This window comes from Rattus norvegicus, chromosome 1 (assembly GCF_021556685.1).
Source record: "Rattus norvegicus strain SHRSP/BbbUtx chromosome 1, alternate assembly SHRSP_T2T, whole genome shotgun sequence".
NCBI lineage: Eukaryota > Metazoa > Chordata > Mammalia > Rodentia > Muridae > Rattus > Rattus norvegicus.
Window position 1 is genome coordinate 89,029,315 of NC_141534.1, and position 52,129 is coordinate 89,081,443.

A 52,129-nucleotide genomic window follows, 5' to 3' on the forward strand; every position below is an offset into this window, starting at 1 on the left:
AATATGCTTTAGCTCCATCACACCCACTTGTAAAGGGAACAGAGAAACGATGAGAGATACGTGCGCAGTGACCACGGACAGGTGGAAGACGGTACAGCTGGGTAAGGAAGAGGAAGGAAGTTCCTGCGTAGGCTAGAGAGGGCGTGGGACCCACATCGTGGAAGGAGAGAACCAACTCCAGAAAGTTGTTCTTTGACCTGTCTGTGTGCCCGTGCACACACGTAAAATGTAATTAAAAAAAAAAACTAAAAAAAAAAAATTGTAGGGCTGGAGAGATGGCTCAGCGGTTAAGAGCACTGACTGCTCTTCCAGAGGTCCTGAGTTCAAATCCCAGCACCCCCATGGAGGCTCACAACCATCTGTAATGAGATCTGATGCCCTCTTCAGGTGTGTCTGAAGACAGCTACAGTGTACTTATATACATAAAATAAATCTTTTAAAAAATTGTCTTTTGGGGTTGGGGATTTAGCTCAGTGGTAGAGCATTGCCTAGCGAGCGCAAGGCCCTGGGTTCGGTCCCCAGCTCCGAAAAAAAGAAAAGAAAAAAAAATTGTCTTTTAAAAATCCACATGGCTCCCCACCTCAACTCAGAAAAATATTAAGCTGTCTTCTCTTTTCCATCTTCCTCCTCCTCTTCTCCTTCCTCCTCCTCCTTTTTCCTTCCTCCTTTTCTCCAGTTTTTGAGATGGAGTCTCATGTTACCGGGTCAAGGCTGGCCTTGAACTCACTATGTAGCAAGAGCCGACCTTGAACCTCTATCCTCCTGCCTTCACCTTCCGAGTGGATTACAGCTGTGCACCACCATGCCCAGCTTCCATGCAGTTTAGTTTCAGTTGATTTTATTTGAATAAAGCTGACTGTATCAATGCTATCAGCAACTCCAGGGAAGAAGGCGAAATCCAGACAGAGTCAATCATTGTAAGATTTCCTTGGCCACAGTGACTACTTGTTTGGGGAAGACATATGAACCAACCTAGTACAGTAAGGACTAACTCTGAGGACTTTGCTATAACTGTCAGGAGAGGGGGTTTATTTATTTATTTTTTATTGTTTTATTGTGTTTATAGCATAGAGGATTGAATTTAGGGCTCAACTCGATGAGAGCCACGCCCCCAGCTCCTCACTGGGGGATTCTAGGCAGAGGCTCTACCACTGAGCCACGCCCCCAGCTCCTCACTGGGGGATTCTAGGCAGAGGCTCTACCACTGAGCCACGCCCCCCAGCCCCTCACTGGGGGATTCTAGGCAGAGGCTCTACCACTGAGCCACGCCCCCAGCTCCTCACTGGGGGATTCTAGGCAGAGGCTCTACCACTGAGCCACGCCCCCCAGTCCCTCACTGGGGGATTCTAGGCAGGGGCTCTACCACTGAGCCACACCCCCAGCTCCTCACTGGGGGATTCTAGGCAGGGGTTCCACCACCAAGTCTGGGCTCCATTGTTCCTTTTAGCAATGTGGCACAGAGAGCAGCTACCTTATATGTGTATTGTATTTCACAATAATAAAAATAATTAGACAGTAATTGTCATTGAGGAGCGCTGAGTTACCTGGAGGTCAGAACTGAAAGCAGAGAGCTGGGATCCTCAAAATAAAATTTGCAAGTATGTGAGAGGGCACTCTGTTTTCAGCGATGTCCTCCTCACTCCCCCAGCCCCGCATTGATCTCCAAGTGCAAAGCTGTTTTGTTTTGTTTTGTTTTTTTTTCCTATGAGACATTGAATTTATTGGTTTGGGGAAATGTGATACACTGTCACTGTATTACAACTGAACCATTAGTCATGTTGCTTCATCAACGTTAGCTAGTTCATTTTCATGGTGCTTCAGCTCTTTCTGCACAGGCAAAGCTGTTTTTATAACACTAGTAAGATGTTCTTGCCTCACTCTTCTTCCTGTGTACACAGGAAGAGAAGAGAAGTTTCTAGTGGTCATGGGGTATGTGATAGGAGACTCAGTCTGATGTTGAAGGATCTATTTTATTATCATAGTAATTTAATTTTTTTTTCCGGAGCTGGGGACCGAACCCAGGGCCTTGCGCTTGCTAGGCAAGCGCTCTACCACTGAGCTAAATCCCCAACCCCTTAGTAATTTAATTTTAAAATAATCCTGTACATTGGATTGGTGTCAAATGTATTTCCTTTTAGCTTTTCTTTAGATTTCTCTCTTTCTTCTTTCTTTCTTTCCTTTTTGATTTTTTGAGGCAGCATTTCTCTGGGTAGGGTAGCCCTGGCTGTCCTGGAACTCACTCTGAAGGCCAGGCTGGCCTGGAACTCAGAGATCTGCCTGCCTCTGCCTCCCGAGTGCTGGGAAAAAGGCGTCACCAGCACCACTCAGCTCCCTTTAACCACTCTCATCTCTTCTTGCTCTTGCTGACTCCTGTCCACATTCCAACTTGTCCTCTTCCTGCTTTCATGTCTTTTGGGGGTGTCTGGGGGCAGGTCGTGTGCGGGTCACAGCCACCGTTGCTGTGTCTACGATTGCAATGGCCGCGTCCTATCTAGAAAACAGCATTTTGGGGGCTCTCCTTCCTGTCTTCTGGTTCTTGTTCTATTTTTTTTTTCTTTTTTTCTTTTTTCCAGAGCTGGGGACCGAACCCAGGGCCTTGCGCTTGCTGGGCAAGTGCTCTACCACTGAGCTAAATCCCCAACCCCTGTCTTCTGGTTCTTACAGTCTTTCGTCATCCCCTTTCCTTTGGTGACAGAGATGTCTCGTTTAAACTCTCCCCTTATTCTCGGATATTTGGCCATTCATGAGTTTCTGCTTTAACCGTTGCCTGCTTCGAGAAGAGACGTATCCAGCCAGGGCGGAGAGCTGCATTAGTCTGTGGTATAAACAGAAACATTTAGAAGGCAGTTCCACTACATGTTTATCTGGGAGACCAGCAGTAGTAGATTTGCGCATATGTTTCTGACTGGGATTATAGGACCAGGTGTGAATCCCGTGGTGTGGATTGGGCCTCAGCTCCAAGGAGAAAGCCGTTGGTTACACCTGGAACGTTCATGGCACTACCACAGGGCTGCATGTACTTTGCCTTGTGGGCCAGCATCACAGCAAGCAGGGCCCATAGCTAGGTGAGATCACTGATGACGATCCCCTCAGCATCCTGCTCATCACCTGCCCTTGGTGTTGTGAACTCTACTCAGCAGGAGGGAAGTGTCCAGATCACTTCCAGCTTGGTTTCCTTGTGTCTTCTGCAGCAGGGTCTTACTGTCTAGTTCTCCTGGGTGGCTAATGAAAAGTCTCTATCACGTCTGGAGCTTTTCGGGGCCCCGAAGCTCCTAGGGAGGTATCCTGCACTTGGCATGGGAATTTCATTAAAAACCCCATGACTGGGGAACAGCATGGTCTACCGTGCAGGACATCTGCATCTCTGTTTAAGCTTGCGCGCGCGCGCGCGCGTGTGTGTGTGTGTGTGTATCACTTTGGCCCAGGCTGGCCTTGAACTCACTAAATCGTAGGCCAGTGGCTCTCATCACCCCTCCTAATGCTGTGACCCTCTAATTCAGCTCCTCCTCACTCGTGGTGATTCCCAATCTTAAAATTATTTTCATTGCTACTTCATAACTGTAATTCTGCTACTGTTATGAATCATAATGTAAATATCTGATATGCAGGATACCTTCTATGCCACCCTTGTCAAAGGGTCATTCGATGTCCCCTCCCCACTGGACTCCGGATCTTCCTGCCTTTGACCCTTAAGTCAGGAAGTGGGTCACAATGCCCAACTTCTGCATCTTATATGGCCTATTTTAGGAGTGCTCCATATTTTGAAGAGATGTGAAGGAGTTTGGGGAAGCCAAACCCGCAGGTAATGGCGTTTTAACTAAGCCTGGTGTGCCCTCTTGTGGTCGGAGTTGGGATGGCTCTGCTGACGCCTGTGCCTGCCTAGTTGGTTGTGAGTAATTGCGTGCAGGTGACTTCACATCGGCAACATACTGATTTTATATTTTAAGATTTTTGTGGGGGTGCTCTGGAGAGATAGCCCAGATGGCAAAGCGCTTGACACTTAGCACTACAATTAAGGTTGAAAGAGAGAACAGACTCCTGCAATTTGTCTTCTGACTTTTACATATGATCTCTCTGTCGTTCATTTGTCTGTCTGTCTGCCTGTCTGTCTCATACACACATGCAAATAAATGTAATTTAAAAATTTTAGTTTGGGGCGGGAGAGATGGCTCAGTGGTTAAGGGCACTGACTGCTCTTCCAGAGGACCCAGGTTCAAATCCGTGCACTCACAGGGCTCACAACCGTCCATAACTCTGAGACCTGACTCTCTCACATAGATGTACGTGCAGGCAAAGCACCAATGCATATAAAATAAAGGTAGATGGATTTAAAATTTCTCCAATTTTCCTTTGAAATGAATATTTTTATTCTGTGTCTATGGGTGTTTGGCCTGCATGGACGTTTGCGTAGAACGTTGAAGTTGTTGAAGTCAGGAGAGCATGACGGGTCTTCTGCAGCTGGAGTTACAAAAGACTGTGAGTGCTGGAACTGAACCTGGGTCCTCAGCAAGAGCAGCCAGTGCTCCTAACCTCCAGCTTTTCCAGCCGGTGTGTGTGTGTGTGTGTGTGTGTGTGTGTGTGTGTGTGTGTGTGTGAGAGAGAGAGAGAGAGAGAGAGACAGACAGACAGACAGACAGACAGACAGACAGAGAGAATAAAGCCCAGTGTGGCCTGTAACTCTTGATCCCCCAATTCCTGCCTCCTGAATGCTAGGATTATGGTCATGCACCTTCACACCTCGGTTCATTTTACATTTTAGTAAATTTGTTGTTATATGTTAAGAAGTCTTGGGCTGGAGAGATGGCTCAGTGGTTAAGAGCACTGACTGCTCTCTCCCAGAGGTTGTGAGTTCAAATCCCAGCAACCACATGGTGGCTCACAACCATCTATAGTGAGATCTGATGCCCTCGTCTGGTGTGTCTGAAGACAGCGACAGTGTACTTGCATATATTAAAATAAAAAACTTAAAAAAGGAAGTCTTTTCAGCCTTTCTTGTCATTGTAATTAGCTTCACAGTTCTCTCTGAGGGTGTTGTCCTTGTCATCCTCTGTCTGAACCCTTTGAGAAGAGCTGGTAAACACCATCTTGATTCTGTTTTTTTTTTTTTTTGTTTTTTTTTTTTTGTTTTTTTTTTTAAATTTTTGAGACAGTGTCACTGTGTAGTCCTGGCTGTCCTGGAACTTGTTCTGTAAACCAGGCTGGCCTGGGATTAAAGGTACACACTATCATGCCTTGCTGAAAAAAATACATTTTATGCATTTATTCATTTCCCTTTACACACACGCATGCACTCTCACACATATACAGGTATACAGGAAAGCATGCATGCTTGCATATCCCAACACATGGATAGAGGTCAGAGAATAACTTTCAGAAGTTGGTTCTTTCCTTCCACTGGGTGGGGCCCAGGGAGCCAACTCACCCCTTCAGACTTCGTGTCAGGCCGCTCACCAGCTGACCTGGTTCACCAACTTCTGAATGCTTTCACGTGCAACTCTCAGGAAGGACACTTTCCTAAGGTAACCAGAAGCCAACAGTACATGTCGCTGTCATCCAGTTGCTGGGCGCCCTTAAATTGGGTTTGTTGGCCTCTGTTTCCAGTGAATGTTCGTCGGAGTTAAGGTTACTATTACTGTGATGAGACATCATGACCATAGCAAGTTGGGGAGGAAAGTTCTTGCTTCTAGGTAAGCAATCACTGAGGGGAGTCAGGGCAGGAACTCAAAACGGCAGGAACCTGGAGGCACAGGAGCTGATGCAGAAGCCATGGAGGGGCGCTGCTTACGGTCATGTGCCCCATGGCTTGCTCAGCTGGCTTACAGAACCCTGAATTACCTACCCAGGGATGTCACCACCCCAATGACCCCTCCCCCACCAGTCACTAATTAAGAAAATGCCCTACGGCCTGATCTTATGGAGGCCTTTTCTCAACCGAGCTTTCCTCTTTTCAGATAACGCTAGTTTTGTGACGTAAAACTAGCCAGCACGACGATGAAGAGACTCGTTGGTGCACAGACTGCTGAGAATAAGGGATGTTGGAGTGTTCCGCCTTAGACGAGGTATTAGTACTCCACCACAAGACCCTGGAAACCCTGCAGCATTGGAAAGAACTTAAGGAAGAACGGAAGGACTGTAAAATGTGAAATGCCATCTACTGGTCATGTCGTGTCATTGCAATCATGGACCCCTCCAGACTCCAGAGGATGATTTCCACCCAATGGTCATACCGACGGCCTTGGTTAAATAGAACGAGTCACAGAACAAAACCTAAGGTCCTAAATCTGAGAAAGGGTCAGGGGTTTGGGAGGGATGGGAAGGAGATAAAGGGTGAGGGAGAGGATAACCAGAATACATCGTACATATGCATGAAAGTGTCAAAGAGGTAACCACTAAAGCGTATTTCACAAACGGTTTGCTCCACTGTCCCGCTGCCATTCATTCTAACAGAACGGCGGACGATGTTTGCTTGTTTAAATTGCTTGTTTAAGTACGGTTTGTCTTTCACAGTCTCCTGCTTTGATCATCAGCTTCTTATGTTCTGTTTTGTTTTCTCACCCATTGGCATCGAAAAGCTTATTTCAGTTTGTGTTTTCTTTATTGCTTAAGCTGTTGCCTGTCTGTGGGATATGTTCTAACCAGCTTGTCTGGCCTTAGTGGGAGAGGAGAGCCCTGCAGGGACTTGATGTGCCAGGGTGGAGGAGATGGGGGGCTCCAACCTCTCAGAGGAGAAGTGGAGGGAACATGGGAGAGAGACAGTGTAAGGGAGGATGGGTGCATCGATTGGAATGTAAAGTGAATTAAAAAATACTAAAAAAAATGGAGAAAATGAAAAAGAGGTTCATTTTAGAGCACTGCAGCCAGGGTGGTCCCACCTGGGCACAGACTTCACAGATGAGCTCTGTAGATCTGTTTCTCACAGGAGGTCGTGCAATCATTTCTTAGAAACCGCAGGGAACTGACTTCAGCCATCCTTGGAGGCCCAAACCCACTGATGCCCAAGGATAGAAAGGTATTACGCAGTGTTTGTTGTCTAGCCCTTGGTCTTTTTTTGTCAACTTACTATAGGCTAGGGTCATCTGGGAAGAAAGACTCTCCATTGAGACCATGTCCTCATCAGATGGCCTGTAGGCAAACACATTGCATGAATTCTCAAATAATTAATAAAAGTTTAAACAATAAATTAAAAATTAAAGAAGAGTCTCATGTAGCCCAGGCTGGCTCCAGACGTGCTGTGTAGCTGAGGATGGCTTTAAGTTCGTGATCCTCCTGCCTCTACCTCCCAAGTGGTGGGATTACAGGTGAACACAACCATGCCAGGTTTCATGCCAAACTGAGAGTCAAACCCAGGGCTTTGTGCACACTAGGCAAGCATTCGGTCAACTGAACCACATCCTTAGCTTCATTTATTGTTTTATGAGTCTCAGGCAGTTCATGTGGGCCTTGAACTCCTGAAGCTCCTTTCTCATCTTCCGAATGCTAGGATTATAGTCGTAATTCATAACAAAGGGCATGATTTTGGACAAAAGCTTGGTTTTAAATTATGTGTATGAAGTGTGCACTTGTGCATACAGGAGTCTAGGAGAGGCCATTGGAGCCCTTGAGCTGGAGTTACATAGTCACGAGTCACCTAATGTAGGTGCTGAGGACCGAACCCATGTCCTCTGGAAGAGCAGCCAGGGCTCTCAACCACTGAGCCATCTCTCCAGGCCTCATTCTTATTAAAAATTTAAAAGTTCTTTGAGAATTACACACACACACACACACACACACACACACACACACACACCTATATATGGCCCGTGTTAGGTTATTGTTGCTGTGAAGAGACACCGTGACCAAGGCAACTCTTATAAGAGACAATATTTAATCAGGAAGGCTGGCTTAGAGTTTCATAGGTTTAGTCCATTATCATCATGGTAGGAACTGCGGCAGTGTCCAGGCAGACATGATGCTAGAGAAGGAGCTGAGAGTTCTGCATCTTGATCTGAAGGCAGCCAGGACAGACTCTCATTCCACAATGGGCAAGAGTCTGAGCGCTGGAGCCTCAAAGCCCACCCCACAGTGACACACTTCCTCCAACAAGGACACATCTACTCCAATAAGGCCACACCTCTTAACAGTGCCATTTCCCAGGAGCCAAACATTCACACCACCACAAGCACATGCAACACACACACACACACACACACACACACACACACACACTGGTTTTTTGAGACAGGGTTTCCTCTGCATAGCCTTGGCTGTATGAAAACTCACTCTACAGACCAGGCTGGTCTTGAACCCAGAGACGCACCTTCCTCTGCCTCCCACATGCTAGAATTAAAGGTGTGTGCCACCACCACCCAGCTATCCAATGTATTTTGATGGTATTCACTCCTACATTGTGGGATCATGTTCTGCCCCACCATTAGGAAGGCGAAAACTGGGGAGTGCTTGACTGCCACCATTGGGTGCTGGGCTTTAGGGAAGCACGAAGGGGTGTTCACTCCCACTCAAGGGGTGGGAAGACACAATCTAAGATGGGGGAAGCCAAAGTTGGGATTTCCTGACCCTAGGGTGTCCAGTCGCCACTGGAGTTCTGCACAGAGGAGTCAGGAATGAAGGATGGGGGTCCATGGGCCTACGACAATGAGGCCAGGACTGTTTCGGGGCTGAGGGATGAGGACAAGGACGAACCCAGTGTTGGGGAAATGGGGAACTTCTGCTTAGCTCATTGGTGAAGGTAGGTCATCTGGAAGCTTCTACAGGAGACTTAGGCTGTGGCTCTGTAGGTGAAGGCCTTCTCCGTGCTCGTAGTCTGATGAGAGTGGTGAGAGACGCGTTAGTCTACAGGTATAATGAGAAGTCGTTAGGAGTGGGTGGAGCGGAAAGTACCGGTTTCTTTGGAAACGTCAAGTGATGTTTTGCTGGGGCACACAGGCGAAAGAACGTTTTGCTGAAGCAGACGTATGAAAGGACGTGAAAGGTTAGAAGCAATAGAAATCTGGCCCCACAGACACTGAGCCAGAGCATTGGTTCACTTCGCTCGGCCTCGCTACTCTTCACGGACGACATGCATGCCCTGCTTCACCTTACACTGTGTTGCTGTGGTTCGATTGTGGTGACATCACCGAGAGAAACTTGCCAAAGAACTTGAGAGGTTCTTGCAGCGTCTTGCTGCTTTAGCAGTGGACTCAGGCTGGTCGTAGTCTCTTCCGGACTGAACTACCCTTGCCGATTCCTGCGTGCTGCCTGCTGAATGGACTGGAATGCTGCTGCTATTCGTATTGGAGTTTCGCTAGAGGACTGAACTGCTGATATTCTGACAATGGAGGTTAGACTCGCCCCAGAGGACTATTTCTTCTTTTTCTTTTTCTTTTTTCCGGAGCTGGGGACCGAACCCAGGGCCTTGCGCTTGCTAGGCAAGCGCTCTACCACTGAGCTAAATCCCCAGCCCCCGGAGGACTATTTCTATACAGGTCCACTTCCCCCGTGTCCTAATAACCTTTCTTTTCCACCACCTCTGGTGGGTGGTGGGCTAGAGGGGAGGCTGAACACTTAATTAAAGCATGTTGAGAAAAATGTATGCCTACACGTGGTTTTCTTTTTCTTCTTCTTTTTTTTAATAGTCTTTTTTTAAAAAAGATTTATTGGGCTGGAGAGATGGCTCAGTGGGTAAGAGCGCTGACTGCTCTTCCAGAGGTCCTGAGTTCAATTCCCAGCAACCACATGGTGGCTCACAACCATCTGTAATAGGATCTGAAGCCCTCTTCTGGTGTGTCTGAAGACAGCTACAGTGTACTTATATATAATAAAATAAATCTTAAAAAAAGATTTATTCATTTATTTTATGTATATGAACACACTATTGCTGACACACCAGAAGAGGGCATCTGATCTCATTACAGATGGTTGTGAGCCACCATGTGGTTGCTGGGATTTGAACTCAGGACCTCTGGAAGAGCAGTCAGTGCTCTTAACCTCTGAGCCATCTCTCCAGCCCCTCTTCTTCTTTTTTTTAATCCCTTAGGAAAATAGAAGTAGTACATTTTTTCCCTATGGCCCGTGACTTGTCTAACAATAGGTTCATGGCCCTAATGATGGTGCTTGGCATGGGTTCTGTCTTGTGGAGTGGGCCTTAAATCCAATCAGAGAATGGCTGGCTACTCTTATGACGTTCTTGCCACAATGGTACTGGTTGGCATACCTTGCCTGACTGGTTATCACTGTAGCTGGTGGGACTCACAACTGAGTAAAAGTGATGCTCACTCTTCTCCCGTGGTAGCCCACACAACACCTTCCTTCCAGCACTGTAAAAGCCAGTCGGTAGTGACGAAGCTTCCAGGTGACGACTGGTTTGATTTCTCCATGTCCCTGACTCCTTATATGGTGTCTTCAGCAATAGGGTTTTCCCATCAATTTCTGGAGAGTAAAGCAAGAGCAAGAACCTGTATTGTTTGGGGGTCACGGGGCCCTACTGATCAACAACAGCAAAAGAGGCATCCCGTGGTGTTCTTAATTATTACTTAAAATTATTAATTTACATCCCAAATGCTGCCGCCCCCCCCCCCCCCCTTCCCGGTCCTCTCTCACAGAGTCCCTCTCCCTTCCCCCTCTCCTCTGAGAGGGTTGGGTTCCTTCTGGGTATTCCCCAGTTGGCCTTTGTACTGGAGGCTTTCCACGGAGATCTCTGGCCCAGCCAGGTGCGAGGGTTCAGGCGAAGGGGAGAGAAGTCAAGCAGGGAGGAGAAAACGCCCCCGCCGCCTCCGCCGCCTCCGCCGCCTCCGCCGCCTCCGCCGCCTCCGCCGCCTCCGCCGCCTCCGCCGCCTCCGCCGCCTCCGCCGCCTCCGCCGCCTCCGCCGCCTCCGCCGCCTCCGCCGCCTCCGCCGCCTCCGCCGCCCCCGCCGCCCTCGCCGCCCCCGCCGCCCCCGCCGCCCCACCTCGGTCTCTGCTGCTAGTTCGTGCACACCTTTAATCCTTCTGGATAGGATTCTTTTTTTTTTTTTTTTTTTTTTGTGTGTGTGTGTGTGTGTGTGTGTTTTGTTGTTTGCTTTTTTTTAATTTAATTTAATTTAATTTTATTTTTATTAACTTGAGTATTTCTTATATACATTTCGAGTGTTATTCCCTTTCCCGGTATCCGGGCAAACATCCCCCTCCCGCCTCCCCTTCCTTATGGGTGTTCCCCTCCCAACCCTTTCCCCATTGCCGCCCTCCCCCCACCAGTCTAGTTCACTGGGGGTTCAGTCTTAGCAGGACCCAGGGCTTCCCCTTCCACTGGTGCTCTTACTAGGATATTCATTGCTACCTATGAGGTCAGAGTCCAGGGTCAGTCCATGTATAGTCTTTAGGTAGTGGCTTAGTCCCTGGAAGCTCTGGTTGCTTGGCATTGTTGTACATATGGGGTCTCGAGCCCCTTCAAGCTCTTCCAGTTCTTTCTCTGATTCCTTCAACGGGGGTCCTATTCTCAGTTCAGTGGTTTGCTGCTGGCATTCGCCTCTGTATTTGCTGTATTCTGGCTGTGTCTCTCAGGAGCAATCTACATCCGGCTCCTGTCCGTCTGCACTTCTTTGCTTCATCCATCTTGTCTAATTGGGTGGCTGTATATGTATGGGCCACATGTGGGGCAGGCTCTGAATGGGTGTTCCTTCAGTCTCTGTTTTAATCTTTGCCTCTCTCTTCCCTGCCAAGGGTATTCTTGTTCCCCTTTTAAAGAAGGAGTGAAGCATTCACATTTTGATCATCTGTCTTGAGTTTCATTTGTTCTAGGCATCTAGGGTAATTCGAGCATTTGGGCTAATAGCCACTTATCAATGAGTGCATACCATGTATGTCTTTCTGTGATTGGGTTAGCTCACTCAGGATGATATTTTCCAGTTCCAACCATTTGCCTACGAATTTCATAAAGTCGTTGTTTTTGATAGCTGAGTAATATTCCATTGTGTAAATGTACCACATTTTCTGCATCCATTCCTCTGTTGAAGGGCATCTGGGTTCTTTCCAGTTTCTGGCTATTATAAATAAGGCTGCAATGAACATAGTGGAGCACGTGTCTTTTTTATATGTTGGGGCATCTTTTGGATATATGCCTAAGAGAGGTATAGCTGGATCCTCAGGCAGTTCAATGTCCAATTTTCTGAGGATCCTCCAGACTGATTTCCAGAATGGTTGTACCAGTTTGCAATCCCACCAACAATGGAGGAGTGTTCCTCTTTCTCCACATCCTCGCCAGCATCTGTTGTCCCCTGAGTTTTTGATCTTAGCCATTCTCACTGGTGTGAGGTGAAATCTCAGGGTTGTTTTGATTTGCATTTCCCTTACGACTAAAGATGTTGAACATTTCTTTAGGTGTTTCTCAGCCATTCGGCATTCCTCAGCTGTGAATTCTTTGTTTAGCTCTGAACCCCATTTTTTAATAGGGTTATTTGTTTCCCTGCGGTCTAACTTCTTGAGTTCTTTGTATATTTTGGATATAAGGCCTCTATCTGTTGTAGGATTGGTAAAGATCTTTTCCCAATCTGTTGGTTGCCGTTTTGTCCTAACCACAGTGTCCTTTGCCTTACAGAAGCTTTGCAGTTTTATGAAATCCCATTTGTCAATTCTTGATCTTAGAGCGTAAGCCATTGGTGTTTTGTTTAGGAAATTTTTTCCAGTGCCCATGTGTTCCAGATGCTTCCCTAGTTTTTCTTCTATTAGTTTGAGTGTGTCTGGTTTGATGTGGAGGTCCTTGATCCACTTGGACTTAAGCTTTGTACAGGGTGATAAGCATGGATCGATCTGCATTCTTCTACATGTTGACCTCCAGTTGAACCAGCACCATTTGCTGAAAATGCTATCTTTTTTCCATTGGATGGTTTTGGCTCCTTTGTCAAAAATCAAGTGACCATAGGTGTGTGGGTTCATTTCTGGGTCTTCAATTCTATTCCACTGGTCTATCTGTCTGTCTCTGTACCAATACCATGCAGTTTTTATCACTATTGCTCTGTAATACTGCTTGAGTTCAGGGATAGTGATTCCCCCTGAAGTCCTTTTATTGTTGAGGATAGCTCTAGCTATCCTGGGTTTTTTGTTATTCCAGATGAATTTGCAAATTGTTCTGTCTAACTCTTTGAAGAATTGGATTGGTATTTTGATGGGGATTGCATTGAATCTGTAGATTGCTTTTGGTAAAATGGCCATTTTTACTATATTAATCCTGCCAATCCATGAGCATGGGAGATCTTTCCATCTTCTGAGGTCTTCTTCAATTTCCTTCTTCAGTGTCTTGAAGTTCTTATTGTACAGATCTTTTACTTGCTTTGTTAAAGTCACACCGAGGTACTTTATATTATTTGGGTCTATTATGAAGGGTGTCGTTTCCCTAATTTCTTTCTCGGCTTGTTTCTCTTTTGTATAGAGGAAGGCAACTGATTTATTTGAGTTAATTTTATACCCAACCACTTTGCTGAAGTTGTTTATCAGCTTTAGTAGTTCTCTGGTGGAACTTTTGGGATCACTTAAATACACTATCATATCATCTGCAAATAGTGATATTTTGACTTCTTCTTTTCCGATCTGTATCCCCTTGACCTCCTTTTGTTGTCTGATTGCTCTGGCTAGAACTTCAAGAACTATATTGAATAAGTAGGGAGAGAGTGGGCAGCCTTGTCTAGTCCCTGATTTTAGTGGGATTGCTTCAAGTTTCTCTCCATTTAGTTTAATGTTAGCAACTGGTTTGCTGTATATGGCTTTTACTATGTTCAGGTATGGGCCTTGAATTCCTATTCTTTCCAGGACTTTTATCATGAAGGGCTGTTGAATTTTGTCAAATGCTTTCTCAGCGTCTAATGAAATGATCATGTGGTTTTGTTCTTTCAGTTTGTTTATATAATGGATCACGTTGATGGTTTTCCGTATATTAAACCATCCCTGCATGCCTTGGATGAAGCCTACTTGGTCATGGTGGATGATTGTTTTGATGTGCTCTTGGATTCGGTTTGCCAGAATTTTGTTGAGTATTTTTGCGTCGATATTCATAAGGGAAATTGGTCTGAAGTTCTCTTTCTTTGTTGTGTCTTTGTGTGGTTTAGGTATAAGAGTAATTGTGGCTTCGTAGAAGGTATTCGGTAGTGATCCATCTGTTTCAATTTTGTGGAATAGTTTGGATAATATTGGTATGAGGTCTTCTATGAAGGTTTGATAGAATTCTGCACTAAACCCGTCTGGACCTGGGCTCTTTTTGGTTGGGAGACCTTTAATGACTGCTTCTATTTCCTTAGGAGTTATGGGGTTGTTTAACTGGTTTATCTGTTCCTGATTTAACTTCGATACCTGGTATCTGTCTAGGAAATTGTCCATTTCCTGAATTTTCAAGTTTTGTTGAATATAGGTTTTCATAGTAAGATCTGATGATTTTTTGAATTTCCTCTGAATCTGTTGTTATGTCTCCCTTTTCATTTCTGATTTTGTTAATTTGGACGCACTCTCTGTGTCCTCTCGTTAGTCTGGCTAAGGGTTTATCTATCTTGTTGATTTTCTCAAAGAACCAACTTTTGGTTCTGTTGATTCTTTCTATGGTCCTTTTTGTTTCTACTTGGTTGATTTCAGCTCTGAGTTTGATTATTTCCTGCCTTCTACTCCTCCTGGGTGTATTTGCTTCTTTTTGTTCTAGAGCTTTTGGGTGTGCTGTCAAGCTGCTGACATATGCTCTTTCCTGTTTCTTTCTGCAGGCACTCAGCGCTATGAGTTTTCCTCTTAGCACAGCTTTCATTGTGTCCCATAAGTTTGGGTATGTTGTATCTTCATTTTCATTAAATTCTAAAAAGTTTTTAATTTCTTTCTTTATTTCTTCCTTGACCAGGTTATCATTGAGTAGAGCATTGTTCAATTTCCAAGTATATGTGGTCATTCTTCCTTGATTGTTATTGAAGACCAGTTTTAGGCCGTGGTGGTCCGATAGCACGCATGGGATTATTTCTATCTTTCTGTACCTGTTGAGGCCCGTTTTTTGACCAATTATATGGTCAGTTTTGGAGAAAGTACCATGAGGAGCTGAGAAGAAGGTATATCCTTTTGCTTTAGGATAGAATGTTCTATAAATATCCGTTAAGTCCATTTGGCTCATGACTTCTCTTAGTCTGTCTACATCTCTGTTTAATTTCTGTTTCCATGATCTGTCCATTGATGAGAGTGGGGTGTTGAAATCTCCCACTACTATTGTGCAATGTGTGTTTTGAGCTTTAGTAAGGTTTCTTTTACATATGTAGGTGCCCTTGTATTTGGGGCATAGATATTTAGGATTGAGAGTTCATCTTGGTGGATTTTTCCTTTGATGAATATGAAGTGTCCTTCCTTATCTTTTTTGATGACTTTTAGTTGAAAATTGATTTTATTTGATATTAGAATGGCTACTCCAGCTTGCTTCTTCTGACCATTTGCTTGGAAAATTGTTTTCCAGCCTTTCACTCTGAGGTAATGTCTGTCTTTGTCTCTGAGGTGTGTTTCCTGTAGGCAGCAGAATGCAGGGTCCTCGTTGCGTATCCAGTTTGTTAATCTATGTCTTTTTATTGGGGAGTTGAGGCCATTGATATTGAGAGATATTAAGGAATAGTGATTATTGTTTCCCTTTATATTCATATTTGGATGTGAGGTTATGTTTGTGTGCTTTCATTCTCTTTGTTTTGTTGCCAAGACGATTAGTTTCTTGCTTCTTCTAGGGTATAGCTTGCCTCCTTATGTTGGGCTTTACCATTTATTATCCTTTGTAGTGCTGGATTTGTAGAAAGATATTGTGTAAATTTAGTTTTGTCATGGAATATCTTGGTTTCTCCATCTATGTTAATTGAGAGTTTTGCAGGATACAGTAACCTGGGCTGGCATTTGTGTTCTCTTAGGGTCTGTATGACATCAGTCCAGGATCTTCTGGCCTTCATAGTTTCTGGCGAGAAGTCTGGTGTGATTCTGATAGGTCTGCCTTTATATGTTACTTGACCTTTTTCCCTTACTGCTTTTAATATTCTTTCTTTATTTTGTGCGTTTGGTGTTTTGACTATTATGTGACGGGAGGTGTTTCTTTTCTGGTCCAATCTATTTGGAGTTCTGTAGGCTTCTTTTTTTTTTTTTTGGTTCTTTTTTTCGGAGCTGGGGACCGAACCCAGGGCCTTGCACTTCCTAGGCAAGCGTTCTACCACTGAGCTAAATCCCCAACCCCTCTGTAGGCTTCTTGTATGCCTATGGGTATCTCTTTTTTTAGGTTAGGGAAGTTTTCTTCTATGATTTTGTTGAAGATATTTACTGGTCCTTTGAGCTGGGAGTCTTCACTCTCTTCTATACCTATTATCCTTAGGTTTGATCTTCTCATTGAGTCCTGGATTTCCTGTATGTTTTGGACCAGTAGCTTTTTCCGCTTTACATTATCTTTGACAGTTGAGTCAATGATTTCTATGGAATCTTCTGCTCCTGAGATTCTCTCTTCCATCTCTTGTATTCTGTTGGTGAAGCTTGTATCTACAGCTCCTTGTCTCTTCTTTTGGTTTTCTATATCCAGGGTTGTTTCCATGTGTTCTTTCTTGATTGCTTCTATTTCCATTTTTAATTCCTTCAACTGTTTGATTGTGTTTTCCTGGAATTCTTTCAGGGATTTTTGCGATTCTTTCAGGGATTTTTGCGATTCCTCTCTGTAGGCTTCTACTTGTTTATTAATGTTTTCCTGTGTTTCCCTAAGGGAGTTCTTCACGTCTTTCTTGAAGTCCTCCAGCATCATGATCAAATATGATTTTGAAACTAGATCTTGCTTTTCTGGTGTGTTTGGATATTCCATGTTTGTTTTGGTGGGAGAATTGGGCTCCGATGATGGCATGTAGTCTTGGTTTCTGTTGCTTGGGTTCCTGCGCTTGCCTCTCGCCATCAGATTATCTCTAGTGTTACTTTGTTCTGCTATTTCTGACAGTGGCTAGACTGTCCTATAAGCCTGTGTGTCAGGAGTGCTGTAGACCTGTTTTACTCTCTTTCAGTCAGTTATGGGGACAGAGTGTTCTGCTTTCGGGCGTGTAGTTTTTCCTCTCTACAGGTCTTCAGCTGTTCCTGTGGGCCTGTGTCTTGAGTTCACCAGGCAGCTTTCTTGCAGCAGAAAAGTTGGTCTTACCTGTGGTCCCGAGGCTCAAGTTTGCTCGAGGGGTGCTGCCCACCTGGATAGGATTCTTATATCCAGTTTTGGGGTGGGTCGGGGGTCTGACAGCAGGTACTTCCTATTGGCTCAGCCTCAGACCTTGGGAATACCTCATCTCCATGAGGGAGGGGTTAGTCAGGGACTGACAGCAGGCACTCCCTATTGGCTTGGTCTGAGAGCTTGGGGATACCTTATCTACATGTGGGAGCGCTTAGGGTGCTGCTTCTATGTGACTGATTGTCACAAGCCCCTCTATAGGGAACTGTGCGGAGGCTGTAGCTACACAACAGGGGCCTGGCCTCCTGGGAGTTTAGGGAAACATCTACTGTCCCTTTCAGGGTCACCAGGGTTTCAACCTTATCTTGACTGGGAACCAGGATACCTTTCACAGCCCGCTGCCCCACATTCTCCCAGACTGGTGCATCAAGTCTCTGTTAGATTAGGCACATCTTCTGCCCCTGAGGTCAGACAAGGCAGCCCCGTTGGGGAACAAATACCACAGTCAGGGTACAGCTTTAGGGAGAGCCTCCACTCCAGTTGTGGGGGACCCACATGAAGATTGAGCTGCACGTCTGCTACACATGGAGGCATTCCATTCTCGGCAGCCAGCTTCTTATTCAGCAGCCTATGACATCTAGAAGGGGCATAGGCTAACTGTTAAACCCTATAACCCTGTTTTAAACTATTACATATATGTGTATGTGTATTTTTTGGAGCTCCTGTAATAAACATGGCATCTTTAAAGGACCTCAGTCATCTCTGCCCATATTTTGTCCTTTGCCACGTCCTCCCACTTGGCCCACTTAGTCCTCTTAGCTCCATTATCCCCCATTTCTTCTTTTTTCTTTTTCCAGTGCAATTACCTCATGGCACATGAAGGTTTACAGAGCTCTATATGCAGCTTTTATTCTATAGGGGGCTTGAGATAACATATCAATTTAGGAGTTCTATAAAATCATTATCAGGAATTATGAAACCATCAATTCATCTAAACAGTATTACTTGAACATGCAACTACATAATAATTTTGCAGGAAATCTGCCCAACAGAGTAGGTAAATACTCAGGAAACCGTTAAGCTATGTAATAGGGGCAGAAAAGGCATATCAGCAGTGAGAAGCAACCCTAGGATGAAGTCTCTGGGGGTCCCTTGCCTCTTAGAGAACACCCATGGCTGCAAAATGTCCATCTCCAGAAAACTCACTTGCTTGCCGTAGACTTTCCAATATGCCTTTTGTCCCCCCTAGGATGGTGGGAATTGAACCCTTGTCCTCTGAAAGAGAAGCCTGTGATCTTAATACTAGGCCAACTCTCCAGCTCTTAGCCTCACTTTCAAGTTGTTGTTGCCCTCCCCGCACTGCTCAGCTCACGATTGATGCACTGTGCGGATGGAGGGGAAATGTTTATTTGTTCTTAATCTTCCAGGCAATGCTCGAGACTTTTTTTTCCTCCATCTTTATTAACTTGAGTATTTCTTATTTACAGTTCATTTGTTATACCCTTTCCTGGTTTCCGGGCCAACATCCCCAATCCCTCCCCCTCCCCTTCTATATGGGTGTTCCCCTCCCCAAACAACACCCATCCTCCCCCCATTACCGCCCTTCCCCCAACAATCACGTTCACTGGGGGTTCAGTCTTAGCAGGACCCAGGGCTTCCCCTTCCACTGGTGCTCTTACTAGGATATTCATTGCTACCTATGAGGTCAGAGCCCAGGGTCAGTCCATGTATAGTCTTTAGGTAGTGGCTTAGTCCCTGGAAGCTCTGGTTGCTTGGCATTATTGTTCATATGGGGTCTCGAGCCCCTTCAAGCTCTTTCAGTCCTTTCTCTGATTCCTTCAACGGGGGTCCGTTCTCAGTTCAGTGGTTTGCTGCTGGCATTCGCCTTTGTGTTTGCTGTATTCTGGCTGTGTCTCCCAGGAGAGATTTACATCCGGTTCCTGTCGGCCTGCACTTCTTTGCTTCATCCATCTTATCTAGTTTGGTGGCTGTATATGTATGGGCCACATGTGGGGCAGGCTCTGAATGGGTGTTCCTTCTGCCTCTGTTCTAAACTTTGCCTCCCTATTCCCCTTTTAAAGGAGTGAAGCAATCGCATTTTGGTCATCCTTCTTGAGTTTCATGTGTTCTGTGAATCTAGGGTAATTCAAGCATTTGGGCTAATAGCCACTTACCAATGAGTACACACCATGTGTGTTTTTCTGTGATTAGGTTACCTCACTCAGGATGATATTTTCCAGTTCCATCCATTTGCCTATGAATTTCATAAAGTCATTGTTTTTGATAGCTGAGTAATATTCGATTGTGTAGATGTACCACATTTTCTGTATCCATTCCTCTGTTGAAGGACATCTGGGTTCTTTCCAGCTTCTGGCTATTATAAATAAGGCTGCTATGAATATAGTGGAATTGCTCGAGACTTTTACTGACACAAAGGGGTAACTGTGCTTGGCAGCCATGAACTTGTGCAGTTTGTAATAACCACTCATCAGAGCCTGCTGGGCGCTGCACACAGTGTCAGAGACACAATGTATGCCAAGGGATCGCTGTTGTTTTAGAACATCGCTCATATGGACAGAGCCTATTTTGACCCTTCACTTCTCAAATGCTGAAGTTTGAACCTGAACAAACACATAAGCATCAGTACATAGACAGTCTGTGCTTCTGTTTGATCTGGGGGTGACATGGGGCTGTTTCTACGTTGCACACACTGGTATGGGTTGTTCTTGCTTCCTGTCAGTATTTTATGCCCATTTGAGGTTTGAGCATTTAGTGCAGGACATTACCAGGGTAGACAAGCTGCAGTCTCAGAATCTTTATCTGAATTCACCTTGCTGATAGGGGCATGTTTGGTGGGCCAACTCATCCCAAGGGTCAGAATAAGCTTAGGATATATGGCCCTCACCATAACCGTATAGTCTGAGAGAGATCTTTGGGACTCAGGCATGGTCTGGCTGAAGGAATTATGGATCCTTATTAGAGTGGAGACCACCAGGCAGGTCCTGGATCCAGATCATTGTCCTAGACTCCTGACTCCGGGTAACCTGGGGAAGTGTGCTTGGGGTTGAAATCTGACCTGTCAAAGCTAATGGAGAAGAATGATTTATTAGCTGTGTGTCTCCTGGCTCATGGAACTAGCAGTGTAATGTCATGAGAGAGCCACAGTTAGGCTAGGTCATCGGGGCATTTCCTTCTGAGTCTCAGCACGGAAAGCACAGCTGCATAGGTGCCCAAGCCATTGCCCACTGTTCTGATGGACTTCTGGGACTTCCCATTATTGTCAGTGTCCCCAAGAGAGGGACACAGGACCTAGGTCCTCCTGATGACTCAATGTCCTCAGGGAGTAAATCTAGCGAATTTTCTCCTGCAGGCAAAGAGGAACAGACAGTGCTGATCTGGACGGCCGTCCTGTCTCAGTGTCAGGGCCTTGCTCATATTTAAGGCTGATTTAGAGACATTTCCGTATTTATTCACCATGTGTGATATCAGGAAAATGAGACACAGGGAACCGTGACCATATGAGCCTCACACAGGCCATGGATGTGAAGCACAAGCAGTCTGTCTCCAGCCATATATCCAGTGTCTCCACCCTGAAGGCCTTCTCAGGTGTCTGCAGAGCAGGGAGGATCTGGTGTTGATCTTGGTCATTAACAGTTGAGAGGACATGCTGTCCAGGAAGTAAAAACAAATGGACCCTTAGATTTGACTCATGGACTCAGTCACCTGACTCTGGAGAATTTCTGAGGAATTCTAGGTCTGCCAGCCCACATACTAGACAGGACATCATGTGTACTCTGGTATTCAGCAGTCAGTCCTCCTGGAATACAATGGACAGGATTTTGCTTCACCCTCCCATTAGATCTTGCAGCTACCCCAGGGCTCTCTCTGCTCAGGAGTCACTGATTTCCAACAACTTTACTCTCTGTCTCTCATCTCACCTCTCTGTGCTCTTTAGAGAAATCCTTGCAGGGATTCACTTTAGACCCTGGATATTAGTAACACCGGTCTCCTATGGAGAATGTTAGCATCCCAATTCCCTATCCCAGGTCTGCCAAACACACCTGTCCTTCTAGCCTGAGTTCTAGCAAGTTCTTCCCCTCTACCTTCTGCCAGACTGATTGCTGAAAATATCTACATGGGAGGACTAGGGAGGTGGGTTAAGAGCACTGGGTGCTCTTGAAGACCTGAGGTCAGTCCCCAGCACACTCAGTGCAGCTCACAATCATCTGTAACTCCAGTTCCAGGGAATCCAATGCCCTCTATGGTTTCTGTGGACACCAGACATTCTTGTGGTGCACAGATAAGTTTGCAGCAAAGATAACCAAACACATAAAAAAATTAAAAGGAAGAAACCAGCTATCTGCTTTTCAGGAAATATCCCTGCATGTTCCTCACCTGTGGGAGACAGGGCATTACAGGCTGGGGGGTGGGGAAATAATGGTTTTATTTCATTCGCATCAGAATTCCATTCTCTTCTTTCTCCTAGATCATTCTGAGGCTCATCTTTTGCCTTCTGGGGTCCTGTGCCTCATGCCAGTCACCATGGAACCCCTGGGAAGGTTGGCCCATTTTATGATGGTCTAGCCTGGGTAGTGAGCTGAATACCAGGCTTGCTCATTGCCTCACATGAGATTTCTGGACACATATCAGGCCCTGAGGACAGGCTGTGGATGTTCCTAAGGGAAGCTCAGTGTGCAGTCTTCCTACATCTGACTTGAGGACATCTTTAGGCAGCAAAGCCATGAAGGTCGCTGGTCCAGGCTCAGAGGAGGTCAGTGTAGCTGGAGGGACCCAGCTCCATGGAGCAAGGCAGGCAGTGGGTCAGTGAGGACCAGGAGAGACCTGGCCTGTAACTCCAGGTCTAGGTCTGTACCATCAAGCTCTGCAGCCCAGCTCCCATGTGACAAAGACTGCTTCTCCCACACAGCACAGGACACCACCATGTCTGAGCACTCAGATCCTTTTGTCTGGTTCTCTAAGGACATTTATTGGTGGTGGAATTTACAGAGACCAACACTGGCTGAAAGAGGCCTTTGCAAGGATTATACTTCCCACAGGGAGCCGTGTTCTCTCTGTTGTCTGCACAACACTGCCACCCAAGGCCACCATGACATGTGACAGCTCTGACCCAATGGAAGTGAGAATAGTAGACTTAAAGGATGAACATGAGACTCAGAATAAACCTACCTGTGGAGGATAAATGGTCCAAACTTCTTAGCAGGTGACAGGATGAGGCTGTCCGAGGGCAACAAAACTCTCATGGCTCAGTGTCCCAACTGACACAGGATCCTAGGAGTGTGAAACCTGGAACCCAGTGAGTGCCAACACAAGTGACCCAATCAACCTGGATATTATCTGTGACTAACTTCTGTCCCATCCTTGCTACAACTGCCTAAAAGCAGAGGGCTGGAGCTAGGACACATGATCATTCCTGGGTTCATGACAGCCCCACCACACAGATATCTAAGAAGACCAGGGAATCCTGGCCTAGCCCAAGCACATGCAGCCAGACCCAACATTGATCTAGAATGGACTGAAGGGACTTCTGCTTAGAGAGACTCAGGGGACATCTGAAACTCAGGCTCAGTGAACACATGAGTGTCCAGTGGGGTGGTTCTGTGTATTGTGGTGCTGATAGATAAGGGCTCATGCATGCTACATGAGTACCTCTCTTCTAACCTGCACCCTTGCTCTGGCTGGGATCTGATGAACTGAGGTTACAGCACAGATACTGTATGTAGCCTTCTATAGATCAGGATTTCCCCTTCCCTCTACTGAGGGTTTATTCTGTTTGCTCCAATGGCTCAGATGTCCTGCTGATGCCCTCTTCAGATCCTCATTTCCACCCGGGGTTAAACCTCAACCTCTCCTGCCATGCAGCCTCTCATCCAACTTCACAGTAGTCTTGGATTATCAATGGGAAGCCCCAGTCACGCTCCCAAGATCTGTTAATCCCTACCCTCGCTACTAATAATAGCAGATCCTATACCTTCTTGTCTGGAATTCTGCCATTGTCATCGGTAGGACACCAGTGAAGAAATGTACAGGTCTTGGTAAGTGGATCCCTGAAATGTCAGCACTGAACTTTGGTGGGAAGCCTTGGTTTTATGAATAGATGCAGAAATTAATTCCCTGCCTGTGCCTATGGGAACAAGCGACTCCCAATCCTCTCATGAGGTTCCAGTTTGGTCTCTTACTCATGTCCTTCCATCTCTCATCTTCTGGGTGACCCTGGATTGGTCCTGGAATGTGGGTGGGGATATTTTTCCATGTAGCAGGACCTTCCTACAGGGAAGGCTGTACTTAAGGTCAAGTAGGTTTTTCTTTCTTTTACTAATTCATGCCATCCTGTCCCGGCCATTGTGCTTTCATGGTCTCCATTCTTGATGGCCCAGAAGGATCATGTAGAGCTTTGAACCATGCTGATCTTCCTTTCCAGAAATGCTCCCAGCTCCTGGCTTGTCTTAACTGGTGATTGGCTTCTGCTCTGATTCCAATGGAGCCAGAAGAAGCAGGCAATGAATGTGCCTGGGAGGCCTGTGCCGAGTCAGGATGACATTGATGCTTTGAAGATGCTGTTTTACTTACTGTTAAGGCTGTCAGTGGCGTTCACCAGAGCATCCTTGAGCTCAGGACACAGGGAATCTGGAAAAGTAAAACTCAAGGTAGATACCTGTGAGTTATGTTCTGCCTCTGACGGTCCAGCTGCGAGGGGCTGTGGACTCCAGCCCACGTGATGACTGGAGAGGGACACTCACTTGGAGAATAGGGTACATACTTTAGTCTCTCTGTGGAAGAGAGAGGCCTAACAGTTTGATACAGTGTCCTAGTTAGCATTTACGGTCAAATTGACACAGATCAGAGTTACTGGCAGTGGGGAGAAGAGCCTTAACTGAATAGCCAGCCTTATCAAGTCTATGGGTGTGTCTGTGAGGGAGTCTCAATTGATGAATGATGGCAAGGCCACTGTGGGCAGCACTATCCCTAGGCAGATAGTCTTGGTTGTATAAGAAAACTAGCTAAGCATGAGTCATCGAGCCAGCCATTGAATGAGCCAGCCACAATCTTGTTTTGTGCCTTGATGTCCTTCTATGGTACAAAATGACCCAGACTCAGAAGGGAAATGGACCTTTTACTCTCTTTTTTTTCCTTTTTTTTAAAAAAAGATTTATTTATTTATTATATATAAGTACACTGTAGCTGTCTTCAGACACACCAGAAGAGGGTATCAGATCTCTTTACAGGTGGTTGTGAGCCACCATGTGGTTGCTGGGAATTGAACTCAGGACCTCTGGAAGAGCAGTCAGTGCTCTTAACCGCTGAGCCATCTCTCCAGCCCTAGTTATTATTATTTTTTTCTTTCTTTTTTTTTCCAGAGTTGGGGACCGAACCCAGGGCCTTGCGCTCGCTAGGCAAGCGCTCTACCGCTGAGCTAAATCCCCAACCCCTCTCTTTCTTTATCACACCAAGAAAGAGAGACCTAGAACAGTGTATGGGAAGAGTAGATGGCACATCCACTTCAATCAGTGTTCTATGTACTCAAGAGCTGATGCCCTCAGCACCCTGTAGGCAAAGAGAAGGAAGGATTGAGACCCCAGAGATAGGCCAGCTGGTAGAGGTGCGGTCCTTTCATATTGTCCTCTCCTTTGAGTCTGAAAAGAAATGTACCATGACTTTCCACTGACATTTTGTGAGCACAAGCTCCTCTCGAGGCTACCCATCCTCTAGATGGACATTTCCTCCAACTTTGGTCCAGGACTCCCTAGGGAAGATCTGGAACCTTGCTGTACTGGCTGGTTTTGTGTGTCAATTTGACACAAGCTGGAGTTTTCACAGAAAAAGAAGCCTCAGTTGTGGAAACGCCTTCATGAGATCCAGCTGTAAGGCAGCTTCTCAATTAGTGACCAAGGGGGGAGGACCCAACCCATTGTGGGTGGTGGCATCCCTGGGCTGGTGGTCCTGGGTTCTATAACAGAGCAAGCTGAGCAAGCCAGGGGAAGCAAGCCAGTAAGTAACATCCCTCCATGGCCTCTGCATCAGCTCCTGCTTCCTGCCCTGCTTGAGTTCCAGTCCTGACTTCCTTTGGTGATGAACAGCAATGTGGAAGTGTGAGCTTAATAAACCCTTTCCTCCCCAACTTGCTTCTTGATCATGATGTCTGAGCAGGAATAGAAACCCCAACTAAGACACCTGCCTAGACCCACCCTACACTAGATGGAAACAGGAGTTCTGCAGAGCACAGTGGACAGGATGACAGGCCCTGCATCCACCTGTGCTGAAGGGATCAGGGCAGATCATAGTTGACTTGTTGATCACCCCTGTTGTAGCCCTAGACATGAGATTGCAGTTCTCCCAGAGAACTCCAGGGGGAGATACCAGGATGCTCACTCAACACTTAGAAAATTGTTTGCCTAAGCCATGCTTGATCTTGGTTTGTAGAGATGTTTTCATTTCTGTCTGTGTGGACCTGGAGCTCACTGTCACTACCCTGTTGTTACTTGTGTCTGAGAATACCTCTGTGACTGAGGAACCTGAAAGTCTGCTCACTTCTGGCATCTCTCATAAGGGAAGGCAGGATTTCTGATGGGGAATCACCCAGACAAAGGGCATAGGTGACCAGAGAGAACCTAGGCTCACCCAACACACAGTTCAGTCAACCCATATTGCTGGAATGTTGCTTTGAAACTCCCAGTAGGAAGAGGCACCCACAGTCCTTCCCAGGATACACATGTCACCTCTTCCCAACATCCAGGATATGAAACTGGTCACACAACTTTTTCTGGGTCTCTCTTCTGGATCAGGAACTTGGTGACTGTAGTGATAAACGGTTATTCATCACTCAGTTGGTCTCTTTCCAGCCCTCATAGGCATCTCTGTCATCTTCCTGCTGGGAAATCTCACCTTCCATGAGCACTGAGGACACAGGGCAGACTGGGTGCTCAGCTGAGTCTCTCTGTCACAGGGACACATAGGCAGGATGGAGGCTCCCTCTTTGACACAGACAAACTCAAGACCAGGACTCAGCAGATGTCAGCTCTGGGATGAGCCATTGTTCTCTGAGGGCATGGGGATGTTTATCAACCCTGTTGCTCAATGACAGTCTTGGAGGAGAAGCATAAAGAGAGAAAAGTTGGAGGGATGCAGGGCAGCACTGAGGGTAGAAAGGACTGAGCAGTGCCTTGGACCCGACCCCACTACCCACAGCTCACTGGATTCTGGGAAGTGCTCCTGCCTGAGAGGAAACTCAGTTCAGAAGGAGGAAGGACAGCAGAGGCCAGCTGCCTTGTTGGAGTTGAAGGTCTTCTCCTCAGAGCAAGAACATGACAGTGAGAAGACAGATGGAGGCATCCTCTGTGTTTCCCTTCAAGGGGTGTACCCCCTGCCAAGGGTTCCTCCTCACAGGTAAGAATGCCTACTCCATGATTGTGTGTGGGGAGGAGAACTCAGAGAAAGGCTGAAGTTTCTTGAGAAGACAGGAGCCCTAGAGGAGACTCGGAATTTTGTTTAAAGTCATAGGGCAGAAGGTGCAGTGAGGGCTTAGGTGTAGCAGGCTGAAGCCCTCAAAGGACAGGAGCTAGCTGAGGATGGAGAAAACCCCCAATGTTCTCTACTGAAAGTCAGTCACACTGTCTGCTCTGTTGTGAGTCCCAATATGTCCAACCATCACTGGTGACTCTCCAAATAGATGTCAAACAGATAATAAGATGGTTCAGTGTGCAGAGATGACAATCTCCATTCAGTCCTCAGCTCCAGCGTGGTAGTCAGGGAGATGGGACTCCTACAGGGTCTTCTCTGCCCTCCACAGCTATGCGGTAGCTTTAACAGTACGTGAAAACACTGAGACATTTGCCTTCAGACATGTGCTGTGGCACATATCCACAGAAGATCTTGCTAAGACATGTGCCTTCATGAACCCACACATACAATACAGAAGTAAATGTAAAAAAAATTACATCACTCTTGAGTATAATTATTGTTGCTAGCTACAGACATAGGAAAGATGTAGATTAATCTATGGACACATCGATCCATCTATCCATCCACCCACCCACCCACCCACTTCTCCTTCCTTCCTTCTTTCTTTTCTCCCTTTCTCCCTTCCCTCCTTCCTCCCTTCCTTCCTCTATTGATGTCTAAGACTTTTCCAGGAACCGAGTCTTCCTAATGTCAGATTACTCTGTTCTCCCAAAGCCCTGATTCTAGTGGGTCAGAAGTCAGTGTATCTGGAAGATGATATCATGGGTTGACTGGTACAGCAAAGGGGACAGAGAACAAACATTCGGAAAGTGAGGTTTCTCTAGAGGAGGAGGTCAGTCAGGCATCCTCACACCAAATATGGGAGTGCTGAGGTGTGAGCTAGGCAGACAACTGAGCAGAGAATTGCGGAGTTGATGACACACTGAGAGCCTGTGAGGGACTGGAGGTCATGTTGGTCACCTCCATCAAGGAGGGTAGACACGCCCCTACCCATACCCCTAAGGTGAGTGCTGATCTCTGTAGAGGGACATGTTGATTTCTTGATTATGTCAATAAAGAAGGTGGAAGCTAATTTCTAAAATCGGTTAGTGGGGTTGGGGATTTAGCTCAGTGGTAGAGCGCTTGCCTAGCAAGCGCAAGGCCCTGGGTTCGGTCCCCAGCTCCGGAAAAAGAAAAAAAAAAAAAGAAAAGAAAAAGATTCTAAAATCGGTTAGCTGATAAGAACCCAACAATTGGGGCTGGGGATTTAGCTCAGTGCTAGAGCGCTTACCTAGGAAGCGCAAGGCCCTGGGTTCGGTCCCCAGCTCCGAAAAAAAAGAACCAAAAAAAAAAAAAAAAAAAAAAGAACCCAACAATTGTGCTATTTGGCTAGTTTTAAAATATTAAAACTATCTAGTGTTTTTCCATCTGTGCAGTAAAGGTGGGCAGAAGAGAGTAGCTGGGGTGGATGTTGGCGGCTTGGGGAAGCTGGATGAGAGGGTCTGGGTCAGGGACCCAGCTGGTTGTGGGCAGATCTGTTGAGAGTGAGACCAGTGACAGCTGATCTTGGGCCTTAGCCAGGAGTGTGGGCAGAGCTCCTGGGAAGGCAGAAGTGTGATTTTTTAAAAAACCAACAGATTTCACCTGCTCAATATCGATGGTTGCTCTGTCTTCCCTTTTAGCCTCCCTTCTAACCTGTTGGCTCCTGACTACTGCCCAGGTCAACATTGAATCGGTGCCATTCAATGTGGTTGAAGGGGAAAACGTCCTTCTTCTTGTCCACAATCTGCCAGAGAATCTCATAGCCTTTGCCTGGTATAGAGGGCTGAGGAAAATTGGAGTATACATACTGAACACTGAAGTAAGTGTGACGGGGCCAATGTACAGCGGTAGAGAGACAGTGTACAGCAATGGTTCCCTGTGGATCCGCAATGTCACCCAGAAGGACACAGGATTCTACACTCTACGAACAGTCAACACACGTGGAGAAACTGTATCAACAACATCCTTGTACCTCTATGTGTACAGTAAGTGATACTTTGTGAACTCTGGGTGTTGTGTGGGGTTCATTCCAGTAGACACACACAGAAGAGGCAGGCCTACCTACCCTTTGCATTGTGTCTCCTTATTGAGGTGTGAACATTTAACTCAGGAAACATAAGGAGAGTAATGCCAATTGAATAGAATCCTTCTTTTGACTTTACCTTGCAGTCAGCTGGATGTGTGGTTAACTCAGTGAAGGACATCAGCCCTTGTCTAGACTTCTGGGGTTCTTAGCAGTAATGTGTCCTTGGGAAAGACCTTGAGGGAAGGAGATTGGGTTTGAATGAGATAGCCATAGGATCCTCATGGAAGTGAGAACCAGAAAGCCCTGGCTCCAGACCTCTGTCCTGACTCATCTCCTGATGGCCCCGAGAAGCATTTTACAAAGGCTGGATTCTGACATCTGTTGGCAGGGAACAGTGCTTTTGAGGAGAAAATCCTTGTGCCACATACAATCACCTGGTGCACGGCCATGAGAGCCACAGTTAGGCGAGGTCTCCTGGATCTCTCCAGTGACTCATCAGGGAGAGAATAGAAAGACAGATGTCCTGGCCACTAAGTTAACTGTTATGATGGCCTTATGAGACTTCCAGGAAGGTCATGGTTGCCAGGAAGAGGGACAAAGGACACAGATCCCCCTGACAGTTGCTTGTCCTTTGGGGTCCAGCTCATAGAAGTCTGTCCTGCAGGCAAATGACACCAGGCTCTGCTGATGTGGATAGCTCCCCAGATGTGAGCTGCAGTTCTCCCAGCGATCAGCAGGGGCCGCCTCAGGGAAACACAATTAACACCCAGAAGAGTATTTGTCTAAACCAGGAACTTACCTCCTCCTCTGGCTAGCTCCCCTGTTCCTACAGACATGGGGGTCACACAGCCTTCTCAGACCTACCAGCTGCCTCCTTTTCTGCTGCCTTGCTAGGGAATTATGTGTAGTGGCTGCTTCGTGTATTTTCTCTGGAAAAGATAGAGTATCCTAAGGGAATCACCCAGACAGAGGCCCAAGGCATCTCAGAAAGGCCAGGGAGCATACGGGGAGACAGAGTTCAGCAAACAGAGGATGGCGGCACCATCTTGAAACCCTGCATGGGATGATGGAGCCCAGAGCAGTCCTTCCAGGACTCAGGTCACCTCCTCCCACACACTCAGGAAGTGAGGCTCCTGACACAGCTGCTCCTGGGCCCCTTTTCTCCCTGAGAATCCTGACTGGTGACTGCAGTGAGAACGCATCTGTCCCCTCCCCCACTCGTCACACAGCTGGCCCCTTGGGATCCTCACACACATCTCTGTCTCCTTCCTCCTGAGAGCAAACTCCATCTTTGCAGGGCACTGAGAACACAGGGCAGACTGGGTGCCCAGCTGGTTCCTGGGTCACCCAGGGAGTGCAGAGGCTCACTCACTGGTGCTGACTGAGCCAGGAAGAGGCCAGAACAGAGGGCTGCCCCCGGGTGAGCTGCTGTCTTCTTAGGGCACAGAGATGCTCAGAGGTTTGTTTGTCACTGTGAGCTCTGTGGAGCTGAGACAGAAAGAGCCCAGAGGAGAGGTTAGGTGTGTAGGACTGAGTGTGCACAGGGCAGAGAACAGAGTTACCCACAGCCCACGGGACTCTGGGATATGATCCTGTCTGGCGGAGGCTGAGCTCAGAGGATCAGAGAACTTGGGAGCTGTATTGGAGCAGATGTGCTACAGACTGAGGACAGATCTGGCCACAGAGACCAGGGCGGTGCCCTCTGTACCATCTGCAAACAATGCCCCACCTGTTGGTGCTCCTGCTCACAGATGAGGAGACCACATTTTACAGTGTGTGAGAGGAGAGGACTCACCTACTGTCTAAAGTCTCCTCAAGGGGACAGGGACTGGAGAAGAGTTTCAGGTTTGTAGGGCTGAAAACACTGAAGTATAGAGGCTCATCATCATCACCACCACCACCACCACCACCACCACCACCACCACCACCACCACCACCACCACCACCATCATCATCATCATGAGGCTCTTGGTAAATAAGAAGAAGCAGGGGGGAGGAGGAGATTATTGTCACCCACAGTTCACCATCATGAGCCCAGTGTTCTGAAGACTGATGTTCTCAGCTGTGATGCCCCAAATAAGAAACCAAGCTGGTGTTGATCAGTGACATGGCTCAGTGGATCTGGGTGTTTGCTTCATGTCTGACAACCTGAGAACCAGTGAACACAAGTTGTCCCCTGACCTCCACCTAGGGACGGCGTTTTGCACCCAACACAGACACACTGAGGCATGCCCTTGCACATGAACTCATACACCAATATAATAAGCAAATGCATAAAAATTATAGCAAATGGAAGCAGTCAACACTGTATTCCCAAACATACTAATTTGTTAAATAAATCCATGGCCATGTATTCATTCATTCATTCATTCACTCATTCATTCACTCTCCAAGATATTTGAGTTTTCTTTTGCAGTCTTTTTTTTTTTTTTAAAGATAATATAAGACAAATCCCAGTTCTCATTATTCCCTAGCCCTAGACTGGAAGACAGACCAGTGAAGAAAGCTAGAAGGCGAATCAGTCACTAAAGGACAAGAAACAAAAGAGTCAGAGTGTGACGGTCGGGAGGCTTCACCCCAACACCCAACGACTGACACTGAGGGTGAGCAGGGATCTGAGGACGGTGAGGCAGGGCCATGTTGACACCTGAGGAGAGAGCAGCATAGAGAGGAAATGACAAGTGAGGGGCACGGAGTGCATGGAGGTAATGAACTGACCTCCACTACCTAGGGCAGGGAGACTCCCACACCTCAGCTGAGCACTGGACACAGCTGCTCAGGACTCAGGGCACCATCTTAGCCAAATACTAAAGTCCTGATGTTGACGGATCTCTCTTCCCTTCTAGCCTCTCTTTTCATCTGTGGGCGTCCTTTTAACCCTGCCAAGCTCACTATTGAATCAGTGCCGCCCAGTGTTGCTGAAGGGGGAAGCGTTCTTCTCCTCGTTCACAATCTCCAGGACGAGCTTCGAGGGTTTTTCTGGTACAAAGGGGCGTCTATGTCTAGCAACCATGAGATAGCCCGATACAGAACAGCAAAGAATTCAAGTGTGCCAGGCCCTGCCCACAGTGGTAGAGAGACGGTGTACAGCAATGGATCCCTCCTGCTCCAGAATGTCACCCGGAATGACACTGGGTTCTACACCCTACGCACTCTGAAAAGACATCAGAAAATGGAATTGGCACACGTGCAACTTCAGGTGGACAGTAAGTGATTTTCCGTGATCGTTCAGTGCTGGGTGGGTCTTTGACACACAGGACTGTCACCCCTGGCATGTGGCTACCTCCTCTCTGCCTTTTTATCCCCATGTTGTGGTTAACCACTATGTGCAGGACACATGTGATGGAAAGAAATGCCCATGGGTCAGACTTATCATCTGACTCTCCCCTGTATCAAGGACAGTAACTCAACCCTAGGTGCTAGACTCTGCCCAGTCATCTGGGGACTCTTGCCATGCACGTGAGGAAACCATGGATCCTCACAGCGTGGTGAACACCAGGAAGCTCTGATCTCAGTCGTTTGTCCCAGACTTGACTGCAAATGTCTCTAGGAGCATTTTGTCAGGAGTGCTGCTTACTGCCTCTCTCCTCACAGCCTGCCCATCCTGATCTTATAGCACCCAGGACACTGAGCCCAGGGGTGAAAATGCTCCCAGTGGGCTGGGCTCTCCCACATCAATCACCAATTAAAAATGTACTACAGGTTAGCCCACAGGTTATTTTGGTGGTGGCATTTTAAATTGAGGCCCCTTGTTTCAAAAATTCTAGCTTGTGTTAAGTTGACATAAAGCCAGCCAGCACGATTCCTGAGCCCTTCCCAATACCTATATCTGCCAAGAAGACCAGACTGTTCCCACCCATCATCCGGCCTTAGTCCTGGGTGCTATAGGCTGAGCAGTGAGAACATGTGGAATGTGAGATCTGAGGATGACTGCAGGTACAAAGGAGATGAGAAAGTCAGAGAGTGTAGAGGGTGTGTAGAGCCAGGGTGTGTAGAGACCAAGGTCAGGGGAGGCATCATCCCAAAGCACAGTGTGCGTGAGTATGTGCAATGTCTGAATGAGGGCAGTGAGGGACAGCCACGGAGACACCAAGGACAGAGCTCCATGCAGAGGAAATGACAGGTTTCTGGGCACTGAGGGAATGGAGGCCATGTTCCCGATGTCCGTCAGGTGGGATAGACACACCCACACCTGCATCTCTGGGTGGAGGGAAGAATCCATCTCCTCAGGATGGAGGTCGCCATCTTTCCGTCAATCACAATGATCCCATGTGATGACTTTTTCCTTTCCCTTCCAGCCTCCCTTTCCTCATGCTGTGACCCTCTCACCTCTGCCCAACTCACGATAGATCCAGTGCCACGGCATGCGGCTGAAGGGGAAAGCGTCCTTCTCCGTGTTCTTAATCTGCCAGAAGACTTTCAAGTTTTTTGCTGGTACAGAGGGGTATCTACCTTCCAGGTCTTTAAAATTGCAGAATATAGCAGAGCCAGGAATTCCATCACCAAGGGGCCTGCAGAAAGCAGAACAGAGAGAGTGTACACCAACGGATCCCTGCTGCTCCAGGACGTCACTGAGAAAGACACGGGCTTGTACACTCTACAAATGATAGACAGTAGTTTCAACATTGAAACAGCACCTGTCCAAATCACCGTGCACAGTAAGTGACTCTCAATGGCTTCCAGATGCTGGGTGTGGTTTATCCTACTTCATAGCTGACTGTGAGGACTGGGCTGTGCCTGCTCTCCCCCAGTGCATGGTGTCCTCTCATTGGTGTTTGGGCACTTACTGCAGGGCACACATGGGATACACCAACAGCATTAGAGCAGAACTCCTCACTTGTCTTTACCTGCAAGAGGAAGGCCTGTGCTGGGTAAATTCAGGCCAGGATGTCACACTCAGCCCTGACCCTTGGGTCTCTCATCATGCACATGGCCCCGAGGAAGACTCTGTAGGGGTCAGTTAGGCCCTGCCTGAAGAAGTAACTCCAGGTCCTCACAGAGAGCACCAGGAAGCCCTGGCTGTTAATCTCCACCCCTGTTTAGATTCCAGGGAACATGGGGAATTGTTTTTGTCACTGCATGTTTTTGGAATCCTGTTGGAGCTGACATGAGGCAAAGCTCTCTTGGCATGTGGAACCAGCCAGTGAACTGCCATGAGTGTCAGGATTAAGCTAGTTCCCCTGGACACCTACCTCAGAGACTCAGCAGGGAGAGCATAGCTGGACAGGTGTCCAGGCCATTAATTACTGTCCTGATGGGCTTATGAGACTTCAGCGGAAGGGTAGGGTCCCCAAGGCACAGGTCCTCCTCTGCAATTGGTTGTCCTCTGAGGTCCAGCTCCTGGAATTGTCTCCTGCAGGGAAACAATTACAGAATAGCTCAATTGGGCAGATCCAGGCATGAGGTGTAATTCACTTCGTGGTCACTAGGTGACCCGAGATAATATCGAAAATAACTCAGCCTAAGACTTCACACTCTGCTCAGTCAACCGAGGCTCTTGCTATGCTCAGAATGGCAGAAAACTCAGAAAAGTAATTCCAGGAGCCATAAGCTTAACTTGTAACTTGGCTCCATCCCGGTCCCTACAGACCTGGAGTTCTCTTGGGCAGTCTTTCAGACCTACTAAGCACATCACTCTGTCAGAGGATCCTGTGTTACCAGGTTCCTGGCTCTCCCTGGCATATCCCATGGGGAATCACCTAGACAGAGGACAGCTGCCTCCCAGGAAGGACATGGGCAGACCATAGCTGAGGCTCAGCCAGCACAGGATGCTGAGAGTCCCTCTGCAGCTCTCCTAGGGATACGGAGCCACCATCCTCTCTCTAGGACTCAGGTGACCTCCTGTGTCACAGCCACATGAAACTCTACACATGACTGCTCCTGGGTCTCATGATGACGCATTCTGACTGGTGACTCCAGTGAGCATAGGTCTGTCCCTTTCCTAGCATCGGCCATCAGGTCCCTGCCCAGCCCTCACAGGCATCTCTGGCACCTTCCTGCAGAGTTGATTCCACCTCGCTAGTGTATTAAGAACACAGGACAGCCTAGGTGCTCAGGTGGGATTCAGTGTCATGAAGGACAATTTGGGAGAACACAGCAGAGGGCAGGTCTGCAGTGAGCTGTTGCTGCCTCGGGGTACAGAGATGATTATGAGCCTTGTCACTCACTGTGTGGTCTCGAGGACTATATCTATATGAACAATACAGACAGTGAAGCCACTTGGGGCACCATGTAGGACTCAGGGTGGAAGGGACAGACCAGGACCCTGGACACCATCCCTGACAGCAGTTAGCGTTATCCTGGGAAGGGCTCCTGCCTACTAAAAGTCTGTGCTCAGAGGAAGGAAGACAGCAGAGTTTGGGGAGCAATGTTGTAGCAAATTGTTTCCTCAGAAGGAGGGCAGAACAGGCAGCAGCGGCCACGGTGCCCACTGTGTACTTGGCCTGTATTGGGTGCAGCTCCTGGTAGTGTTTCCTGTTACAGGTGTGGAGAACAGTGCCTGACTGTGTGGGAGCAGGGGAGCTACCGTGGAAGGAGAGGAAAGGCTCCCTCAAGTTAACCTCTGACCGCCATCTAGGTGCTATGTCCTGCACTCACCCATATACACAGGATGGTGTACACCTATACCAGCACTGACACACACACTCACACTCACACACACATACTCATATCCCCCGTCACACACACACACACACTCACACACACTCACACACACATACTAATATCCCCCGTCACACACACACACACTCACACACACTCACACACACTCACACACACATACTCATATCCCTGTCATACACAAACACACACACACTCACACACACTCACACACACATACTCATATCCCCCATCACACACATACACTCACACACACTCACACACATACTCATATCCCCCCTCTCTCACACACACTCACACACTCACACACTCACACACACACTCACACACACATACTCATATCCCCCCTGTCACACACACACACACACACTCACTCACACACACATACTCATATCCCCCGTCACACACACACACATACTCACACACACTCACACACACATACTCATATCCCCGCCTCTCTCTCTCTCTCTCACACACACATACTCACACACACACACTCACACACACATACTCACACACTCACACACACTCACACACACTCACACACGTGCACAGGTTAATGTGAGCTGGAGGTTTAACCGCTGTCTGTAGCTTTAAATACGAGAATTTCATTAACAGCTGGCCTTGCAAGGCCCTGAGTCGTTCTTTCATCCACCCACATGCTGAGCCTGACCACTTACTGGAATTTCCAGAAAGATTAAACTACTTTATAAACACAAGGTCCTAGCTTTAGTGGACAGGAAGTCAGACCAGGTAATCCATCTCGAAGCGAAGTCAGCATTGAGTGATCCGGAGAGGGAAGAGATCGGAGAGGTCAAAAGGTGGACACTGGGGTTTGTAGAGGAAGAAGTGAGGGAAGGCACACGACTTCCACATCTTCTGAGTGTAAGCAGGCACGTGAGGACAGTGAGGTTGGCTCACATCAGGACAGAGTTCCACACAGAGGAAGTGACACACAGTCAGGTGCACTGAGGGCCTGGAGGTTGTTTGCTCACTCCTGCCTGGAGGTGCAGACACTGCCTCCCACCTCGCCTGAGTGATGGATCTAAGCTTCTGTGGTCACAGGACCCCATCTTTTCACCAAAGACAAAGATGTCATTATTGATGAATTTGTCTTTTTCCCTTTTATCTTCCCTTTTAGCCTGTGTTCACCCTCCCCCCATGGTCTAGCTCACTTTTGAATCAGTAAAAGGAGCACCAGGAAGCCAAGGATCCAGACTCAACTGTAGTTGCTCCCAGACAGCTTCTCCTCAGGGCTAGCATTGGACTTCCTGTTAGAGCTGACAGAGAACAAGGCTCTGCTGACTGACCAAGTCACATAGGGCATGGGATCAGCTGTGCACCACCATGACAGCTGCAGTCATGTAGGTCACCTGTGCACTTCCTTTTCCTGAACCTCAATGGACAGGTGCCAGGACAGAAGCCAACTTTCTTATGGGCTTAGGAGGCTCACAGGAAAGCCAGGTCCCCAAGAGGAGGGACAGAGGTCACAGTTCTCTAGAACCTCCTTATCCTCAGGAGTCCAGCCTTGGGTAAGTGGAACAGGTGCTGCTGATGTGAGCAGCTCCCCCATCCACCGGTCAGAACATTGCTCATACCTGACCTTAACTATAAGCACTGCAACCATTGTGCACAGCATGTCCTAGTAGAGGGAATCTGAGGCCCATCAAACTCAGTGGCTGAATCAGGGTCACACAGCCCTTGGGTCACAGATACAAAGCACAAGATATGACTGTAGTCACAGCTCCAATTTCTCCTCCCTGGAAGCTTTATTAGGTGTGAGCTATAGAGGGGCTGGTTGAGGTGTCTGAAGGACAACTGTCATTTGGTCCCCTCTGTTTCTTTGCAGAGCCTGTGACACAGCCTTTCCTGAGAGTCACGGAGAGCACAGTGACAGTACAGAGCGCAGTGGTCTTCACTTGCTTCTCGGACAACACTGGGATCTCCATCCGTTGGCTCTTCAAGAATCATTATCTGCAGCCCACAGAGAGGATCACACTGTCCCCATCTAAGTGCCAACTCCACATAAATCCTGTCAGGAAGGAGGATGCTGGAGAGTATCGATGTGAGGTCTTCAACCCAGTCAGCTCAAAGACCAGTCTCCCAGTCAGTCTGGTTGTGAGGAATGAGTGACCCCTCCTCTCATGCTACAGCAGAAGGGAGGCATTCCTTTGTCAATGGGGTACAAAATGGATGCAATTTCCACAGTAAAAATTGTCAGTAACTGGTCATGTACCTCCAGCATGGTGGCTCCTGCCTGTAGTTCTGACACAACAAGGTACAGAAGAACAGGCCAAAAGGAACAGGTGCCCAAAGGAAAATAGAGACATCGATACAGTAAAAAGTATTGCAACTGTGTTAAGACATTAGGTTGTGGATTGAATGTATCACGAACCCCGAGAATCTATGGCAACTAGTATCAGGAGTCTCCAAACTTTGGATGTTCCATGTGCCCTGTTAACATGGTCCAGTGTTTGCACAGCGACAAATATGCACTCATATGCTCCAATAGTTTCACCTAAACCCAAGGCTGGACCCCAGTCACCCATGGGAAGTGCGAAAGATGGCAGAAAGGACTGACCATTTTTCTCAGTGCACATAACTGGCTACTAGATAGTTTTGATCCACAGTTTCTTTGATGCACAGAATTGAAATCCTTTGTGTAAAAGCCAACTGGAATGTTTGTATCCTAAGGGTGGCAGGCACAACGTGACCTTGCACACAATTCTTTTCTGTATGCATAAATAAATAAATATAATATAGATGATATATAAAAATATAATATATCCAAGTATATATAATATATTATATGCATATGAGTTTTATCCCTTTAGCTGTTATGAAGCACACAGCTGTGTGAAGCTGATTTATATTGTCATGTGACCATCACCACTGCCCGTTTCCAAATCATTTTTTCCTTTCTTTTTAATTTTGGAATTATATTTATGAGTAGAAAACCTAGTGTACATTTAACCCAATTTAGTGGTGAGTTCTTTAGCCTTTGCCTTTTCCAGCTTGGAAACTAGAGCTACAGACTTAGGACCCAGAACGTTGGCTCCCCAGTGGTGGCAGGTCTCATCATATCTGTCATTATAAATGTCCTAATAGCTTCCACCAGCTTAGCTAGAGCACCCATGTCTTCCGAGTTAACCTGTGTCTTCACAGTTAACAGTGATGCATGTCTTCTGTGGACCAGGAGCCCCAGCCTGGACTTTCCCTTGATGATGCAGTAGGGTACCCCATCTCTCAACACAGGGCAGCAGGAAAACCACCATCTCAATGGGGTCTACATCATGGGCAGTCACCACCAGCTGAGCCTTCTTGTTCTCCACCAAGGTGGTGACTGTATTGACCCCCTGCTCGGAGGACAGGTGGGCTCTTAGTTGAGATGTCCCCTTTGCCAGCAGCTTTCTTCTCAGCGCGGGCCAGCAGTCTCTGCTTCTTCTCCTGCTTTGTCTCTGACCTGTACTTGTGGGCAAACTTAAGCAGCCGAGTCACTGTTTGCCTGTCCAGGGCCTGGGGGAACTGGTTAATGGCAGGAGGTACTGTGAGCTGCTTATAGAGGATGGCTCTTTGCCGCTGTAGAATGACGTAGCGGGGACCAGTTGACGAAGCGTGTGAGATCTCTTTTGGGCTGGATGTCCTGCCTAATCCCGAAGTTCTTGGTCCTTTTCTCAAACAAAGGATTGACCACGTTTTTGGTCTCCTGTTTCTTGACAAACAGGGGGGTGAGGAGAGGTGGAGGATTGGGGGTGGGCTCCAGGGCCACCTTCTTCCCTTTGGCCTTTCCTTTGGGCATCTTGCTTGGCTGGGGGAGGTCTAAAGCACTTCTAAAGTCATCCTGCTCCTTCCAGCTGTGTGCAATCCCATTTACACTAGTCTATGCATTTGACCAAACACGTCATCCGGTTATTTGAGGTCAATATTAATTTCCAGAAGTGCAGCTCAGGTGGGCGTTTATGTTCTTAATTTCCAGAACCTTCTATAGATTCTTTAGGATTTTCTCCAAACATCAGCAGATACACTCTACAGCTGATTGGTTGGGTACCACCCATTTCTTTTTGTTGCTGAATTGTGTCCAGGACTCCTAAGGGAATACTGAGCAGACACCACTGAGTGACACCAAGATATCACAGCAACATCCTTGCGTGGATCCTGCTCTTAGAGGGAAAGCTGTCAATGTCATCCCCACTGAATCCTGAGTTGACTCTGTGTTTTTTTCCTTTAAACTTATTTATTTCCTTTTCATCCCAATATCAGCCCCACTCCTCTCAGACTCCCCCACCCCTGCAGCTCATTTCTTCATCCCCTGCTTTTTCTCCCTGGGTATCTCCTCTCAATCCCCTCACTCACCCAGGACATCAGTCACTGCAGGCCTTGGTGCATCTTCTCTCATGGAGGCCAGATAAATCAGCTCAGTTCAGTGAATGGGATCCTCAGGCAGGCAACAAATTCAAGGATAGCCCCTGCTGCAGTTGCTGGGGGCCCCACATGAAGACCAAGCTGCGCTCATGCTACATATGATTGGTTGTGGGTCTCTGCATCTCTCTCCACTGGCTGCTGGGTGGAGCCTCTCAGATGACAGTTATGCTAAGCTCTTATCTGCAAGTGTAACAGAGTACCAATAGTGTCAGAGATGGGTGGGTCTCAGTTTGGTTCAGTCATTGGCTGGCCATTTTCCCCCAGCTCTACTCTATCTTTGTCCCTGAACTTCTTGTAGGCAGGACACATTTTAGGTCAAAGCTTTTGTGGGTGTGTTGGTGTCCTCATCCCTATGATGGGAGTTCTGCCTGGCTACAGAATGTGGAAAATTCAGGATCCATATCCTCTACAGCTAGGAGTTTCAGCTACAGTCACCCAAATAGCCACCCTGGGGTCTACCACGTCATAGAGATGTCCTGTGTGTAGTGTTCCCTCTCACTGATTTCTGTTCTCTCTCCTGGGTTCTCCCTACAACTGATTCCCTCTGCCCTGCTCCCCTCCCCACCCCAACTCCCACCCAATTCTCTCCATCCCAATCAAAGTGTGCTGGGATCTGCACAAATGCTGAGGTTGGACCTGGACAAACACACCAACTGTCACCATGTAAATAGTCAATGGTTTCGTGTGACCTCTGCCTGAGGTTTTATGAACTCTGGGTGCAAGGTGGGATGTTTTCACTTTCCTCACACTGGTATAGACTATTCCTGCTTCCTTTCAGTATGTTGTGCCCACACTGGGGTTTTAGAATTTAGTGCAGGAACCACCCAGAGTAGACAGACTGAAATACCTGAGTGTTTTATATGAATTCACACTGTTAAGAACAGGGTGTATTTTTGGGGGGCAGTAACTCAGCCAAAGAATTAGAAGCCTTGATAGTGTCGGTCTCACCGTAAACGTGGCCCAAGAGAGATTCTTGATACTAAGAATCTGGCTGAGGGAACTGTGCACTCTTAATAGAAGAGACTGCTAGGAATTCCTGGCTCCAGAAAATTGTCCTACCTTGGGGGAGTGTTGGAATCTGATCCATTAGAGCCAAGAGAATGATTTATTAGCTATCTGAATCTCCCAGTTTATGGAACTGTCCAGTGGACTGCCACAAGAGCCACAGGTAGGCTAGGTCACAGGGCATCTCCTGAGACGCACGGAGAGCACAGCTGACATATGCTTAGACCACCAGTCAGCTGTTGTGATGAACTTGTGAGACTTCTCAGGAATGTCAGTGTCCCCAAGGGAGGGACAGAGGACATAGGTTCTACTGATGACTCCATATCTTCAGGGAGTAAGTCTAATGAATCCTCTCCTGCAGGCAAAGAGTAACTGCTGATCCAGACAGTCGTCTTGCCCCAGTGTCAGGGCCTTGTTCATACTTAAGGTTACCTTGTTGACACTGCAACACTTGTTCCCTTGGTGTGCTGTCACTGGGACTCTGAGACACAGGGAACACAGTGGCCGCATGAGCCTCACACAGGCCACATGTGACAGAAGTGTAGCCCAAGCTATCTGTCTCCAGCCACGTATCCATGTCTCCACCCTGGAGGCCTTCTGAGGTGTCTGCAGAGCAGGGAGGATCTGGTGTTGATCTTGGTCATCAACAGTTGAGGGGACATGCTGTCCAGGAAGTGAATTCAAATGGACCCTTAGATTTGACTCATGGACTAAGCCACATGTCTCTGGAGAATTTCTGAGAATTCCAAGACTCCTTATCCCACGTGCTAGACAGGACATCATGCATTTCTGGTGTGCTGCTGTCACTCGTACTGGAAGGTGAAGGACAGGTCTTTGCTGTGTCACCCTTGTTTCAGTAAATCCTTCTGGGATTTATCTGCTCAGGGAGTCACTGACTTCAAATGACTTTAGCATCCGTCTTTCATCTTACCCTACTTTGCTCTTTAGAAAAATAATTTTTGCAGGACTCAGCCTTAGGTTCTATAGATTGGTAACAATGGTCACATATGTCAAAAGTTAGCATTCCAAATCCCTATCCCGGATCTGCCAAACACACTTGTCCCTTAGAGCATAGTTCCAGCACATTCTGGCTTTCTGCCTCCCTCTAGTTAGAAACGATTCTGAAAACACCCAGTGGGAGGGCTGGAGAGATGTCTCAGTGTTTTCGAATACTGGAATCTCTTGTAGAGGAGTCTATTACAGTTCCTAGCGGCTCATAGTCACCTGTAACTTCCTATTCAGAAGATCCGATGCCCCCTTCTGACCTGTGTGAGCATCAGGCATTCTGTGGTGCACAGGTATGCATGAAGCCAAAATTATCTTGCACATAAAATATTGAAATCAAGCAGCCAGCTGTGAATTAGGAAATACTCCTGCTTGGTCCTTACCTGTGTGAGACTGGGCATTACAGGCCAAGGGGAAATAGGATTCTGTTTCAAACCTATTTGCTTGTCCCTCATACTATTTCTTCTTCTGAGGGTCAATCTTTGCATCCTGGGGTCCTGTGCCTCATGCAAGTCACCATGGAACCCCTGGGAAGCCTACCCTATGGTGCAGCCTGAATAGTGTGCTAAATACTAAACCTGCTCATTGTCTCACATGAGATTTCTGAAGGCACACCAAGTCTTGCAGACAGGCTGTGGATGTCCCTAAAGGATGCTCAATGTATCAAGTACCAGCCTTGGGTTGGAGAGGGGTTCTGAGGAAGGGGTGTCTGGGAGCAGTGAATAAACAACTGGAAGTAAAATTGTGGGTTACAAGCTAACAGTATATGTTTGTCTTGAGACAGTTTTCCATATGGTTCTCTGGTCTTGACAGTTTTCTTTTGCAATTCTAAAAATTCTCAGATTTCCAGAGTTGTACCAGCTTGCAATTTCACCAACAATGTCAGTCTGGAGGGTCCTTAGAAAATTGGACATAGTACTACCTGAGGACCCAGCTATATCACTCCTGGGCATATACCCAAATGATGCTCCAACATATAACAAGGACACATGCTCCACTATGTTCATAGCAGCCTTATTTATAACAGCCTGAAGCTGGAAAGAAGTCCGATATCCCTCAACAGAGGAATGGATACAGAAAATGTGGTACATCTACACAATAGAGTACTACTCTGGTATAAAAAAAAGACTTCATGAAATTCATAGTCAAATGGATGGAACTAGAAAATATCATTTTTTTTTTGAGCTGAGGACTGAACCCAGGGCCTTGTGCTTGCTAGGCAAGCGCTCTACCACTGAGCTAAATCCCCAACCCGAAAATATCATTCTTTTTTTTTTAATGATGTACTCTTTGTATCTGTGAGGCTATGTTTATGCTATTTTTTATTAACTTTTTTATTAACTTATTTACATTTCAAGTGTTATTCCCTTTCCCGGTTTCCGGGCCAACATCCCCCAACCCCTCCCCCTCCCCTTCTTTATGGGTGTTCCTCTCCCCATCCTCCCCCCATTGCCGCCCTCCCCCCAACAATCACGTTCACTAGGGGTTCAGTCTTGGCAGGACCCAGGGCTTCCCCTTCCACTGGTGCTCTTACTAGGCTATTCATTGCTACCTATGAGGTTGGAGCCCAGGGTCAGTCCATGTATAGTCTTTAGGCAGTGGCTTAGTCCCTGGAAGCTCTGGTTAGTTGACATTGTTGTTCATATGGGGTCTCGAGCCCCTTCAAGCTCTTCCAGTCCTTTCTCTGATTCCTTCAACGGGGGTCCTGTTCTCAGTTCAGTGGTTTGCTGCTGGCATTCGCCTATGTATTTGCTGTATTCTGGCTGTGTCTCTCAGGAGAGATCTATATCCGGCTCCTGTCAGCCTGCACTTCTTTGCTTCATCCATCTTGTCTAATTGGGTGGCTGTATATGTATGGCCAGATGTGGGGCAGGCTCTGAATGGGTGTTCCTTCTGCCTCTGTTTTAATCTTTGCCTCCCTCTTCCCTGTCAAGGGTATTCTTGTTCCCCTTGTAAAGAAGGAGTGAAGCATTCACATTTTGATCATCCGTCTTGAGTTTCATATGTTCTGTGCATCTAGGGCAATTCAAGCATTTGAGCTAATAGCCACTTATCAATGAGTTCATACCATGTGTGTTTTTGTGAGATTGGGTTACCTCACTCAGGATAATATTTTCCAATGGAAAAAGATAGCATTTTCAGCAAATGGTGCTGGTTCAACTGGAGGTCGGCATGTAGAAGAATGCAGATTGGTCCATGCTTATCACCGTGTACAAAGCTTAAGTCCAAGTGGATCAAGGACCTCCACATCAAACCAGATACACTCAAACTAACAGAAGAAAAAGTGGGGAAGCATCTCGAACACATGGGCACTGGAGAAAATTTCCTGAAGAGAACACCAATGGCTTATGCTCTAAGATCAAGAATCGACAAATGGGATCTCATAAAACTGCAAAGCTTCTATAAGGCAAAGGACACTGTGGTTAGACCAAAACGGCAACCAACAGATTGGGAAAAGATCTTTACCAATCCTACAACAGATAGAGGCCTTATATCCAAAATATACAAAGAACTCAAGAAGTTAGACCGCAGGGAGACAAATAACCCTATTAAAAAATGGGGTTCAGAGCTAAACAAAGAATTCACAGCTGAGGAATGCCGAATGGCTGAGAAACACCTAAAGAATTTCATGAAGTCATTGTTGTGATAGCTGAGTAGTACTCCATTGTGTAGACATACCGCATTTTCTGTATCCACTCCTCTGTTGAAGGGCATCTGGCTTCTTTCCAGCTTCTGGTTATTATCAATAGGGCTGCTATGAATATAGTGGATCATGTGTCTTTTTGTTTTATGTTGGAGCATCATTTGGGTATATGCCCAGGAGAGGTATAGCTGGGTCCTCAGGCAGTGTGATGTCCAATTTTCTGAGGAACCTCCAGACTGATTTCCAGAGTGGTTGTACCAGTTTGCAATCCCACCAACAATGGAGGAGTGTTCATCTTTCTCCACATCCTTGTCAGCATCTGTTGTCACCTGAGTTTTTTATCTTAGCCATTCTGACTGGTGTGAGGTGAAATCTCAGGGTTGTTTTGATTTGATTTTCCCTGATGACTAAGGATGTTGAGCATTTCTTTAGGTACTTCTCAGTCATTTTCTTGAGCTGTGAATTCTTCGTTTAGCTCTGTACCCCATTTTTAATAGGGTTATTTGGCTCTCAAGAATCTAACTTTTTGAGTTCTTTGTATATTTTTGATATTAGCCCTCTATCAGATGTAGGATTGGTAAAGATCATTTCCCAGTCTGTTGGATGCTGTTTTGTCCTAATGACAGTGTCCTTTGCCTTACAGAAGCTTTGCATTGTTACGAGATCCCATTTGTCAATTCTTGATCTTAGAGCATAAGCCATTGGTGTTCCGTTCAGGAAAATTTCCCCAGTGCCCATTTGATTGAGACTCTTCCCCACTTTTTCTTCTATTAGTTTGAGTGTATCTGGTTTGATGTGGAGGTCCTTGATCCACTTGGACTTAAGCTTTGTACAGGGTGATAAGCATGGATCGATCTGCATTCTTCTACATGCCAACCTCCAGTTGAACCAGCATCATTTGCTTAAAATGCTATCTTTTATCCACTGGATGGTTTTAGCTAGTTGGTCAAAGATCAAGTGACCATAAGGGTGTATCCACTCGATGGTTTTGGCTCCTTTGTTATAGATCAAGTGACCATAGGTGTGTGGGTTCATTTCTGGGTCTTCAGTTCTATTCCATTGATCTACCTGCCTGTCTTTGTACCAATACCATACAATTTTTATCACTATTGCTCTGTAATACAGCTTGAGGTCAGGGATAGTGATTACCCTAGAAGTTCTTTTATTATCGAGTATAGTATTTGCTATACTGGGCTTTGTGTTATTCCAAATGAATTTGCAAATCGTTCTTTCTAACTCTATGAAGAATTGAGTTGGAACTTTGATGGGAATTGACTTGAATCTGTAAATTGCTTTTGGCAACATGGCCATTTTTTTACAATATTAATCCTGCCAATCCAGGAGCATGGGATATCTTTCCACTTTCTGAGATCTTCTTCAATTTCTTTCTTCAGAGACTTGAAGTTCTCTCATACAGATCTTTTCACTTGCTTGGTCACACCGAGGTATTTTATATTATTTGGGACTATTGTGAAGGGTGTCATTTCCCTAATTTCTTTCTCAGTCTGTTTGTCCTTTGAGTAGAGGAAGGCTACTGATTTGTTTGAGTTAATTTTATACCCAGCCACTTTGCTGAAGTTGTTTATTAGGCTTAGTAGTTCTCTGGTGGAACTTTTGAGGTCACTTAAGTATACTATCATATCATCTGCAAATAGTGATATTTTGACTTCTTCCTTTCCAATTTGTATCCCTTTGACCTCCTTTCATTGTCTGATTGCTCTGGCTAGGACTTTGAGTACTATATTGAATAAGTAGGGAGAGAGTGGGCAGCCTTGTTAAGTCCCTGATTTTAGTGGGATTGCTTCAAGTTTCTCTCCATTTAGTTTAATGTTAGCTACTGGTTTGCTGTATATTACTTTTACTATGTTTAGGTATGGGCCTTGAATTCCTGTTCTTTCCAGGACTTTTTATCATGAAGGGTTGTTAAATTTGTCAAATGCTTTCCAGCATCTAATGAAATAATCATGTGCTTTTTTTTCTTTGAGTTTTTTTTTTATTAACTTGAGTATTTCTTATTTACATTTCGAATGTTATTCCCTTTTCCGGTTTCCGGGCAAACATCCCCCTAATCCCTCCCCCTCCCCTTCTTTATGGGTGTTTCCCTCCCCATCCTCCCCCCCATTGCCGCCCTCCCCCCAACAATCACGTTCACTGGGGGTTCAGTCTTAGCAGGACCAAGGGCTTTCACTTACACTGGTGATCTTACTAGGATATTCATTGCTACCTATGAGGTCAGAGTCCAGGGTCAGTCCATGTATAGTCTTTGGGTAGTGGCTTAGTCCCTGGAAGCTCTAGTTGCTTGGCATTGTTGTTCATAAGGGGTCTTGAGCCCCTTCAAGCTCTTCCAGTTCTTTCTCTGATTCCTTCAATGGGGGTCCTATTCTCAGTTCAGTGGTTTGCTGTTGGCATTCGCCTCTGTATTTGCTGTATTCTGGCTGTGTCTCTCAGGAGAGATCTACATCCGGCTCCTGTCAGCCTGCACTTCTTTGCTTCATCCATCTTGTCTAATTGGGTGGCTGTATATGTATGGGCCACATGTGGGGCAGGCTCTGAATGGGTGTTCCTTCTGTCTCTGTTTTAATCTTTGCTTTTCTATTCCCTGCCAAGGGTACTGTTGTTCCCCCTTTTAAAGAAGGAGTGAAGCATTCACATTTTGATCATCCGTCTTGAGTTTCATGTGTTCTATGCATCTAGGGTAATTCAAGCATTTGGGCTAATAGCCATTTATCAATGAGTGCATACCATGTGTGTTTTTCTGTGATTGGGTTACCTCACTCAGGATGATATTTTCCAGTTCCAACCATTTGTCTAGGAATTTCATAAAGGCATTGTTTTTGATAGCTGAGTAATATTCCATTGTGTAGATGTACCACATTTTCTGTATCCATTCCTCTGTTGAAGGGCATCTGGGTTCTTTCCAGCTTCTGGCTATTATAAATAAGGCTGCTATGAACATAGTAGAGCACGTGTCTTTTTTATATGTTGGGGCACCTTGTGAGTATATGCCCAAGAGAGGTATAGCTGGATCCTCAGGTAGTTCAATGTCCAATTTTCTGAGGAACCTCCAGACTGATTGCCAGAATGGTTTTACCAGTCTGCAATCCCACCAACAATGGAGGAGTGTTCCTCTTTCTCCACATCCTCGCCAGCATTTGTTGTCACCTGAGTTTTTGATCTTAGCCATTCTCACTGGTGTGAGGTGAAATCTCAGGGTTGTTTTGATTTGCATTTCCCTTATGACTAAAGATGTTGAACATTTCTTTAGGTGTTTCTCAGCCATTCGGCATTCCTCAGCTGGGAATTCTCTGGTTAGTTTTGAACCCCATTTTTTAATAGGGTTATTTGACTCCCTGCGGTCTAACTTCTTGAGTTCTTTGCATATTTTGGATATAAGGCCTCTATCTGTTGTAGGATTGGTAAAGATCTTTTCCCAATCTGTTGGTTGCCGTTTTGTCCTAGCCACAGTGTCCTTTGCCTTACAGAAGCTTTGCAGTTTTATGAGATCCCATTTGTCGATTCTTGATCTTAGAGCATAAGCCATTGGTGTTTTCTTCAGGAAATTTTTTCCAGTGCCTATGTGTTCGAGATGCTGCCCTAGTTTTTCTTCTATTAGTTTGAGTGTATCTGGTTTGATGTGGAGGTCCTTGATCCACTTGGACTTAAGCTTTGTACAGGGTGATAAGCATGGATCGATCTGCATTCTTCTACATGCCGACCTCCAGTTGAACCAGCACCATTTGCTTAAAATGCTATCTTTTATCCACTGGATGGTTTTAGCTAGTTGGTCAAAGATCAAGTGACCATAAGGGTGTATCCACTCGATGGTTTTGGCTCCTTTGTCAAAAATCAAGTGACCATAGATGTGTGGGTTCATTTCTGGGTCTTCGATTCTGTTCCATTGGTCTATCTGCCTGTCTCTGTACCAATACCATGCAGTTTTTATCACTATTGCTCTGTCATATTGCTTGAGTTCAGGGATAGTGATTCCCCATGAAGTCCTTTTATTGTTGAGGATAGTTTTAGCTATCCTGGGTTTTTTGTTATTCCCGATTAATTTGCAAATTGTTCTGTCTAACTCTTTGAAGAATTGGATTGGTATTTTGATGGGGATTGCATTGAATCTGTAGATCGCTTTTGGTAAAATGGCCATTTTTATTATGTTAATCCTGCCAATCCATGAGCATGGGAGATCTTTCCATCTTCTGAGGTCTTCTTCAATTTCTTTCTTCAGAGTATTGAAGTTCTTATTGTACAGATCTTTTACTTGCTTGGTTAAAGTCACACCGAGGTACTTTATATTATTTGGGTCTATTATGAAGGGTGTCGTTTCCCTAATTTCTTTCTCGGCTTGTTTCTCTTTTGTGTAGAGAAAGGCTACTGATTTATTTGAGTTAATTTTATACCCAGCCACTTTGCTGAAGTTGTTTATCAGCTTTAGTAGTTCTCTGGTGGAACTTTTGGGATCACTTAAATATACTATCATATCATCTGCAAATAGTGATATGTTGACTTCTTCTTTACCAATTTGTATCCCCTTGATTTCCTTTTGTTGTCTGATTGCTCTGGCTAGAACTTCAAGAACTATATTGAATAAGTAGGGAGAGAGTGGGCAGCCTTGTCTAGTCCCTGATTTTAGTGGGATTGCTTCAAGTTTCTCTCCATTTAGTTTAATGTTAGCTACTGGTTTGCTGTATATGGCTTTTACTATGTTTAGGTATGGGCCTTGAATTCCTATTCTTTCGAGGACTTTTATCATGAAGGGGTGTTGAATTTTGTCAAATGCTTTCTCAGCATCTAATGAAATGATCATGTGGTTCTGTTCTTTCAGTTTGTTTATATAATGGATCACGTTGATGGTTTTCCGTATGTTAAACCATCCCTGCATGCCTGGGATGAAGCCTACTTGATCATGGTGGATGATTGTTTTGATGTGCTCTTAGATTCGGTTTGCCAGAATTTTATTGAGTATTTTTCGTCGATATTCATAAGGGAAATTGGTCTGAAGTTCTCTTTCTTTGTTGGGTCTTTGTGTGGTTTAGGTATAAGAGTAATTATGGCTTCATAGAAGTAATTTGGTAGTGCTCCATCTGTTTCAATTTTGTGGAATAGTTTGGATAATATTGGTATGAGGTCTTCTATGAAGGTTTGATAGAATTCTGCACTAAACCCGTCTGGACCTGGGCTCTTTTTGGTTGGGAGACCTTTAATGACTGCTTCTATTTCCTTAGGAGTTATGGGGTTGTTTAAATGGTTTATCTCTTCCTGATTTAACTTCGGTACCTGGTATCTGTCTAGGAAGTTGTCCATTTCCTGCAGATTTTCAAGTTTTGTTGAATATAGGCTTTTATAGTAAGATCTGATGATTTTTTGAATTTCCTCTGAATCTGTAGTTATGTCTCCCTTTTCATTTCTGATTTTGTTAATTTGGAAACACTCTTTGTGTCCTCTCGTTAGTGTGGCTAAGGGTTTATCTATCTTGTTGATTTTCTCAAAGAACCAACTTTTGGTTCTGTTGATTCTTTCTATGGTCCTTTTTATTTCTACCTGGCTGATTTCAGCTTTGAGTTTGATTATTTCCTGCCTTCTACTCCTCCTGGGTGTATTTGCTTCTTTTTGTGCTAGAGGTTTTAGGTGTGCTGTCAAGCTGCTGACATATGCTCTTTCCTGTTTCTTTCTGCAGGCACTCAGAGCTAGTTTTCCTCTTAGCACAGCTTTCATTGTGTCCCATAAGTTTGGGTATGTTGTACCTTCATTTTCATTAAATTCTAAAAAGTTTCTAATTTCTTTCTTTATTTCCTCCTTGACCAGGTTATCATTGAGTAGAGCATTGTTCAACTTCCACGTATATGTGGTCATTCTTCCCTTATTGTTATTGAAGACCAGTTTTAGGCCGTGGTGGTCTGATAGCACGCATGTGATTATTTCTATCTTTCTGTACCTGTTGAGGCCTGTTTTTTGACCAATTATATGGTCAATTTTGGAGAAAGTACCATGAGGAGCTGAGAAGAAGGTATATCCTTTTGCTTTAGGATAGAATGTTCTATAAATACCTGTTAAGTCCATTTGGCTCATGACTTCTCTTAGTCTGTCCACATCTCTGTTTAATTTCTGTTTCCATGATCTGTCCATTGATGAGAGTGGGGTGTTGAAATCTCCTACAATGTGGTGCAATGTGTGTTTTGAGCTTTAGTAAGGTTTCTTTTACATATGTTGGCGCCCTTGTATTTGGGACATAGATATTTAGGATTGAGAGTTCATCTTGGTGGATTTTTCCTTTGATGAATATGAAGTGTCCTTCCTTATCTTTTTTGATGACTTTTAGTTGGAAATTGATTTTATTTGATATTAGAATGGCTACTCTAGCTTGCTTCTTCTGACCATTTGCTTGGAAAGTTGTTTTCCAGCCTTTCACTCTGAGGTAGTGTCTGTCTTTGTCTCTGAGGTGTGTTTCCTGTAGGCAGCAGAATGCAGGGTCCTCATTGCGTATCCAGTTTGTTAATCTATGTCTTTTTATTGGGGAGTTGAGGCCATTGATGTTGAGAGATATTAAGGAATAGTGATTATTGCTTCCTTTTATATTCATATTTGGATATGAGGTTATGTTTGTGTGCTTTTCTTCTCTTTGTTTTATTGCCAAGACGATTAGTTTCTTGCTTCTTCTAGGGTATAGCTTGCCTCCTTATGTTGGGCTTTACCATTTATTATCCTTTGTAGTGCTGGATTTGTAGAAAGATATTGTGTAAATTTGTTTTTTTCATGGAATATCTTGGTTTCTCCATCTATGTTAATTGAGAGTTTTACAGGATACAGTAACCTGAGCTGATCTTGACATTCTTGTGGTAATTTCTGTCCCATCATTGCTACAACTTCTCAAATATGGAGGGCTAGAGTCAGGATGCATGGTTCCTTCTGGGTTCATGACAGGCCCAACACACAGACACCTCAGCTAGTCAAGTTATCCTCACCTACAATTTTCTGCTTGAGCTAGAATAGGTTGGAGAGCCTTCTGTCTTGAGAGGTTTAAGATGATGGAGAAGAAGGGAACATCTGAGACTCAGGCTTAGTGAACAAATGAATGTCTAGTGGGGTTATTCTGTGTGTGTTCACGGGTGATGGATCATGGCTTATGCATGCTACTCGATTACTCTTCTACTAACTTGCAAGTCAACTCTCTCTGGGCCCTGCATAAATGAAGTTATAGCACAGATCTATAGCCTTCTATATACCAGGATTTCCCTTTCCTTCTGCTCTCATCACATGTGGCTTTATTCTGTTTGTTCCAGATGGTTTGGATATCTTGCTGATAACCCCTTCATATATTCACTTGCATCCAACGTCAAACCTCACCTTCTCCTGTCATACAGCCTCTTACCCTACTGCACAGCTGCGGACTCCAGTACCACGTGATGACTGCCGGGAAGTGAGAGTCCACTCAGTTGGAGAATGAGGAACTTCCTCTGGATTTTTTTCTGTGGAGGAGAAAATTTTTTTTCTTTTCTTTTTTTATTAACTTGAGTATTTCTTATATACATTTCAAGTGTTATTCCCTTTCCCGGTTTCCGGGCAAACATCCCCCTCCCCCCTCCCCTTCCTTATGGGTGTTCCCCTCCCAACCCTCCCCCCATTGCCGCCCTCCCCCCATAGACTAGTTCACTGGGGGTTCAGTCTTAGCAGGACCCAGGGCTTCCCCTTCCACTGGTGCTCTTACTAGGATATTCATTGCTACCTATGGGGTCAGAGTCCAGGGTCAGTCCATGTATAGTCTTTAGGTAGTGGCTTAGTCCCT

At 46.0% G+C, this 52,129-nt stretch overlaps 1 protein-coding gene across 2 annotated transcripts; it reads left to right on the forward strand.

Moving 5' to 3' along the window:
• Positions 1-8,900: 8,900 nt before the first annotated feature.
• Cgm4 (carcinoembryonic antigen gene family 4) lies at positions 8,901-38,049 on the forward strand. 2 transcript variants are annotated; one of them, XM_087612579.1, is made up of 6 exons: positions 8,901-9,316; positions 26,330-26,527; positions 28,264-28,608; positions 31,496-31,855; positions 32,948-33,307; positions 37,117-38,046. In XM_087612579.1, the coding sequence occupies exons 2-6, from the start codon at positions 26,446-26,448 to the stop codon at positions 37,398-37,400; spliced, it is 1,431 nt and encodes a 476-aa protein (XP_087468705.1). In that variant the 5' UTR covers positions 8,901-9,316; positions 26,330-26,445; the 3' UTR covers positions 37,401-38,046.
• Positions 38,050-52,129: the final 14,080 nt, after the last annotated feature.

What these genes read in the sequence shown, in the direction of transcription:
- Cgm4 (XM_087612579.1), top strand. Translation starts at nt 26,446, where the DNA reads ATGACAGTGAGAAGACAGATGGAGGCATCCTCTGTGTTTCCCTTCAAG. An exon ending in CTTGTACCTCTATGTGTACA is followed by an intron (nt 28,609 to 31,495) that starts GTAAGTGATACT and finishes CTTCCCTTCTAG; the next exon opens with CCTCTCTTTTCATCTGTGGG. An exon ending in TGTCCAAATCACCGTGCACA is followed by an intron (nt 33,308 to 37,116) that starts GTAAGTGACTCT and finishes GTTTCTTTGCAG; the next exon opens with AGCCTGTGACACAGCCTTTC.